This window comes from Cibotium barometz, chromosome 3 (genome assembly GCF_041138505.1).
Source record: "Cibotium barometz isolate CiBa-2024 chromosome 3, ASM4113850v1, whole genome shotgun sequence".
NCBI lineage: Eukaryota > Viridiplantae > Streptophyta > Polypodiopsida > Cyatheales > Cibotiaceae > Cibotium > Cibotium barometz.
Window position 1 is genome coordinate 51,747,148 of NC_141048.1, and position 72,089 is coordinate 51,819,236.

Genomic DNA, 72,089 nt, shown 5'->3' on the forward strand with positions numbered 1-72,089 from the left:
ACACACTCTCCCCTATTAGCCTAAGCTTATGTCACCATGCAATACACTAATATTCCCAATAAATTACCTCCTGAGGGAAATCTTGAAGAATGCCTCTCTGTCTGCTATAAAACAAGGTATCAGGAATGGTAACTTGATGGAATCAAGTTCCTCCAAAAGGAGATAGTCTCAGGTGGGGGGGATGCAATCCCCAGCACACCTAATGAGAAAACTCCTTAGTCGAGTGGGAAGCCACCCTCAAAAACCCCTAGAACCTAATGTTAGACAACTTTATAGCACTTTCCTTTAATATAAAAGGTTTAACTAATGATCTAAGACCTTAGATTATTAAAGATTGGATGTGCCAAGTAGCTCTCAAACCCTCATTTATTTGCCTCCAAGAAATCAAAGTGACTGGTGAAGCTTCGCAAAGTAATCTTCGCATAGTATCAAAGAACCATAAATGGTTTGTCACTAACCATCCTCAGGGTAGTGGGGGAACTGCCCTGAGAATTGATGTAAGCTTGGCTCCTTGCACAAAACTAGTACAAATTGATCCTCTCCATCGATGGATTGTAGTGCATGTGGACACAAGTGAGGATGCATTCACATTGGTGTCTCTATATGCTTCGGGTCCTGCAAGATATAGGCCTTGTTTATGGTCTTAATTTATGAGCATTGACTCCCAAGTCATTATTCTATGGTGGAGTCTCATCTCGACAGATACAGGGCAGTTGGGACAGACAATTAGAGGGCAGGAAAAAAATGGTGGGAAGAATGTAAGATCTTTTATGCTTTACAAGATGTAGCCACTCCCACAATGAATCTACATGGAGCAATGGGAGGTCTGACATGTTGGCTAGGAAGGCTAGGCTGGATAGATGCTACATTTCAGATGTTATTAGCCAAAAAAATTTGAACTCTATTGTGAAAGTCGTGAAGACCATTGCTCTTTTAGATCATTATCCAATCCTCCTTACCCTCAAAGCCTCCTGTCTGAAAATTAAGTCAGGATGGATGCACACTGACCCCAAATTTTTCAAGATGCCAGTAGTCCAGGAAGGGATAACCAAAATTTGGGAGGACTCCTTCTCTTCCTTTCGAGCTCCTGCCCAAGAGAGCTTGGACTAGAGTAGTAAGAGATACCCAAAATTTCTTAGTGTCAAAAAGAAGTTACTAAGGTTCGAGCTCAGAGAAGGATTAGGAAATACAATAGACTTAAAAGACCTAGAAAGTAGCTCGTCCTCCTCACCCTCCTCACCAGATGATTTGAGCCAAGAAATCAACAGTCTCAAATCTAAGCTCAAAAGGGAGGAGGAAATTCAGTTTCAACACCTCAAACTCTTTATCAAAGATTGGTGGGCAGGCAAGGTTGACAGGCCATCAAAAGAGATGTTCACAATCCTAAAAAAGAAAGCTAATAGGGATTTTATTACCTTTTTCAAGAACCTTCAAGGCATACCTGTAGTCTCTATATAGGAGAACATGAACATTACCAAAGAGCACTTCTCGAATATTTTCAATACCACTATAGATATGAATGAGGAGAAGGAGAGAGCATGTAAGATCATTCCATCATGTAGGCAGAAAACAGTTCCCAAATCCTTGACTCTTGAAGTTGATGTAACAGAGGGTGAAATATCAGATGCCATTGATTGCTTGCACAATGGGAAAAGACCCGGGATAGACGGTTTAGCAGAATTCTTTAAGCAGTTTAAAGAACTGATGATCACTACTCTCCTAAAAGTTTGGAAAAAAAGCCTAGACGACGGCTCACTACCTATATCTGTGAATGAAGGAATAATCAAGTTGATACACAAAAGGGGGCCCAAAGATGTTGTCTCTAACTGGAGACCTATCTCAATGCTGCCTACAACCTATAAAATTTTTGCAAAGATGCTAGCAACGACACTAAATGACAATCTCAAACAGTGGATAATGGAAGAACAAAAAGGTTTCATTGAGGGTAGATTCATCCTTGATGCAATCATTGCCTTGTGGGAAGGAGTGGAACATGCTAAAGAAACCAACTAGGATTTTGTCTTCTTCAAGATTGATTTTAACAAAGCATATGATAGGTTAGAATGGGAGTCATTCTCCAATCTCTCAAGGATATGAGGTTAGGACCTTTATTCATCAGAAAAGTAGCAACACTATCTGGACATCCCACGGCCACTTAGAACATTTCGAGCTTAAGAGGTCTATTAGACACGGATGCCCACTTGCTCCTTATTATTTGCCATCGCCTGCACTTGGATGGCTAGTACAAGATGCTATACAGAAAGGAGATTTGACAGGCATTGACCTACCAAATGATAAAGGTCAAATGTGTTTGTAGCTCTTTGTAGATGACACTTATGGCATGATCCACAATGATGAACATTCTATCAGAACATTTTGGAAATGCCTCCAGATCTTTTGTACTGCTTCAGGCTCCCAAATTAACCATCAAAAAATTCATATCAAAATGCTTGTTAAAGATCCTCCAAAGTGGCTAATTGAGCAGGGGGTGTCGAGTCATCAAAGAGGGTCAAGTTTTTAGATTTTTGGGTATTCCTATGGGTTTTGGGGTGACCATGAAATACAGATGGTAGTGGGTTATGGAGAAAGTAAAGGAGAAGTTTGACAGATGGAAAGGGTTCCAATAAAATCTAGCGGGCAAGTGCATTGTTCTCAAACACCTTCTCATTCCTACAACAATCTATTTCTTCTTGTGCTAGAAACCATCTTAGAGTAACATCAAAGGTCTTTAGATTTTATGCAAAAATTTCCTGTGTGGTCGGGAGATGCTAACAATTACAAAATTTCAAAAGTGGCTTGGATAAACCGTACTCTGCCCAAAAATAATAGGGGACTGTATCTTGAATGTGGAGGATCTAGCTAATAGAATGGTAGCGAAATGGATTATAAGAAGTTTGATTTAGCCTGATACGGACTGGGCAATTCTTATGCATAGAAAACTATGTGGTCATAAATTGCCCCTAATACCTCAATGGAATAACATTCCGGCCCTCCCACTGTTCTTCAACCTTATCCAAATCAAACCCATAGGTTTTGAACTTGTCAAAAGCATTTGGTATGCATGGAACAGAGTTGAGGGTTGATATGCCTGTCCAAGGTTGAAAGGAAATCAGCAGGTCTTTTTCACATGAACTCCATCTCGTTCTCACTTTGTCTGGGTGATTGTGTGGATGAACACAATTTGAAAAGAGCTCACAAATTGTTAAAGAAAGGAATTCAATGCTGGGGAGATGTATGGGATTTCTCTACTCAGAAGTGGATTAACCCTAGCCGGTTAATATAGATCTTTAAACTCAATAGGGAAGAATAACCAAGTGGGACCCTGACAAATCTTCACTCATACAATGCATGAGTGTAATTAATATGGATGCCTTTCATTGGTCCCATTGCAGTACTCTTCCGCCTATTCCCCCCTTGCCGTTCAAAGGAATGCCGATGCATGTCAAGCTGAATGCTAAACGAAACTTGTTATGGGATAGGAAACAATGGGAATTAAGATTCTCCAAAATCTGGTCATCTATAATTCCCCTTAAAAAGTTAATCTTGCTGGGTTAATCATGCACAAAGGGCTTTGAACGAATGCTAAGCTAAAAAAATTGGATTTGGAGATGGGCTATGTCCCAAATGGCGACAAGAAGAGGAAACGATTCCCCACCTCTTCTTCTCCTGCAATTTAATAAAAAGCCTCTTGAGCTAGTGCAACAATGTCTCTCCCCTATTAAGAAATCACAGTTTACGTGGAAGCAAATCTTGTCGGGGGACTATACTGGATGCTCGTCTAAGCTCTGGAATACAATCCAGGTAGAATATATTTGGTGTATTTAGATAATGTGAAATCACTTGTTGTTTCATAATGCAGATCTACACAAATGCGCGAGCCTGAGTTATGCTCTATGTGTGCAGATGAGGATGATCGTCAAAGCGGATAACATTGTATGCCAGGCTCAACAATCCATGATCGATGCCGAGGAATCGTTGGCAATTAGTGAAGCTCGTGAAGAATGTGAGGAAAAGATCCGGATCATTAGAGCAGATCGGGAAAGACAAGAACAAGAATGGTCTGAAGTTGCTAGTAAGCTTGAAGAAGAAGATGCTGAAGTGGCTCGTTTTATTGTAAAAAACTCGTAAAAAACTCCATAGAAAATTGACTCTGAGTAAAGCTTCTCTTACAAAGCTTTGATGTAATGGAGTTCCTTTTTTTGTGAATAACACCAATCATGTCGTTCCGATTTAAAAAAAATATTCCCAAGAAATTAATAAATAAAAACTATGTTGGGTGCCTATTTTTGACATGCTAGGAGTCTAACAAGGCGTTCAAGTTCATACTCTGAAATCAAAAGACACAGAGTGTCTCCCGAACACCTGCATCTTGATCTCCATATAATTCATCTCCTTCCAGGGCATTGATCGCATGCATGGCATTCTCACTGTAGAAAACCTTTACAATATGAAAAAACTCAAGGGAGGAGGCCATCTTTATTGCCATTCAATGCACTGAACATTCTGTGAAGAAGCTCAACTGCATCCAACTGAGGCCCCTTAATCTCACATGCAGTATGGCTTTCCTGCGATTCTTCTTCATTAATGCAGTTGCGATTCAAGGCAGAGCTGGATGATGGAGCAGCTGTTAGGCCTGCACAGCAAAGCCATAGCCAAGCAAGCTTGAAGAGAAAAAACGAGGCTAGTACAATAAATGAATGTGCGTCAACTAATACATCTTGGGTGCCTATAGTTTGGTGGGACGTGGAAAACCGATTAAATTTTATATTGCCGTCAAATTATATATCGTGGAAAAAATCAAGCATAAATTGGGATGATCTTGACATCGATGCTCCCACGCCAAGATCGTGAGACATTGGCGACAGGTTCTTCCGAAGCTCATACTAACTAAGCTGTTGATTGAACACTGAGAGCTTCAAACTCTTATCAGAAAAGTGAAGTGTTATTTGCATTTCAGCTATCTGCTAAATGTTGCTTGTAGGTTGGAGGGCGTAGAATCTTGCACAAGACTGCCAAGAACAGACATGGGAGGCATAACAGAAGCGATGTTAAAACGGCGCGCAGAACATAACGATGGAATTTTGTACAATTTGGAGGTGAGAAAGAGAGAGAGAGAGAGAGAGAGAGAGAGAGAGATGAATGTAATCTATCACCATCTTCAAAAAATCCCTATGGGTCTTTGAGACAAAAAGCAGTAGAAAAGTTCCATGTGGATACTCAAGAAACTGAAAAAACTCATCCAAAAGTAGCTGATGCCTATCCTAGCATCATCGTCCTCATCGATATCATCTACATCCCGATGAGACAATATTACTGAGCATGTGTACATGTGGGAGTGAGAGAAGATATAATCAGTACAAATGCAAATACAAATATACTAAGGGGCTCTATTTTTTTTTTTTTTTTCCAGAAGCCCCTTTCGGGGGATGCAATCCAAGCATTGCACCACTCACACACACCACAGATGTCAGGGTTTGAACCCGTGTCCATTCGTTTAGGTAGGGTAGAATGGTCCGGGCTAGACCACTCGGGCTGGAGCATGCTGACCTAAGGGGCTCATCTAGGTGTGATGTCCTCCTCATCCATCTACGATATCTAGCATAGCGGAATTTATAACTATCGAGGGTCTTGCCAGGCCTGGGAAAGCCCAAGAACAGATTGTAGAACAAATTCAGTTCATTGTTGCCCAAGGTAAGGCTTTGAGCTGGCCTAGAAATATCCTTTGTGCATGTGACATACCTATGTATGTGGGCATGCATATAAAGCTATTCCCTGACACTGTCGAATTTTGATCTCGGCATAAGCTCACCGTGGATGGGAGTGTGGTTGCTTGGGTTGAGGTCCTATGAATATAGAGTTAGTTGCCAAAGGATATCTCTGCTCCCTCTTTTTTGATATTGCCTTGTCAAAGTGTCCCTACCTTTTCTCCTATGTACTTGAAAGGTGAAGAGACCCTTTCTGTTTCTCAAGGCTTGTGATTTGGGACTAGTTATTGTGTTCTTTGTTTTGCCCAAAAAACTCCTTGAGTAAGATTTTTCGTAGTTTTCTGTATCATTTGGGTCTCTAAGTCCTGTATTCCATAAAATACCATTAATTTATTTACACTTTTTTGTTTGAGCAGGAGCTTGTGTTGCAGGAGGAAGGGCTGGACAAAATTGACAAAGTACTTGGTACCTTGTGTCCCCACTTGAAGTTCTTGTATATGCCTAACAACCTCATACCTCGGATCGGTACAGTGCTGAACTTAGAAAGCTTCCATGTAATGAGCTTTATTTGCATGATACCATGAATTTTTTTTGGGGCTCATTTTCCAGCCTGCCCTTATTGTTTTTAACTGCATTGCTGGCCCCATACAGTACCTTCTCCTTCTTTGTTTTCCATATGTCAAAGTGGTGTATTGTAAGGACTACAGAGCAAGTTTTAGAGTTATCCAGTCCTCATTGGACCGTCATTGTCTTGAGTCGTGAGAGTGCATTGTTGGGTTGTGAAGTGTGCATTGCTGCCATACAATCGGGAGGCATTTATTTTCCAGAAACTGTACTGATATTCGGCACATCAGCATGACTAGAATCCTTTCCAGAGTTGCTGATGTGTAAGTTGCAGAAACCCTGGCCCATCACCTCAGCTGCAGAAACTTTACCCCTGCTGAGTTGTCAGAAGGACATGCACCTCACTGTCATTTTCAGCTCCTCATTGTCATTTTCTGAGGGGAAAAGGTTTCCCCACAACCTTTCCCTACTCCATCCAGTCTAGATCACACATGCTTTTCTAGAGATTTAAATATAATAGAGATGCCTTCTTGGCTTTATGATGATCTTTATTCCCCTCATTTGGAAAGGTGGAAGCAGAACCTTAGTCACCTAAGGAAGATAAATGAATTTGCTTGATACTCCCTACGAAGTCCAAGGCAGTCACCGTCCCCTTTGCTCAATTTGGTACATGATGACACTCCGATTGTTTTCATGGAAAGTGTCCTGCATAATGCTGGCCTTCTCATTCTGGGAGACAGTAGAATGGATCATGGAGAGCAATGAGTCCCTATTCTTGACTTTAGAAAGCACTGTGGTAGTTTTAGAGTTGATTGTTTGCGTCTCAGCCCACAGCTGGGTGCTGTGTACAAGGTGCTCAAAGAGAGAGCTTTCAAATGTTCAGTATGACAGGGCTGTCCTCTTGCTCCTTCCTCTACTTATTTGTTGTTGAAGCCTCGAGCTACTTCTTGAGAGGAGTGGCAGATGTCCACATTAATGGTCTGAACCTTCCTTTAAGGGAGAGAGGGTTTATCACGTCTTGTTGGGTTCTTCATAGGGGATGCATTGGCTAGTTATGCCGCCTCATTTGGAATTTTCTTTGGTCAGGATTAGTACACACGAGGGCTAGAGTTGCTTGGGAAACCATTATCGTACCCAAGCAAGAGGGAGGATTGAACATCGTAGACCCAGAGGTGCAGTGTAAGGCGTTGTTTCTTTGTAAGATGATTGTCATAGGATTGCCATGCAGCAGGTTACGAGATGTATTCCGCTTAGTGGAGGTGACTGGATATACATCTCACCTTTTTCTTCTCAGAGGCAAAGCATCAGCTCCCATCCTCCCATTTGGATGGTTAGATCCCTTCTTCAGGCTTGGGGTTCCATGAGGAGGTTCTTGGTTCACATACCTCCGCGGTCAATTGAGGAGGCTAATAGATAGCCCATTATATGGAATGACTTGATCTTGGATGAGTATGGTAGACCTCTTGGGGTGGCTACACATATTCAGTGGGCTGCCCGGGAGACACGCTTCCCCACAGTGCTGGATTGGAAGAGGCTTAAAAGACTCACGGAGGATCATAGAGAGGTGCTTACGCAGCATCTGAGGGGCACTAGTCAGAGGATTATGCTGATTGATGTTGCCATACCCAAACACTGGATCACAAGGACCTTCTTGGAAGGGCTTCATCACTAATTGTTTGGAGTTTTCTCAGGGACAGGTGTACCTCTATAGCTTATGGGCCTCCCCATACCCGGGGAGGATGATGCACTAGTTTTTTTCTCTGCACAGGATGGATGGTATTTGGAGAGATGTGACGTGCAGGATATCACCGAGGGCTTGATGGTGTGCTCTTTGAGAGTTGTTGGCAGAGCAAGGAAGCACTTTTATATTGATCCCGCCTCAGGGATGATCATAGATACTTGGAGCCTTTGGTTGTATGGCGAATTCCCTACCCGGTATTTGCATTTGGACCCCAGTGCGTGGGTGTGGCGGGATGCTACCAACCCTATGAAAAGCATGCCTTTCTTTAGTTATACTGTGCAGAATGCCAGGTGTAAGCCCAGCAGGGCGTGCTGAGAGATTCCACCACGTATCCGAGAGAGAGAGAGAGAGAGAGAGAGAGAGAGAGAGAGAGAGAGAAATGAAATGATATATTAACGTCTCTAAGAGGCCATAATGGCCTATGAGACCAAAACTGAGAGTACATCTGAAGTTGGTGTCTCATCAAAGAGAACAACTAAATGAGACTAAAAAGTACAATAAACTGATTGTCCTACAGTTATAAGAACAAAACTGTAAGACTCCGAGATGATACTGAGTAGAAAATACTGGAAAGTACTGAAAAATGTATATCAGGTAGATCCATGTATGCTGATCAGTTGAAGTGTTGCCCTCTCCTTAGATCAAGTATCTCCGCCATGGGGCTGTCTAGAATGGAGAGGTCATAGAAGCGAGGTAGGCGCCTCCGATGCCGAGAAATAATGGCTCTGGTCTGGCAATGGTGAGGAAGCTGTGGTCGGGATCCTGGTGGGCGTGGCTGACGAGCACGACATAAGATAACTGCTCTATCAGTGGTGACTCCCTGGGAGTGTGGTCGGTGCCTTGATGGCCCAATGGAGGAGGTATCAGGAGGTGTGTGGGTTGGGTTGCTGGTGCTGGTGCCGAAGAAATCTATCAAGGTCCTCTGTCTAGGTACATCATGGCTCGGCCTCCTATCTGCCAAGAGGGTCTCTCTGTGTCTCCTGAGCTCAAGTAGAAACAATCCCAGGCATCTCTAATCCTCAAACTCCATGACCCTGCGTAACGGCCCAAAACCCTCTTGGAAGAGGGAGTGATATCTCCGTCGGATCTCATAATAGACTGTACATCGGCAAATGTAGTGTAGAGAGAGAGAGAGAGAGAGAGAGAGAAAGAGAGAAAGAGAGAGAGAACTCTGCACAAGACACACACACTGCGCGGGGAACAGGCCCCGCCCCCTTTTAGGAATTTATTTAGGAACAATCCACGGGCTCGCAAGCCAGGGTCAATACATCAATGAATACAAAAGCAAACAAATATGCTGGTGTAGAAACCCAAGTCGAAGTTGGTGTAGATGTTGAGGCATGAAATCTTGATGCCGAGCACACCACGGGGATGACCCACAAGAATCTCTCACCGGGCTGGTACCAAATCCAACGTACCCCAAACTCGTACACGTGGTACACATACGATACAAGTAGATGATGTAGTATAGGATGTTCAGCTGAAGATTTATCACCCAAAATCGGAGAAGAAACAGTCCACAAAGCTGTACAACAGATGTATGGACCAGAAATGGTACACGTGGCAGTATGGCAGTCAAGGAGCAGCAGAGCAGTCGTATAGCAGTGGCAGGTGGCAGTGCTTGAAGATCAGTCGGCGGCAGCTAGATGCAAGCAGTGGTTCCGTACGACACAGGTAGCAGCATAGGACAAGCGTAGGTGGCATTGTCAGGCGGCGGTGGCAGCGAGGCGCTGGTAGCGGTGGATGTAGTCGTACAGCAGGAGTACAGCCATACGGCCAGCAGCCGGCAATGAAAAACTCAAGTTGGTTGATGTTGATGAAGAGAGGTTCACGCTTTCCTTGATGATGATCATGATGAAGAGGTTCATGCTAGTTTTATACCTAAGGGGAGTCATGTTTTTTGCCAGAAAGCTATCCAAGCTTTTGCTTTTCTTTTTCACTTTGCTTTTCTCTTTTAACTTTTTCACTTTGCTTTTCTCTTTTAACTTTTTATAATAAATTATTACTCAAATAAGGCTAGCTTTCCAAAGTTCTTTGTGCTTTGCTTTTCCGGCTTTAGGGCCTTGCTTTTTGGCCCTAGAGCTACTTTTTGATTTTCTGTCTTGCTCAATCCCCTCTTGCCAGTGATGCTCATGGCTCGCAGTCAACTTAGTTTGACTTTTTGCTTTTCTCTGCTTTTTGACCAAAACTAGCTCTTTTCCATGTGTAAACCTTATGGTCCCTGTCTCCATGCCTTCTTCCACCTAGTACAGAGTCTAGGCAAGGATTCCATCATGTGAACAGTGCTTGGAAGGCCAAATAGTTACACTAGGGATCTTTGTTGGAACTTGGTGAGAGTGAGCAAGGAGCATAACTGATGGAGAGAGAGAGGGAGCGATGTTGACCAGCAAGATAATCGGCACATTAGCATAGGATTAAGAAGGGGATTAAGGGAATCACACGAGTCGTGGAAAATCATATTTGCATTATGATAATTGGTCCTTTTTATAGGAGAGGCCCCCTTTACAAGGTGCGTGCATATGTTGCCACCACACATGCCACATGGCAAAGCATGATGCCGAGTGTCCCTAAGAGGTGTCACCTTTACACATCAGTGCTTACATAAGATCCTTCTAAGAGGTTGTTCAGGTTGTTCCTACACACAAAGGAACTTACACATTAGTAGCCGTTCACACATACTAAAACCGCATTATTTAAACCTAAGCTAACACACACTAGGGTGCTAGTTTACAAAACTACCTAGCACTGGTTTATTCCCACATTAATCACTATAAATATTTAACATTCTCTCCCATAGTGAAAATGTAGCTAGAAAGCCCAGTCATCATTGACTAGGTTTGCTTTTTCTTTTGGCTGTTGCTTTTTGTCGTTGGAGGTAGAAGTGGTAGAGTCTTCATTAGCTTCCTGCTTTGTAAGTCTCTTCCGACACACTTCATTGTAGTGCCCTGGCTTGTGGCAGTAATGACTCTTGGTGTCACCTTGTGATGAGTCCACTTTGCTTGTGTTCCTAGAGAAGAAGGCTTGGTCTCTTTTGCTTGCATCACCCCTGGATCTGTTCTTCCTTGTCCGCTCCTTATGGAGAAGTTATCCAACTAGCTCCTCAAAGGATATAGGATTGCATCCTCCTCTCATAGAGAGATTCAGAGAAGTATGAAAACTTTGATGGGACCCAGATAAGGAATTAAGGATGGTGGCGACCAATTTCTTGTTATCTACTCATCTATATTTCGTAGCTGTTCTTTTAGGTTTGCTACCTTTGTAAGGTGATCTGTGATGGAATCACCCTCACAAGTTGTTGAGCTCTTGCATCAGGTACATGACTTGTGCTTCATTACAGGACTGGAACATGGTCTTGACGACCACACAAGAAGCTCTAGTAGAATTGCAAGATTGAATGTGAGGTATGATGGACCGCTTGACTGAGAGAGCGATCATGGACATCGCCTGCCTAGGCATCATGAGAATCCCACCTAAGTTGTTCTTCAATAGGAGGAGGAGGACCTTCTAGAATTCCACCTGAGCAACTGTTCTGGTCCCATGTGCTGTGGATACTACTGCCGAGGAAGGACGGGGTTCATCCCCAACGACAATCTCCCATAACTCCTTGGCTATCAATAAGCTTTTCAGCATAAAGCTCCACAGTGAATAATTAGAGCCATTAAGTAAATCCTTAGTGGCCATATACCCAAAAATATCAGATCCTCTCTTCACCGTGTCTTCTCACAATGCTGGATTTCTCAAAGAAAACAATCGTGCCCTCAAAACAAGAAACCCCCCCTTGGAAGAGAACCCTTGATGGTGATTTGTGATGGAATCACCCTCGCAAGTTGCTGAGCTCTTGCATCGGGTACATGACTTGTGCTTCATTACAAGATTGGAACATGGTCTTGAGGACCACCCAAGCAGCTCTAGTAGAATTACAAGACTGAATCTGAGGTATGATGGACCGCTTGACTGAGAGAGTGATCATGGACATCACCTGGGCATCATGAGAATCCCACCTACGTTGTTCTTCAATAGGAGGAGGAGGAACCTCTAGAATTCCACCTGAGCAACTGTTATGGCCCCATGTGCTATGGATACTGTTGCCGTGGAAGGATGGGGTTCATCCCCAATGACAATCTCCCATAACTCCTTGGCTATCAATAACAGATTCTCTCTCTCTCGTGTCTTCTCACAATGCTGGATTTCTCAATGCAAACAATGTGCCCTCAAAACAAGAAACCCCCCCTTGGAAGAGAACCCTTGATGCACCCTATATGCTTGTAAGAAAATACTGAATGGTGACTAGAATGTGTGACACTGGGATTTGTCAAAATTTAGGATGTGATCGCCGAAGCATACCAGGAACAGGATGTATACTTGAGTGAGTAGAAAGAAAAGGCTCCGAGATATGTGCACAAGAATGGGAGTGCCTAGATTTTGCACAGGTACAAGAGTGTCTCTATCCATTCAACACGACTTCTATCTCGACCTAGGTGCGGACACACTTTCCTTTACAAAGATGTGAGTGTCTTGTTCCACAAGGTCTTCAGGTCCTCAAGTTCTTGTTTTGTTTCGGGACAAAAACCTACCTTCATTCCACTACACAAGATAGTATTTTCTAAAGTCCTCAAATTGTACCTTGCAAGGAATGGCAGTTCTTGGTCTATAGCCTCTCCAATATCCTGATGTTGAAATGGAATGTCCTTAGCGCAATCTTATCCACAAGTCTCCTAATTGAATTGCAAGATGACTCTAATGCACACCTCAGAAGGCACCATCCCTGACTTTGGTGCAGGTTTCTTCAGTTTAGCAAAGGAGTTAACGACATCCATGACCGAGTACATGTAGAGGCAACATGAGCGGGTCACGGCTTCTCAGTCGGCCATGCTCCTGACCTGCAGGTTGCTTTGAACGCCAACGACAAGCTGCAGGCCTTACTTCCAGATCGAGAGACCAGCCTAGCAGAAGCCCTAAACGCCGTTGATCACCTGCAAGCCCAATTACGCAAAGTTGAGGAAGAGTGCAGGTCAGCTAGGGCCAAATGCTTCCTAGCTCGGAGGGAAGCCAACAAGATGCAGTGCATTGCTCAGGTCGCCCAAGAAAGCCAAGAAAGCCTCTGCGCCACGTTCCAGACCTACAAGCAAGTTACAAAAGTCACGCTGGCGTGGAAGGAAGAGCAGTTGCGGGCCGTTGAAGGGAGAGCCAGTCAAGAGCAGCCAACCGCTTCGGGGCAGGCATCCATCATCACATAACGAAAAGTAGATATTTTGATGGATGCTGCCACCGAGCTTCTTGCCCTCTCCTACCCACCCCAGAACCCTGCAGGCTGCCACAATCCTTAAACTCCATTACCGTGCCCTCCAACTCAACCTCCAGCATAACATCTTTTTAGAGGAGCCAATCACTACCTCTTCCCTCTCCTACATTATCACCAGAATCCCTCCGCACTCCATCAATCTACTTGTCATCCTCTTCTTCCAAAACCAAATATCTTTCGACACCCCCACTACCCTCTTCACCCTCCCGATCCATTCTCTCATTGCCAACCTCCTCAATCGGGCCCACCTCTTGGAACATGGATAAGCCACCGAATCCGATGCCACGGTTGAGCTAAAGGTGGCCCATCACCTCTGTCCTTTTCCTTATGCTTCCTCAAAGTCTCTTGCTACCGTCGCTTGGATGGAAGGGGAGGGATGGCAGGAACTCTACATGGCCTACAAGGCACTCCATTGTTAGGCACCCGAGCCATACTCCCCTCCAAGGCCTCTTGGTTTTGTAATGCCTTGTCTACCACTAGCTGGAGATCCTTGCCACCACTGCCATCATACAGATCGACGAATCCCACGTGGTCTTTTCCTAGGACTTCATTGCAGAATAGGCCCACCAAGCCAAAACTTTTTTCTTTTCCAAAAAACCCGCCACTGTCACAGACGGCGAGGATGATGACGATGATGCAGATGATGATTTTGATAAAGATCCCTCCCTAAGTGGCGACACCGAACCCTAGGGACCTGGCCCCTGAAACCCTCCTCAAGCTCCCCACTCGCATGACCACGGAGGCTCCACCACACCACCACCACCAAACCCACCCCAATCTGGTACATTGAGGAAATCATGATCGTTCGGACGACCGTCTTCAATGCCAAATACGAGCAGGTGCTTGATTCGGCCATCATGGCCACCATCTGTCTCTTTAACCTCATCATCAACCTATTGGCCGAGTTTCCAACTTGGCATTACTATGATGAAGGCGACCAAGGCCTCGCATTCGACATCAACAAGGGCCCCACCCTCAAGCAACTCTTCGGGTATTATGAGCGCATTCAGTGGATGTCAATGTGGCGACTCCAAACCTTCGAAGACATGATGGAGACAGTGTTCTGGACAAACTACAAAGCTTTCCAATGCTTCCCCGAATACCCCAAATTGCGGTACGATTTCATCCCCACCTACTTCCTCTACTATCGCAACTAAGCTTCATCGCCGGTTCCAAGGACGTACCCGAATTAGGGAGGGGGGTATGTTAACCACAATGGTTAACATTACTCCTAGTTTTTGATCAAAAGTGCGGTTGCACTTCATATAACACGTTTTTATGTAAAACCATGCTAAGCGCTTCATGTAAAAGATATGGGATGACGGAAGAGATATATGCCCAATTGATCATCAGGTTTGGTGACTTGGAGAAGAAGAAGGCCTTCCTCTCCAAAAGGATGGCCCTTAAGGGGAAATAGCTTTATTTGGATGAGGACCTTACACCGGCACAGATAGCACACAGGAAGGAACACATGCTGCGTGTGCTTGAGACAAGGAAAGAGGGGAAATGGGCGGTATACAGAGATGGCCGAGTCATCATTACGGATAGGAGGCTTGCCTGACAGTGCGCAGCCTATGAGACCTTGCGATTCACGGTGTGGAATTGCAATGGAGCCGTTAGAACAGATGCAGGATACTTTGAGGACACTTTCAGACACAGAGATATTGCTATGTATATGGAGACCCATTAGTGCACAAACAAGAGGCTTCCTGACGGGCAGGGTTATAGATGGGAATTAGTGTTCCACCCTCAGCCACGCACAGTGGGAGGTACCAGAGGATCTGGAGGAGTGGCAATACTTTTCAGGGAGGAGCTTCGTGACAAAATACATGTGGTACATAGAGATGCAGATGCGAGGTACATGTGGGTCCGAGTATGCAGAGGGGGGCTCCGCGAGCTATATGTGGCGGTATGCTACTTTCCCCCAGCCAACTCTAGGTTTGCACCATCAGGAGAGTCGCCCTATACACCACTATATGATGATATCATGAGGTTTGCTAGCATGGGAGACATATTACTACTGGGAGACTTTAATGCACATACAGGCACAGAGCAGATAGAGTTGTATGATACTCATGAGGCTATGTATCGGGAGATCACGGCAGAGGATGTAGGGTTGCAGAGATCAGCACAGGATGATGGGGAGATTACAGATTATGGCAGGCATTTTCTCACACTTGGGAGTGCACATGGGTTGGAAATATACAATGGCCTATCGAGATGGCAGGGATCAGATGCTCTCACATGCTGGAACTCTAAAGGGGGAGCGAACATAGTGGACTACTTGATGGGATCTCCTTCATTGATACCTGATGTGCAGGATTTCACGATTTCTAGTCGGCCCATTGGCATAGTAGCTGATCATGCATACCTGAGTTTCACACTAGTAGGTAGATCCCCGAGAGATGGGGCAACCACTCATCTACCTAGGTACCCGAGATATCAGTTTACACATGAGATAGCTGGGGTTTACCGAGATGCAATATCTGATGGCATGTTTGCTTTAGACCCGCATAGCCCTCTGAACGAGATTAAGAGAGGATTGGCAGGTGTACTACATGCATCCGCCTCATATGTGTTTCGATCCCTCCCCCCCGGCACTGCCCCACAAAATAGTTGGTATGATGATGAGTGTCGTGAGACACGGGCACAACTACAGCGTGAGATTGCCATTGGGACTCACACATAGACAGGCCAGGAGGATCTTTCGGCGCCTTGTGCGGAGGAAGAAACGAGCCTACCTGGCTAAGTTAGAGGAGGAGATCCACCAACTCTTCCTGGGGAAGGACAGCAAGAGGGCATGGAAGATGTCTCAGGAGAAACAGCCCGGTACTCTGATTATTGCACCTGAGGCATGGCATGCTTATGCTAGAGAGCTGTACGATGCACCAGGACAGCCCCCCACCCCCTCTCCACTGGGAGTTAGACTTGCTAGTAGCACCTTTTTTACTATGCGGATGGTGCTTGATGCGATAGACAAATTACAAAATGGAAAGCCACAGGATCATGATGGGCTAGTTGGAGAGCACTTCTCATATGCGCGTGACACTTTGGCTCCGCTGATTGTACATGTGTTTAATCATGCCATTTGTGAGGGTTTCCCGGCAAGCTGGACAGAACATACCATTGTACCACTCTTTAAGAGTGGGGACCCCATGGTACCAGTCAACTACAGGACGATCATGACTGGTCATTACTTGGCCAAACTATATGGCTCTATATTGGAGTCGGAGCTGAGCCGCTGGGCAAAGAGACACGGTCATGGAGCACAAGGACAGGCCGGCTTCAGGTGAGGATTTACTACCTTGGTCACATACTTACACTTCGGGCACTTATTGTAGAGGGCAGGGCACAGAAGAGAAGGATATACTGCTGCTTTGTGGACTTATGCAAAGCCTTCGATACTGTACCATGTGCCATGCTTATGAATAGACTGTAAGACATTGAGGTACCTGAGGATATGCAGTGGGGGATATATGCTTTGTATGAGTCTGTGAGATAGGCAGAGTCTGAGCTCCAGGCGGACTATCCGATTTGGTGACCAGCACGATAGGGGTGAAGTAGGGATGCCCGCTATCACCCACCCTCTTTGGACTGTACATGGATGTGGTCTCCGATTATGTAGACAGATTGGGAGGGCGAGGGGCATGCCTGGCAGGGATGTTGATACCCATCTTGTTATATGCTGATGATATTGTTCTAATCTTAGTCTCTTCGGAGGGATTACAGAGACATTTGGATATGCATTATCGGCATTTTGTGCAGATAGAGATATGACAGTGAACCTTGGGAAAACCAAGGTTATGGTGTTTAACACCACATAGGCATGGGTTACGAAGAGTATTAGTTCACTTTCCAAGGGGAGCCGGTTGAGTACGTCAGGTCATATGTCTATTTGGGAGTTACTTTCATAGGACCGCGTTTCTCCCTGAAGGAGGCAGCAGCAGCTACATTAGGTCGAGGGCATGCAACCTTGGGGGTACTTGAGAGGCAGTGTGCACACATACAGTTTCAGGAGCCGCGCACCAAATTGTGGCTATTTGATACACTTGTCACACTGACCCTCGTGTATGGAGCTCCAATTTGGGGGCCCAACATACATCATAGATCTCAGAGAGGGACGGATGAGAGATGGAGGCATATGGAGAGACCATTGATTATGATGATTGCCCGCATGATTCGGAGCAAATCATCGGTACCACATGAGATTGTTCGGGCTGAGTTGGGTGCCACACTAGTAGTGACCGAGGCCTTATTCCAGGCAGTTACCATTTTAGAGCGGCTATGGGATCTCCCTCAGTAGAGGTACTCCCGATTGGCATTGACCTCATCCATACAGTTGGCAGAGGATGGAGATGATCATTGCTGGTATGCTCAGATGAGATCATGGTTTGACCTACATGGTTTGCGGATAGAGACACTCCCACCTTTTCAGTACAGCTTGGATTGTCCATTTTTGGATCTCACCCACTTAGATCAAAACCGTGTGTTTAGGATGGATATCGTCAGAGTGGACATAGAGAGGACATGGACTAGTCCCCTTGAGCCCTTAGGCATGAAAATGGCTCATTACAAGAGCCATTTTCTGCAGCTCTCACCAGAAGGTTTTATCACCCGCCCGGCGTACATGGATGTACACCTATCACATGGGATACGTTGTGCCATTAGACAGATCCCGACCTCATCACACCAGCTGCGGATTGAGACAGGGCGATATATGCATTAGATCTCGGATGACTGCATTTGTTAGCTATGGTACCAGGAGGCAAAGACAGAGGAGCACTACATTTGCCGATGTACAGTCTATTATGAGACCCGAGGGAGATATCACTGCCTCTTCCGAGAGGGTTTTGGGCCGTTATGCGGGATCATGGAATTTGAGGAACAGAGATGCCTAGGATTGTTCCTGCTTGAGCTTTGGAGAGACAGAGAGACCCTCTTGGCAAACAGGAGACGGAGCCATGATGTACCTAGACAGAGGATCTTGAAAGATTTCATTAGCACCAGCACCAGCAGCCCAGCCCACACACCTCTTGATACCTCCTCTATTGGGCCATTAGGACACTAGTCATGCTCCTAGGGAGTCACCATTGATAGAGCAGTCCTCTTATGTCGTGCTCATCAGCCACGCCTACCAGGATCCCAACCACGGCATCCTCACTATCGCTAGATCAGAGCCATTATTGCTCGACATCACAGGCGCCTACCTCGTTTCTACGACCTCTCCATTCTAGATAGCCCCATGGTGGAGATATTTGATTTGAGGAGAGAGCAGCACTTCAACTGATCAACATACATAGATCTACTTGATATACATTTTCCAGTATTTTCTACTCAATATCATCTAGGAGTCTTACTTACAGTTCTTATAACTGTAAGATAGTTAGTTTATTGTACTTTTCAGTTTCATTTGGTTGTTCTCTTTGATGAGACACCAACATCAGATGTACTCTCAGTTTTGGTCTCATAGGCCATCATGGCCTCTTAGAGACGTTAATATATCATTTCATTTCATTTTGATTTTTCTCTCGTTCTCTTTGTCTCTCTATTACAACGACAAGGGTGAATAATGATGCATATGCTATCCATGTCGAGAAAGCCGAAGGAAAGCCCAAGCCATATAGGTGGACTCGTAAGTATTGTGGCAAACAATGCACAAGCGGCGTTACTAGGCTTCTCCAACATCTCGGAAAGGTGGGGGGGCAAGTTGCGCCATGCAAGGAAGCTCCCCTAGCTATATCCGATGAGATCTTCAACAATATTAGGGGTGGATTGGGTGTTCACCGTGATAGTGGTAGAAGCTCAAGGGAGAATAATGAGGTCATCTCCCCGCCTTGTGATATATCCTCCCTCACCACCTCCGTAGCCTCGTCAAAGAGGCAAAGGTTTGATCCACGATACTTCTAGTCACTCCTTAGATGTAAGATTCCTCCCCAGCCTCTCAGGATGTCCAGTATCTTTCCCTGTAGTCAAATCCCTCTTCAGAAATATAAAAGATCTTGTTTCTACCAGTTTTGGCCTAGAGAGAAAACCTTCTAGAGAGTGGTAATTTAGTTTTTAAATATTTTTGGATGGAAAAATATCTCTTCTTATTAAAATAAGTTCTCCCGAAACAGAAGTTCAAAAAGATTTTCAGAAGGTGCATTAGAAATCAAGTATAATTTGTTCAAGAGGCCTTATCCTGAGGGTCAAGATTTTTTCGAAATTTTAAATTAAGGTTCCTATGGGCCAATAAGATTCATCCAAATGTGTGGAGGAGAAAAATGGAAGAAATAAAGAAAATCTCTCCAAAAATGAGTAAATGCTCACATAAGATGAAGAGTTGACTATGTACAAGGTTTATTAGTAAAAAACTACGAGTATTACTAAGAAAATGAGATATTTTGGGTATAATGATTCCATTTTGACACATGTGTAAGGAAGGGGAGTTCTTTCAAGGAGGCGCCTACTTCACATGCTTGAATGGGTTTTAAACTAAAAAATAATGTGATATTTTTATCTCTCCTCTCTCTTGGATCAAACCGAATCAAAAAGAAACCAAACCAAATAAAAAAGGAACCAAAGTAGGTCCAAATCTGGTCCAAATTTAATCAAACTGATCTGGAAAATTCTAGAAATCAGTTGGTCTTGGTTAGAGCCTCCCTCTCCTATAAATAGAACTTGAGCTCTTTGTAAAAAAAATAGGAGAATTATACTATGCCAGAATCATGCTGAAATAATGATAATTTTCACTATTCTCTAAAATTCTCTCCAAATTGAAGAAATTGGAGCTTCCCTCCTTCTTCAATCTCCATTGGTGGCTCCATCAGCATACCAAACCAATTGATTGGTTGGGGTCTCTACCGTGATCAAAGAATCAAGCAATTTGTAAGGTAAAGTGTGAATTTTGATCTTTTTTCATAATTTCTCAATGTTTCTCTCTTCTCAAGCTTGAGAAGCTTAATTGGAATGGCTTTTTAATGCTATTGAAGTTAATTGATGAATGGAAGTAAGGAAATACATAAATTTCCATGTATACTTAATTTTTATGTTTTTTGTCTTCTCTAAATTGAATATGATGTTATGCCTCATTGAAAAAAGACATTCTGCTCTCTTCTTTAGTAAATCCAACCATTCTTTATCCTAGATGAATGATTAATGAATAAAATCAAGTTTTTCATAATGTTTGGCTTTGATAAGTAGAAAATGTTTACATTAGAATAATTTAAATACTCTTGGTGAACTTTCAATTAATTTTAGAGAATTAAAAATTAAAAAATGGTCAGCCATACAAAGGAGGTTATGGCGAAATTTTTTAAAATTGTGAAAAATAAGTTTTACTTTTTTTTATTCAAAAAGAGTAATTCCCATCGTATATGTATTCTTAAAATGTTATTTTTCATCCTAGGTATAGAAAAATGCATACTAAAAATATTTTAATAAAAAAAGTGTTACTTTCTTTAGAATTAAATTCTCTGCATAGAAGGAAGCATATTGAAATTGTTAATTTGATTATAAAAGTGTTATTTTCATCATAAATGATTTTATGCATAAATAGATGCATAAAAGAAATTCTTTTATATTAAAAGAGTGATTTTCATCATAAATGATTTGTATGCATAAAAGATATTTTTTTTATATTAAAAGTGTGATTTTCATCATAAATTTATGCATAAATTAGATGCATAAGAGAAATTCTTTTATTCTAAAAGTGTAATTCCTACTAAATTAGATTTATGCATGGAAAAATGCATAAAGAATTTTATTTTTAATTCAAAAGAGTTATTCTCATCAATTTTAATTTTATGCATAAATAGATGCATAAAGAATTTTATTCCAAAAGAGTTATTCTTATCAATTTTGATTTTATGCATAAATAGATGCATAAAGAATTTTAATTTTATTCCAAAAGAGTTATTCTTATCAATTTTGATTTTATGCATAAAGAATTTTATTTTTAATTTAAAAGAGTTATTTTCATTTTGATTTTATGCATAGAAAGATGCATAAAGAATTTTATTTTTAATTCAAAAGAGTTATTCTTATCAATATTGATTTTATGCATAGAAAGATGCATAATGGTAGACCACACCCGCATGATCATACAACCATGGGTGGCCTGGAATAATATCCACTTGATTCAAAGATGCCACCTTGAACGTGTGGCGACGTTCAAAAAACTCCCCCAAAGCCAACGAGGTAACCTCCAAAGTCTCCGCAACCCGGAACTGGTTCAATTTCTTCTGCTTGCCTCTTAAGCAGAGTCTAGGACTACGGCATTGGTGTCCACCGTCGTAGGCAACTTCAACCGCTCAACCATGTAGTCTCTAATGATGTCCTCCGAGGCTCCTCCATCAAAGAGTATGACATCGGATGTCCATGAAGCATCCCTCAACACATTACTGTATCATGCCGGATGAGGATCAGTGAGATACTCCCAGACCGGATTAAGTGAAGAGCAACTGTGGTACTGGTAGGAGGACGATGGAGAGTAGATGGTGCTGGTGTTGTAGATACTGGTGCATTGCCCTTGCCTTGCCTTGGACTAGCTACATTTGTCTTTGCCTTTCTGCTGCCCCTATTGTTGAGTCCCAAACTTGGAACTCTCCCATGTCTTGAGGGTTATAGCAAGACAAACCACATCTGAAAGATCACGGGGCTGATGTGCATGAACGTATGTGTGCAATGATGGTTTCAAACCATCCACAAGTCGCTTAACCTACTCCGACTGTCGGACTTCCAGAAATGAGCGACATAGTCGGTTATCGTTCGCCATGTTTCTGTAAAACACTCCCATTGTTTCTTTAATTCATGCTGGTAATCTAAGAGAATAAACTGCTTCAAGACCGCCTTGCGGCAATCATCCCAACAAGTCACGGAGTGGTGCCTAAGGTTGCCAACGTGGCAGCCATCTCACGGGTAGATTTAGCCTCCATTTTAGCCGCATGCGTGCTCATGGATGCCTTCATACTGAGAAGAAAATCAGTGAGTTGTGAATCGATGACAAATATCAAGTGATCAAGGAAGGACCAGATGAGGGATTTCAGCCTTGCACGATGAGGTAAGGGTTTGGGCACGGAAGCACAATATATCCCAATTAATCTAGCTGAGGTAAGGGTGGGAAGCACAATATATCTCAATGAATCCAGCTGAGGTAATGAAGGGAAGCACAATTTGCCCCAATTAACCCTAGTGAGGTAAGGGTTTGGTGGGGTAGGGAATATCTGTGATTGTATCTATGCCCTTATTTTTGGGATGACTTTTGTTTTGTTTTACTTAAAAAAAATTTGTTTTTGTTATTTAAAAGCCAAGTACCTAACATCAATGTTCTTAGGTGTTGGGATGGTGACATGGGCAGGCTATCTCAAGTTGGGCTTGTTTTTGAGTTTTTAAGTTCTTGTTGCTAGCTCAGTTTGGCATCAGACTGCTAAGTGCTTCTGAGTTAAAAAAGTTCTTGTTCTTTTTCTCACACAAAAAAGCTAACTAAATTGTAGGTTTGATTTTTTTTCTGAGTGTGATAAAATTTCTTATCTTGGATGTGTCTCTAATGTTTATTAGAAAATCTACATCGACTGAAAGAGCTGAAGTATCTAAACTTGGCACTCAACAACATCACAAGGGTAATACACTGGGCTAAGGGCATGAAGTCTAGTATGATGCAAACCTTTGACAGTTGCTTAAACTTAAAGGAAACTTATGTGATGAATGCAAGCATGTGATTTGACATTGTTTGCCAAAGGTTTTCAGATAGAGGGATTAGAGCAGTGCGAATCACTTGAAAAGTTGGATCTGACCCTGAACTTTGTGGATCAAAACGAACTTTGTTCGATCTCTAAACTTTCTTGCAACATCCGTTTGCGAGAATTGTAAGTTTGCACAATACTCCATGCTGTGTAATGTCCTTTTGGAACTCTGATATAATGTGTTATTTGTTTGCTTTATGGCTTTGAAGTTTGGCCAACCCATGGGGGTCTTCCCCCTGCCCGCCTCTTCTTCCTTCCTGTTGCCCTACCTTGGCCTGCGCATTCTCTCTTTCCCGTTTAGCCTCAGCATTGGAAAGCTTTTCCTAGAGTTCAATTCAGTCTTTTTCCGCTCAGATTAGAATCATGTCTAATCATTCCCCATCATTGATTTTTCAGAAGCCGAGCTGGTGACCCTCTTTGCCGAGATTGAAAAAGACGCCAAAACGATAAAATTTTCGGGTCATCCATCCTGTCTCCAGGCCCGTGATTGGGCACTTTTTTCAGCATTGCCCTCCGACTTCGCACTCCACCTCAAAGATGTGAGGTTTCTTGGGAGAGGTTTCTTCTTCCAAGTGGACTTCAATGCTGACCAGGAAGCAGCCTCAGAGGGGCACGTTTGCGCCGTCTCCTACAACCCCTAGCCCTAGGGCAATTCCTAGCAAAGTGCCCCTACTCGTGAGAGGCCCAGCATTGGTCACGCCAACAAGCAATCTCCGTATGTTGTTTCAACAGACCGTTAGGTCCTAGAAGCAACACGAAGTCCACAATAAGCTCACTGTCACGAGCAAGCACCATAACCCTGGGAACAACATCCACCGAGGTAGTGACCTCCTCGGCGATAGAGGTCGACAAGGCAGGGATGGTGGGTACCCGTAGGACCGGCCCAAAAGCTGAACCAATGGCCTCTAGCAATGGCCAATAGGTGCGTGGAAGACCTGACAATCTGAGTGTAATAGGGAAGTGGTTCCGGTCTTCTTCAACAAGGTCGAAATAGCTGGTGTATGGCAGGAAAAACATCTTTCTCGGGCCCAATGGGAATGGGCTGCTCTTCAGCATCTCGGCCAGTTTCGCTAGGAGTGGCGACCCGTCTCTCATCACCACCCTCGTGGTGAGAATGTTGGGACACATGCTTATGCATCACCCACTTAGAATGTATTGGAGAATGGTATCGTAGAATGACGATGTATTGGGTCAGAGTGATGAGTCATCTTTGCTGAAGGATGATGCATCAGGCCATAATGACTTTGTTGATTGGTGTTGGACAGTACATAGGATGTACCTGGCATAAGGGATCATGAAGATGCATGCCAAGACATGTCGCCCTCTCATGAGGCTTTGCAGGATGTACAGCATAATGTATCTGAGCACGATGCCTTGCAAGACGCTCATTTATTGGGAAGTCACGTTTTAAACCATAAGGATTGTTTCATGAAATGTGCAGAGGGCTTCCCACTTGCAATAGGAAGCGCCTTGTGAAGGACCAGTTGCATCCTGCTCTTATAGGTGGAACTATGAATGTGCTCTTGTTGCAGGAGCACACATTGGATAGGCACCAATGGTAAGATCCTTTTTGGGTACAGTTATTGGTCCTGGGCAGATGGGATCAAAGGGGGTGTTTGCATTTATGTTGCAGCGTCACTTATGCCTCATGTTATTGGATATGGTGTTATCATACCTGTTAGGGCACACTGGATTATGGTCATGCATGATGGGTAGAAATTAGGCAACAACTTGAATATTTATGCACCTCATGTGAGAGTCCTCCCCTAGAGAGATCATTGGATAGTTGGAGGGGATTTCAACATGGTAGAGAAACCCTTCGACAAAAAGTGTGGCCGTGAGGGTAGAACATGCCCCTCAGAGAGAGCTGCATGGGAAAGATTTCACGCTCTCCTTCTATGGCACGGACTATTGGACAGAGGATGACTTCTAGAGGAGGCCTAACTCTTTATTTTACTCTTGGTATAACCGCAGAAGTGGGGATCTATGTGTCTTGGCACGATTGGATAGGTTTTATGTGGATGATTGGGGCTTGGATAGGGGAGGCACCATTGCTTTCAATCCTGGCACCACCAAGTCAGATCATTGCCTCAAGGAGCTGGGGACTCAGATGGCATCCCTTTGTGTCCGTGTCCCTAATTCTTTCTATTTGGATACAGAGATTTCACATGAGATCAGAGAGATTTGGAGGTCATGTGATGATCCTGACCCTCGACAGAGAGTTTCTTTGGCCATGGAGAGGACCAGCCAATATTATCATAATGTTGCTTTGGCCATGAAGAGGACCACCCAGTATTATCATAGTGTTTCTTTGGCCAAGATACATGAAAAGCCCTGGACAAGGAGAGAGCCATCATGCGCAAGATTTCTGCGCTTCAGGGGGAACACGAGAAGCATCCACAGTCTTCTTGGATCCCAGACCTATTGTCTACAGTCAGGGTAGAGCTACAGATGGGCATGGATAGGCAGGCTGAATTTTCATTTCATGCTTAACGAGACCTTTTGGGAATAGGTAGGTGGCATATGCAACAAACACTTCTTCCTCAGCACATGAGTCTACCCATAGTAGGGAATGTGTGAGATATCTGCAGGACTCATAGGGAGAGATCTAGACTGCTGAGCCAGTTAAGGTGAGGAGTATTGTAGAGGTCCCCTCTACACAGAGAGATGTTGCAGAAAGTTTGGGAGTGCATGCCCAGACTTATCACACAGATGATATGTGTTTCTCATTGGATGCCCCTTTCTCAAAAGATAAGCTAAGACATGCATTGTAGGCTCTTTCAAAAGGAAAATGCCCAGGGGATGATGGTCTCTCCCCATCCTTTTTTATACAATTTTGGGACCATATTGGGGATGAGATCACTGATGCTTTAGTTGTGATATGGCATGCCCCCCTTTCTCACAGATGGTCTTACCCACCTTTATCCCAAAAGGTGGAGATAAAACCAACATCAAGAAGTGGAGGCCCATCACTTTACTTGGATCTGCATATAAAATCTTAGCTAAGGCATTGAGTACGAGTTAGCAGCTTGTTCTTCAAAGGGTTATTCATGACACACAAAATGGGTTTCTCCAAGGAAGCAGTATATTTGATAACATCTTCGAATTTTGGGAAGCTGTAGAGTGGGCTAAATCTAGCAACCCCTTGCTATCCTCTTGATGGACTTTCAAAAAGCATATGACAGAGTGGATTGGGACTTCTTGCGCACGATGGCATGTATGGGGTTTCCCAGGAGGGGTCTCATGGCTGTATAGGGAGGCCTGTACCACAATTTTGGCATGTGGGATACTTGGTGAGCGTTTTCAGATTTCCTGCTCGCTGCCGCAGGGATGCCCCTAGCTCCCTTACTATACCTCATGGTAGCGGAGCCTATGAGCAGGTTCACTCGGGCTACCCCAGGGGTCTCGGGCCTTAGTTTGCCTCTATGTATAGAGGAAGAGTTACTGGACTCGGAGCTAGCAGATGATTCTGTGATGCTTTTGGGGCAGTCCCCAATCCGCGTGCCACAAGGAAAATGCAGTACTTTGCTTGAACATTCCTGCTGCCATCTTGATGTGACCATAAGAGGTTGCAAACATCGTTCACAACATTAAGAGAAGCACCTTGATGAATTAATTTGTCAAGGGTACATGCTTTCCTACCACAAATCTTTTGGCAAAGAAAGTGTGCAGAGATGAGGTGCATTGTGTTTGTGTAGAGAACCTTCTTTCATTTAGTTTTATAATCTTGCCTTCTAACCTCAGTAGTGGGCCTCTCAAGGTCTGAATAGAGGGGAAATGAGAAGAGTGTGGGGAAAATAAGTTAAACAATAGCTTCAACCGTGTAGGGAGCTGGAATATGCTCGTAGCAAAAATAAAGTCTCAGGATGGGCAGTAAGAAGGAGGTTTAGAATCAGATAGGGGATTATGAAGCAGAGCAAGAAAGGAGGCTGTGAGGAGAAGATGGAAGGAGACAGCATGATGTGCCAGGCAAGCAGTAACTTCATTTTCATAAAAGTGACATTTTATTTGTTGAAAGAGGAGACATTAGAAAAATTAAATTTGTTTTTGAGGTGCTTGATTGTAAAGTATAATCAATCAAATTCTTTTTCTTGCAGAACACTCACCTTTGTGTCACATTTTTGGCAGGTTTCTAACAGGAAACCCATGCCAAGATCTACTTGAGTACCGTCATTTTGTTATTGCCGCACTTCCTTTTTTGAAGGTGATTCTTTAGAAAACTTTTATGTTGGATAATGCCTTGGATAATTTTGAATGTAGTGTATGCACACATCCATATGCATTAGTATGCCTATGCAATGTATGAAGGTTAATGTTCACTTATTTAGTACCTAGGATACTCTCTATTTGTTTAGATAATTAGAACAGTGTATGGTTGTGACTATGGTTCATGTATGGGTTTATTAGATGAGATAAGGGATATGAAGAGCTGTGGAAGGGCTATGAAGAGGTATGAAAGGGATACGAAGAGATGTGTGGATATCCCAAGGGTCAAGACCCTTCACATTCCTTTTGAGGGCTTTTTAAGAAATCCCAAGCCCTAGCTATTTTAGTTCACGATTGTAACTTATCACTGAATGCAAGTTCTTCTCTAGTTATGATGTGATCTTTTTTTTCTTTTTCTTTTTTTGGGAAAAAAATCCTTCTATTAGTTAATGAAAAAACGGCCACAAAGGGCTAGATACAACCACAAAGGGCTAAATACAAACTCGCCTCATTTAAGGGCGGGAATCAAATGATCACAATGGGACGATACACTTCTTCTCCGGCTGGCCGCTCTGTGAGGAGAAGACTATCTCATACAGGAGGAGGGGGGTTGAACAACCACATAGGTGGTCTATAATGCCAAGTGGGGTCACCACCTCTATCTGTGAGAAATGTGCCAGGCCTCCAAAACCTCAAGAAAGCTTCCCGCCGCTTCCGCATGTGGTCAGAACCTCCCTGTAACTTCCCCCACTGACCGCCGAGGGTGTGAATGATATCAAGCCATATGCTCTTGATGGTCTCAGCCGGTGGAGTGTGGGTATCCTCAATGGCCTCGCTGCATCTAGCATGCCAAATATGCCAGGCTGCTATGCTACTGCAAATCTCCCAACTCTGGCATGAGCTTGGCCGCCAGTTGCCTGTAGGAGGGGCTGTGTAGTTATGATGCGATCTTGTGATCATAATGTTATGTTAATTGTTCAATCAATCACTTAATCACTGGATCCATTCCATCAAATTGGTATCGGAGCATGACATTCATTCTCATTGTAATCTTGGTTCTCTTTTGAATGTTCATCTTCCATTCAAGGTTTTCACTGTAGCTCTCTCGCCTTTTCTCTCTTTCTAATCTTAGGTAAACTCTCTTTTGAATGTCCATCTTTCATGTGAATTTTTCACTCTAGCTTCCTTTCGTCTACTTCCAATCAAAAGGGGTTTTCTCACAAGCTTTCCTCTTAAGCTCCCTAGTGTAGGCTGCCAACATAGTTGGGGTAACGAAAAGAGTCCTCTCTCCCAATCATAAGCTCGTCGAGCACAATGCGGGAGCTCAAAGATGCAAAACAAAGAAAAGTGCACCCTGCAAGAACAAGTCCAAATTAACAAACGGGTGGATTGTTATGTATTTCGCCAGTATTGGTATCAGGTTTGGCAAAAAACTGTGGACATTCTCAAACTGATTGGTGGTAGGATCCTTTGCTTTACACCTTTGCTCTAGTGAGAAGAGTCATAAAGATAAAGGTTGGATGCTTCATTGTTGCGTGAAAATAGTAAGTTGGGATGGTAAAAATTATCAAATATGGAAACTCAAAATAAAATTTTGATGGGTTTAAGGTATCTATAGACGATCACCACAGGTTTCGTGGAAAGGTCAATGATGCCCATACGGAAGAACACTCAGGAAGAAAATAATTAAAATCAAGGAAGGGACATCAGTTGATGATGAGAAGCCAACACTAGAAGAGCAAGCAAAGTTTGAGGCCAAGCTTCAACAGTCCTCGATAGCAACGAATTCAACTCGGTTCCTTTTCTTGAAGCAAAAGCTTCATAATGTGAAGATGGAGCACAAGGTGGTGATTTCTTTGGTCACAAACATTAAAGAGGTATGTAATGAATTGTGTGGAATTGGAGATCAAGTTTGTGATGTGGGTATGCAAAGCATTGCACTTAAGGCCCTACCTCCAAGTTATAAATCCTAGTTCTAAAAGTATGCACAGAGCTTTAATGGTTGATGAAAACACTCCCTCCTTTGATAAATTTCAGGAAATTCACTTCAAGAAGAGTTGAGCTCTATGGAGATGAACTCAAAGGGTTCAAGGGAAGTGAAGAAGCATATGATATGGGGATAAACTTCCAAAGAGAAAGAGGAGGTTGAGGCTGTAGAAGATATAATTTCAGAAATCCTTCCAGTTTATTAATGCAAAGCCAAGGTGAGAACTCTTCATTTGGTTATCAAGGACAACAATAACAGCAAAGGTATAATCAATCTTACAATTCTAGATGATGAGAAAATTTTAGACTATCCAATGACAATGCATTCAAAGCAAAGGTCATTATTGTGGAAAGAAGGGCATGTTGAAAGCGATTGTCGCATCATGCAACAAACACAACATGTGAATGGAGGTAGGTAAAGAGGAAGGAACTTTCCTAACCAAGGAAGACAATTGTCAAATTTTTTTGATCAAAGAGAGGACAAAGACGAATTCTTACTCATGGTAACAGAGAATTCAACTCAAGATTGTGAGTGGTTTCTTGAATTTAGTGCATGTTCTCACAAGATTTTCCATAAGGATTGGTTTTCAAGTTTGTGGAAGAGGATTATAAGAACATTGTTATTCTTGGAGATAGTAGTGCTCAAGGCATTAGGAGGTATGGTGATATCCTAATTCAACTTTCTTACGGGGCGAGAGAACCTGTCAAAGATGCTTTGCTAATGTCAGAATTAGCAAGAAACTTGCTTTCTGTGTTGTATTACAGATCTAAGATGTGGAAGTGGAATTTTACAAAGACAGGTGCCTCATCACGTACATGAAGAATAATTTCAAGATTATTGCTCGTGGAGTGAGAAATGATGAATAACTTAACAAGTTTGACACTATTGTGGACCAACATGACTTGGTAGCTTCAAGGGATGACAAAAGTCAATTTGGGCAGAGAGGTTTGGACACTTGTGTTTGTGAGCCATGCATGAAGTGGAAGTAATCAAGAGCACCACTTCCAAAGCATGAAGCATATAGAGCAAGAGGTTTGCTTGACATAATTCATAGTGATATTTGGGAACTGTCTCCAACACAATCTTATGAAGTTTCATCATTTTATGTTACATTTATTGAAGATTACTGACGATAGTGTTGGCTATATTTGTTGAAGTATAAGTCAAAAGCTTTTGAGTGCTTTTAAGAGATCAAAGCAAAGTTGGAAAAACAGGTTGAAAAGTGGATTAAGACTTTAAATTGATAGAGGAGGTGAGTATAACTCAAGAGTCTTCGATGATTTTTGTAAAGAGCATAGACTTTACTATCAGGTTACAACAACATACACTCCCTAAAAAAATGGTGTAGTGGAGCGAAAGAATTGTGAATGAGCAAGAAGCATGTTAAAAGCAAGTAAGCTTAAAGATGGTTATTGGGCCGTAGCAATTCAAACAACAGTATGGTTGCGAAAGAAATAGGTCTCCAACAAAAGCATTGGAAGCTATAACTCCGCTCGAAGCTTTCTCAGGCTTCAAATCTCGTGTTCACATTTGAGAATCTTTAGATATGATGCATGTGTATAGACCAGATGAAAGAAGGAGAAAGATTGATGCAAAGTCCAAGAAGTGCATATTCATTGGTTATACATAAAATGAAATAGCATACCGGTTCTTTGGTTCTCATGAGAGGAAGGTTGTCATCAACCATGATGTCATTCTTAATAAGCAAAAGAGGACTGAATTTTCACATCAAGCAACCAATGAGTTATGTGGTAAAAGGAAAGGAACATCTTTGAATATCTCTAGAATGGGTGCATAGGTGTGATCCAAATCTTTATATTTCGCACAAAGATGGTCACATTGTGTTACTTCTTGTATGTGTGATGATCTAATTATCATTGGTAAGTGCAATGTCCCCATTGGAAAAGTAAAGCAAAGTATTTTAAAGGAGATAGATATGAAAGACGTAGGTGTACTTCATTATTGTCTTCGAATTAAGTCTGGATTAAGCATGTTTTTCACTCAGTCGCAGTATATGAAGGAGCTGATGGAAAGATTCAACATGATGGATAATAAGCCAGTTTTAACTCTGATGGAATCAAACCTAAAGCTTTTGGCTTTTGCACATTAATCAAGTGTTTCTTTTGTTGGAAGTCTAATATATGTGACGATTACTGTTGCTGACATAGCTTATGTTGAGAGGACTTTAAGTCAACATGTGGCCGATCCAAAAGAATCACATTGGAGAGTAGTAAAGCATGTACTCAAGTATCTTAAAGGAACAATTTTGGTATTGAGTACATCTCATCTTGTGATTTGATACTCTTAAGGATTATGTGATGCAGATTGGGCAATCAATATTGAGGATTGAAGATCAATATCCGAATGTGTATTTTTTCTTGGCTCTGGAACTATTTTATGGAAAAGTAAAATGAAAGAAACTATGGCTTTATCTTCTATTGAAACGGCACATAATTCAGCCAAGAATGCTGCGTGTGAATATGCTCGGTTGAGGAGATTACTTGGTGAGATCATGGAAGATCAAGAAGATCCATAGCTGTCACGGTACAAAAATACGATACCGTACGGGAATTTTTGGTACAGTATGAAATTTTCCGATACCGTACGATAAAATACGGTTTTTTTTTTTTACACTTACAAACTATGGAGCTTCAAGCTTGAATGTGACGGAAGGTTGGAGGGGGAGGAGTCTACAGTGCTTGAGGAGCCAGAACATGGAGATGTGTCTCTCCAAGTTGGATCTCCCAATTGTCTCCAAAAAAGAACCTACACCACTGTAGCGTTTATGACTAAGGGATGGTCCTTGCACAAATACAGGCAATGCATCTAGGGTGATAGGTTTAGGGACTCCTCTCTAAATCAAAATGGCCATGTCCAAATCTTCTCTCTCGTACATAACTTGAGGATCTGACTGTCTAGCCTACCTATACCAGGGATCTCCAAGTGATGTAGCAAGATTCTCTCATCCTACCAATCAAGTGTACACTACCAGTCTAGCTTGCCAGATTTTTTAGGTCTCTCAGCAACTCCATATGGAATACTGAGTGGACATGAAAGTTGCGAAGTATTGCGGGCATTTGGGATCTTTGTTAAGTAGGATTTCTATATATTTTTTTAGCATTTGGAAATTTTTTCTCAAGGTGGGGGGGAGGGGGGGAGGGGAGAAGAGTATTGTATGAAACCGTATGATATCGTATGGTACCGTACCATATGAAGTGTATGGTATGAATGGGTTCGTACCGGTATGAGAAACAACTATGAGAAGATCCAACTCCGATATTTTGTGACAACCAAAGTTGTATTCAAGTCGGAAAGAAATGTGAAGATAAAAACACATTGAAGTCCATTATCATTTGTCCGTGAAAAGGTTCGAGTGAAAAATGTGGAACTTGTCTATTGCTCCATAGAAGAACAAGCAGAGACATTGTCACGATTGTGACGTATGTATGTATCAGATTCTCTCTTCATTGTTGATTCCTGTTGTAGATGCAAAGAGTAACCAGCCAAGGGAACCCCTGCCCTCGACTAGTTGCGACTCTTCTCCAAAGGATGTACCTCTTCATCGAATAGCCACACCCCTTCGACGAATGGTTGTATCCCTTGATGGATGGTTGTGTCTCTACATCGAATAGATACATCCCTTAGTCTAAAGTTGTATCCTTTCATCTATGGTCATGTCCTTTCGTTAAAGGACATGCCTCTTCAAATGTGTCTCTTCATCTCCTATATAAGAGACCTATTGTACTCAGTTTAATCAATTCAATTCAATTCAATTCAATTCAATCTTCTCTCAAGTGTTCTCCTGAAGTCTCTTGTTAAGTACTTAAGTAGTAATTAATACACAATATGAGAGATTAACAATATAATCCTCACAGTGGTATCAGAGCAAAAACTTTTCCTACCCGTGGGTTGTGAAGCCCTTACTCTCTCCGCGGCACTCCCCCTTCCACCTCTCTTCTCGGTGTTGTATGGAAGCAGCCGAGCGATGGTGGACCTGGCGTAAAGCTTTGCCCATGGTGATGTAAAATATTTTTTTTCCACACCCACACACACGCATCCTTCCGTGTCACAAAGAGTGGAGCCCTTTCTGCATACTTGGATGACCCCCGCCGGTGGTGGTATCCGTTAGCTGCAGGTCATGAGCCCCCCTTCTTTGCTGAGTATCGACGAGTACCCCCCTCCTCGCTTCGTGCAGCTGCAGGCTAAGAGCCCCCTCCTCGCTTCGTGCAGCTGACGGCCATGAGCCCCCCTCTCTGCTGAGTATTGACTGCCCCCTCCTCGCTTCGTGCAGATGCAGATTGCGGTGCCTTTTCGAAGAGGCACACCCCCTCTTCCGGCCGTGTACGTGACGCTTCTAGGCAGCTGTCACCCATAAACCACAAACAAAAAAAAAAAAAAAAAGGCAAGCTATGTGGCATTTGGGCCCCTCGTCAAAAAAAAAAAAACAGCGTGCTCTTACGTGCGCGAGTGTGAAGCGGCCCCCCCTTCTATTGGTGATTCGACGCTTAACCTCCCGGCTGTCAGGATGCCGCCGACTGCAGGTTCGCTGTCATCCTCTCTCCCGGCTCTGCCCACGTCACGTTGTGTGTGCGCTCTTGCCATTGATGTGCATGCTTGATGGACAATTTTCCGGAGGAGCCCTACATGCACATCCCCTACCTGAGTTACATCGACGAGATCCCCGAGGCTCTCCTTCCCGAACACAGCCCTCTACGTGCCCCCACTCTGGAACCGGTGCCACTTTCCGCCGATGCTGGGTGGATTCCAAGTCTCCCGGACTCTCCTATCCCAGTAGCCTCGGCCTCACAGGTGTCCCGCATACATGTCAGCAGGCCGCATGTAACTGAACCCCACACTTGGGTGATCTAGACTATTTTCCTCACCTGCGAGCCACTGCACCTTGTTCATTTCGAGTACTTCCTGTCACGGTACCCTCAATTGGCACACTTTCTTCCAGAGTGCAGTGTGGATGGCCTCCGCAATATCCTCTCCACGTGCCCTCCTGTGACATTCTACTGCGATATCTTCGTCCCCGATTATACTCCATTATCTCCGGTGCCCAGCCCTTTGGCGGAACCAAACGAGGAAGTGGAAGCAGACGAAGTAGCCGCCGAGGACGATCCCGAGGAAGTGGAGGATCCCGTTATTGCCTCTCCAGCAGCTGTTCCTCCCATCCTACATCCCGGGACCTTTCCTGCTTCACCTCAGTACTCTCTTTGAGTTCTCCAAATGTTGACTTCGCACGACAACGCGTCACCTACCGATCTGGATCCTCAGATGGAGGCCTTGCAGATGACCACTCTTCAACAACAGATGGAGGACTTGCAAAGGGCCCTTTCGAAGGTATGGCATCAATGCGATCACAAATGGAAGACATGCAACAACGGAACCAACACCAGCGCGAGGGATCCAAGAAGTCAGCGCGAGCCCGTCGATCGTGTTCACCAACATCGTCGTCATTCTCGGTGGGCCAGCAGGACGATCCCTCAACTCCTCCCGATCCGACCGCCGAGGTAGACAATGTTGAACTCAAACTTTTGTATAAATTAATGACCACAGCACAGACAAGAAAGATGGATATCAAGTTGCCTGAGCCCTACAATGGCCGCTGCGATAAGCGGTTAATCGATCACTGGCTCTACAAGATGGAGGTTTATTTCTCAGATACTGAGTTGCCCGAGAATAAAAAGGTGGCATTGGCCAGCACCCTCTTGAAAGATACCGCCTTCCTTTGGTGGCGACGCAGGATTTCAGATGGCAAGTCTACTCCGACGTGGGATAAATTCCGGCGTGCTCTTCGCAAGGCTTTTGAGCCTGCAAATGCGAACTTTCATGCCAGGTCTTCTCTCCGCCGCCTGAGTCAAACTGGCTCCGTGGCCGCGTACATCTCAGAGTTTCAAAAACTTGCTCTCGAGATAGAGACACTCAGCCCCTCTGACCAGCTTCACAGCTTCATTGACGGGCTTGAACCCATGATCCAAGACGAAGTCCATAAGTACAATCCTGCCACCCTGGATGAAGCAATCTCGTATGTCGAGCGCATTGGTGATTACAAGCGTCCTCCTAGGAACTTTTCCTCCGGCGTCCGTTCATACCAGCGGAATCGACCCAATGGGACTAGCCAACCCCAGCGTCCCAATGCTGGACAACCAAACTCTAGGCGACCATATTCTGGACAACAGTCCTTTCGGTCGCGCTTCTCCGGGCAAGCTCCCGCGTCAAACGTAGGATCCTCTCAAGCCAAATCCTCTGGCAGCAGAAACCGAGATCGGTCCCGACAGGACCGTCGCAGCAATGATGGGCGCAACTTCAAGCGAGAAACCTCTTCATCGACTGCCACGTCATCCCAACCTAGTTGTCCAGGCCTCTGTACAATTTGTTCTGGCGATCACCGGTGGTATGAATGTCCTTAGCGCCCTAAACCCTCCAACACTCAGCGCAATTCTCAGGTGGACAGTTGCCACCATGCTGATCATGACCCGCCTCCTGTGAAAGACAAAGACAAACAAACAGCTTGCTCTATTCGAGTTTCTGAAGTTGTCAGTACCTTGATGCTTAATGGCCAAAGTACCAACCCTGTTTCGGTGAATCTTTCCAAGTAGGTCCTTAGTCTTTTGGGTTTCATTGGCGACCATCCCATCAATGTGCTGGTGGATAGTGGCTGTTCCACTAATTTTGTGGGCACTTCTTTGGTTCGCAAGCTTCACATGCAGACCCGACATTTTGTGGATGCTTTTCAAGTAGAGCTTGCTGATGGTTCCTTCCTTAATTGTAACAAAAAGGTGCAAAAGTTTCAGTTCCAGATTCAAGATTACCAAGATCACCTTAATTTTTCAGTGATGCCGTCGTCACATTATGACATGATATTGGGACAATCTTGGTTGTATTGATATGATCCAGTGATCAGCTTTCGTTCTCATTCGATCCAGTTATACCATGATGGTCGAGAGCTGGAACTTCGTGGCCTTTTCAGTGCCAAACCCATCACTGTTGTTTCTACTCTGCAAGTCAAGCGGCTCGTCTGCAACGTGACTATACAACAACCTTGGTCATGCTACGGGAGATTGAAGCAGAAACTAGTGAGCAATCTCAAGCCTCGTCATCAACAACTGCTTACTTGGAGCAACCCTTCTTAAGGCCTTTTCAGGATCTGTTTCCGAATGATCTTCCGACGACATTGCCTCCTTGTCGCCCTATGGATCACCCGATTGATCTTGTCCCAGGTTAACCTCCTCCAACCCGAGCTCCATACCGTGTTTCTTACTCTGAATCTCAGGAGATACAAAGGCAATTACAGGAGTTGCTGGACAAAGGTCACATCCGTCCTAGCAAAAGTCCCTTTGGAGCCCCGGTTTTGCTTGTCAAAAAGAAGGATAGATCAATGTGGCTTTGCATTGATTACCGTGCTCTCAACAGGCTGACAATCAAGAACAAATTTCCTTTGCCTCGCATCGATGAGTTGTTCGACTAGCTGCTTGGTGCAAAGGTGTTTTCCAAGATTGATTTGAAGTCCGGCTATCATCAAATTCGTATCCATAATGGTGATGAATACAAGACAACCTTTCGGACAAAATATGGCCATTATGAATTCTTGGTCATACCTTTTGGGTTAACCAATGCCCTGGCCACTTTCATGACCCTGATGAATGAAATTTTTGGGTGTACCTGGACAAGTTTGTGATCGTTTATTTCGATGATATTCTGGTTTTTGGCCGATCTTTGGTCGATCACAAAGAGCATTTACAGATTGTCTTTGGAGTACTACGCACCAATGTGCTGTACATCAACAAGAAGAAGAGCGAAATTTTCAAGAACCATGTGGAATATCTTGGTTACATCGTTTCTGCTAATGGGATTGCAGTAGATCCTAAGAAGATTCAAGCGATTGTGGATTGGCCTTTGCCTCTCACCATTTCAGATGTTCGATCTTTCTTGGGACTTGCTAACTTTTATCACAACAAGGTGCATAGGTTTTCAGAGATTGCTGCCCCTTTGACAGAATTGACGAAGCTGGACAAACTTAAGTGGTCTTCTGAAGCTGAGCAATCCTTCAATGATCTCAAGCATGCCTTGACGACAATCCCGGTCTTGGCCATTGCAGATCCCACCTAGCCCTTTGATGTAATGACAGATGCCTCAGATCGTGCTTCTGGTGGAGTTTTGATGCAGAATGATCGTGTCATTGCTTTTGACAGTAGGAAGTTTTTAGCCATTTTTCAAAGCAGGTATCCTGTGTATGATAAGGAGTTTTTGGCAGTCGTGCATGCTTATCGGACTTGGAGACATTATCTTCTTGGAGCAGGTTCAGTTGTACGTACAGATCATCAATCTCTGACGTACATTTTCACTCAGCCTGTAATGAACTCTCGACAAGGCCGATGGGTTGAATTCTTGGCTAATTTCCACATGACTATCCAGTATGTTCCTGGTCTTCAGAATATGGTTGCAGATGCTTTGAGCGGCATGCCTCGAGCCACTAATTTTGCCATCACAGATGTGCAAATAGAAATCCCTGCTTGTTTCAAGAATGAGTATTTGACTGATAGAGATTTTGGAGATGCGTTCCGTGCTCTCAAATTTTCTAATCCCAGTCCTGCAGAAATGAACATGTTTGCAGCCTACACCATCGTAGATGAATTGCTGTTCTTTTCTGATCGCATTTGTGTGCCTCACAATACTTCATTGCGGAAGATTCTCATTCAAGAGCATCATGAAGTTCCTTATGCTGCTCATCCGGGTATCAACAAGACATATCGGCTTTTGTCTGTTACATACTTCTGGCCTCAGATGCAGCAAGATGTTATCAAATTTGTCAAAGCTTGTCATTCGTGTCAGATAATAAAAGCCTCTCGACAACTTCCTCAAGGTTTACTCTTCAACCTTTGCCAGTTCCCAATGAGAGATGGGAAAGTATCAGTATGGATTTTATCACCACTTTGCCTCGTTCATCCAAAGGCAATGCTCAGATTCTTGTAGTGGTTGATCGATTTTCCAAAATGGCGCATTTCATTCCTTGCAAGAAAGCCGCTTCAGCCCCAGATGTGGCGTCATTGTTCGTGCAACATGTCTTCAAATTGCATGGCTTGCCGAAGACCATCATCTCTGACAGGGATCCCAAGTTCACTGGACATTTTTGGACGTCTTTGTTCAAACCTCTTGGCACGAATTTGTTGTTCAGTTCAAGCTATCATCCTCAAACAGATGGACAGACTGAAAGAGTCAATCAGATTTTGGAAGAGCCCGTTTGGCATCGTGGGAAGATTATTTGCCACTCGTGGAATTTGCTTATAATAATTCCCATCATTCAGCAATTGGATTGACTCCATTTCAAGCAGCATATGGGCATACTTCTCTTGTGCCTACAAACTTTGTTTTACAACACAAAGTGACGTTGGCAGATGAGTTGGTTCAGGAGATGCAAGATGTGCTTGTGCAAGTTCGAGATAAATTGGTCCATGTGCAACAAAAATATCAAAAACAGGCCAACAAGCATCGTCGACATGCAGATTTTCAAGAAGGAGATTTGGTCTTGTTGTATGTGGCACCTCACCGCTACAAAACAGTGAAGTCAGTTTTTCCAAAGTTGCGACCTCGCTTCTATGGGCCTTTCAAGATTCTTCAGAAAAATTCAGTTGTTGTTAGTTACAAGTTGGAACTTCCACCTTCATGGGGGAAGGTTCATCCAACTTTTCACATTTCTTGGCTCAAACAGTATGTTCAAGGAGATTCGCCTGTGCCAGACTTCTCTTCATATGTACCAAAAATTGAAGATGACCATATTGTCCTTGTTCCAGAAGTAATTCTTGACGTACGACAGAAGGAAACAAGAAGAAAGTTGATTACAGAATTTCTTGTGAAGTGGATGGATTTGGATGAGTCTGATTTCACTTGGCAAACAGATGAAGACATGCAGCAGTACCCTAATCTTCTTCAGGAGGTCTTTGACAAACGGATGTCTATCATTTGACACATGGGTTTTATTTTAAATGGGAGGGAATGTCACGATTGTGACGTATGTATGTATCAGATTCTCTCTTCATTGCTGATTCCTGTTTGCAGATGCAAAGAGTAACCAGCCAAGGGAACCCCTGCCCTCGACTGGTTGCGACTCTTCGCCAAAGGATGTACCTCTTCATCGAATAGCCACATTCCTTCGACGAATGGTTGTATCCCTTGATGAATGGTTGTGTCTCTACATCGAATAGACACATCTCTTAGTCTAAAGTTGTATCCTTTCGTCTATGGTCATGTCCTTCCGTTAAAGGACATGCCTCTTCAAATGTGTCTCTTCATCTCCTATATAAGAGACCTATTGTACTCAGTTTAATCAATTCAATTCAATCTTCTCTCAAGTGTTCTCCTGAAGTCTCTTGTTAAGTACTTAAGTAGTAATTAGTACACAATATGAGGGATTAACAATATAATCCTCAGAGACATGATGAGTGTAAAGGAAAATAATGTTTCTATTGCTCCATAGAAGAACAAGTAGAGACATGATGCTCTCACAGATGGTAAGCCACCTTTGTGGAAATTCCAGGCTGATGATGTTGGTGCTACTGAAACTGGTTTTGCCTTAGTGAAGATATCAGAACAGTTGTACCCATTGGGTGCTATACCAACTCGACATCCTGGAACTTTGTGACCTCACACAGAAAGCAATAATGAAGTAATGGTCATGGTGTTGTAACTTGTAAGTGCAATTACGTTGTCTGCTTGTGTACTCATCCCATCCTCAACCGTAGTGCTGTATTCAGCCAAATTTTCAGCAATACGCAATCAATGGCCCAGTCTGAGGGGCAGGTGAGATCTCCCTTTTTCCGGACGGGCATCATGTCTTTGAAGCCCCCAAGCTTCTCTTGGTGATCACATGTTATAATGCGATTATTCCAATAGAAAGACAGTTCAAAGGGACTGAGAGAGTCCATTACTGATAAAATTATTGTGCACTTGCTTGTAGAATGATCGTAGAACCTGTTTCTGCCCAAAGAGCACACCTCTTCAAGGTGCATACCTGCAACATATACCTCCTTTTGAAGGCTTAGATCAGGTGCCAATCATAGGACCAGAAAAATCATTTGTGAATGTCTTTGAAAATCAAAACCAACACCCCCCCCACCTCCTCTCTCACATAACTTCATCTCCACATGAGTGAAGCTCATGGCCACCCACTGTGCCTTGTACTTCTCAAAGTGTGACATATGCTTGATAAATAGGAAGAGTTTGAAAACCCCACCCTAGAGACCTTGCGAACCCTCGTCAGTACCATCTATGGCTTCATTCCTTTTTAATATAACTCCATAAAGCAAGCAGGTAGTTATAGTTATAGTGTTAAATTAATACACTGTTGTTGCTCTAAAATTACTAACACAATTACTGTGATTTGTGATTGATGGCATGCTTTAGCGACTTGATGGACTTGAAGTCAAGCCTTCTGAAAGGATACGAGCAAAACAAGTACTGTACATTTATTCAACTCTTTCACACAAAAGCGACCACTTTAAAAACCATACAAGCCAGTGTTCTCTTTAGTAATCAACTTACTTAAGAATCATGAAGGAAGGTAGGGATTTGATTGTGCTGATGGCGTTTCTATTTTCTCTTTGGCATCTTCTGTTTTTAAGTTCATTAATGGTTGTATGAAGGTTCTTTTAAAAGCAAGGGATCCATCATTCTATTATTGATACATGGGTAATTTCACAAAGAGGTGAGAAAAGTGACTGCAATTCTCCCGATTTGTGAAATTTTCTCGTGTTGCTGGCAGCCACACGTTTGAGATCATGTGATAGCTTGAGAGAGACCTGATCATAGTTGTCAAAACATCTCATATGGAAACCTCCAAGATATTTTGAAAATGGCAAGAAATAAATGAAAACAGATCTCAACACCATGTCATCATGGCACCTAATAGTGCTAGCTGCTGAGCACAAAAGTTTGAGCAAGAAATCCCCCCCCCCCCTCCCCGCACCTGTCCCTGCAAGAAAAAAAGATTTCTATTAAGTAATATAAAATCATACAAAGCGAGATCTCAAACCAAAAGGCAAGGAGATCTCAACCAATCGAGGGCACTATGCTGCCATAAAAGCCCTGTAGGAGTGGATGAGAAGAAAATACCATGGTGCCACTCTCTCATAAATCTGAGAAAGATTAAGTTGATGAATGCACAAGGTCGTAGTAGCAAAAATGCCAAGCAACAATGCCAATAGCACAGCTATGCTTCTGTGATGCGGCTCATGATCTCTTCATTGACATCTTCCTAAGGCGAAGTTTAATGTGACATGTCTTCCAATGTGGCCTTTGCCAACTCGTCAACCAGTGCTTTCCAGCGTTGTTGTTGAAAAGGGATGGCTGGCAAGTTGAGATGCTAACACCTCAACAGAGTTGGCAATGGCCCTTCTTAGGCAAAATGTTATAATAGTTGCCTTTGCATCTCAATAGGGTTGTTCTTGGGTAAAATGTTAGAATAGTTGAATCCTTTACAACTATGCATCAGATCGTCACTTAACTTTCAACTCAAAGAAGAGGTGTCGCCTTGTGTATGTATCATATACCTAGATGAATCCAGGAACATGCCCAAATTCACCTTTTAGGAACGTGCATGTTATAAACTCATGGTAGTCAACCCACGAGACTATATAACTATCAACTCCATTATGCATAGTATGGACTAGATACTACAACATCCCCACTAACGTCATCAGTGCCCGATAGTGGATGTAGAACTCTGTATCAAGATATGCTCTCACACACGCACTCCACACACACACACACACACACACACACACACACAAGAGCATATATTCACACAACGGTCTTCATACTGAGTTTCTGTCAAACCTCTAGAGATGCAGGGCAGACTCAGTCATAATGAAGCCTAGCACTAAGGGAAGTAGCAAATAGAAAGAATTAGTATAGCAAATAAGTAGTTGATAGGGAAAATGCACCACTAAAGATAGAAAGAATAACTAAATGTTTTTCCACTAATGAGCAAGCTTAGATGCTACATACAGTCCAAAATCTTCAGCCTTAAAAAATGCAAAAATTCTCATTTTTTTGGCAGCATGTCTCTCTACACATGCTTCACCAATTCCTGCATGTTATAGCTCAAAAGAGAGTTTTTATGTTGTATCGATCTTTAAAAAAAGAAAAAAAGAAAAAAGAAAGAGACTTCTATTAAGCATGAAAAAGACATACAACAATCACAGCTATAAGCCGGAAAAGAATAGAATCACCCCAATATGTAAGGTGATTTCAACCACTGAGGAGCATCATGATGCCATGAAAGACCTGTGGGACTAGAGGAAAAGAAGATACCATGGTCCCACTCCCGCATAAATATCATGCGCTTTGCCTGCGCAGAACGAGAGGACCCCTGAATACGAGCCCAAGTAGCCATAAGAGTATGGATGATATCACCCCATATAGTACTAATGCACTGAGACCCAAAAATCTGGACACCCTCAATAGCCTCTGTGCATCTAGCTCTCCAGATTTGCCATGCTGTAATACTGGCAACAATCTCCCAACTAGTGTCAATCCTCTGTCTGGGGGGTGTATAATCAGAGTGAGGGACATCATGCAATAAACCAAGCTGGGCAATACCTCTACGAATGAAAATAGTAGAATCTGTACCACTGCCCTCATAAAAGAGCTGCGGACTGGACTGGGAGAGCCAAGCAACTGCCCCCCAAGTCATATGCATGGCTCGGCCACTCAATTTGCCCATAAGTTGGGCTACAGAATCCCAAATCTGTTGTGGAGTGCTGCATCCCCATAAACAATGTTTTACAGTCTCAGAATCTGCCGCACACCTAGGGCAGGAAGGTGCTACACCGAAAACTGATCTCCCACTGATTGGTGGGGAGATCACCATGTAAGAATAACCAAAAGAAATGAGAGATCTGGCTCCTTCTGTATGAGTGCCAAAGTCTATGCCAATATCTGTGCTCAATCACTGGAGAAATATCATAGCTCTCCCAATGAGGCCTGAGAGAGTAGGGATCCTATGCATCTGTCGAGTGAGGAGAAGCCTGGCATTTCGGACAGTGAAACTAAAAAAAAGGAAGGCTTTTCAAAGGATTGGAGGCATCAATCCACTCCTACTCTCCTGGATCCCACTGAAGATATTTGATAGGACTGCCACCATATAACCACAAACACCAAGAGCCATGAGTCACTATCTGAGGAGAAGGATCAATGAACCAATGCTTCCATGAACGACCAACAATCCTCACTGGACTAAGCCTAGTATCTGGGATGATCTCCTCCACACTACATCTCCTCAATCTTCCCCTAGGCATGATAGAGTAAATGATGCAATCTGTAGCCTCCTAGCCCGGGAGAGCAATGACCTGCAAAGATATGCCTATCCTTGAAAAAACTCCCAGCCAACTTGGATGTTAGTCTCCATGAAAGGTCCCAGAGAGCCACTCATGCGGAATAGCTGCATTAATTTGATCAATACGAACGTGAGAGCCCCTAAGATGCTGAATGGATGCAGCTCTCCGATCCTCCGGAAGACTCTTAAAGGTCATCCAAGCAAGAACTGTGTATGCACATCTCTCCCATCCTGACCACTGCATATAACGAGATGCACCAAGTGGCCGACCGGCCTCATTCTTGATGAGCTCGTTCCACATAATAGGTTGTCGGTCAGCCTCATCCAAAGATCTGGGAAGCCTTTGTCGCAAAAAAGATCTCATGCTTCTCCATGCTCTGACAATGGCTGCAATAAGAGGGGAAGATGGTGCCTTGATATCAGCCTTTGTGAACAAAAATCGTGTGTTGGGCATCCAGACTCTCCCAACCCAGGGTGTATATCCGGAAATCTGAGACAAGAAAAAATCCTTCCAAGGCTCAGTGCATGGTAGGAAACCTCTGACCACAAGTTTGCAGAGCAACGCCCTGCACTGAACATCCGGATCGATAATATTCAAGTCCCCCTCTCGTTTGGGCTGAATAACTCTGAGCCAAGCTACCCTAGCACAAGTGTCTGAGGCATGGTTGTCACGGTACGAAAATACGATACGATACCGTATGGGAATTTTTGGTACGATATGAAATTTTCGGATACCGTACGATAAAATACGGTTTTTATTTTTTACACTTACAAGCTATGGAGCTTCAAGCTTGAATGTGAGGGAAGGTTGGGAGGGGAGGAGTCTACAGTGCTTGAGAAACCAGTACATGGATATGTGTCTCTCCCGGTTGGATCTCCCGATTGTCTCCAAAAAAGAACCTAGATGGGTAATGCAATACCAAAGGTCTCCCAGTGTAGCGTTTATGACTAAGGGACCGTCCTTGCACAAATACGAGGAGTGCATCTAGGGTGATAAGTTTAGGGACTCCTCTCTAGATCAAAATGGCCATGTCCAAATGTTCTCCCTCGTGCATAACTTGAGAATCTAATTGTCTAGCCTACCTATACCAGGGATCCCCAAGTGATGTAGCAAGATTCTCTCATCCTACCAATCAAGTGTACACTACCAGTCTACCTCGCCAGATTTTTTAGGTCTCTCCACAACCCCATATGGAATACTGAGTGGACACGAAAGTTGCGAAGTATTGCGAGCATTTGGGATCTTCGTAAAGGGTTTCTATTTTTTTTTAGCATTTGGATTTTTTTTTTCAAGGAAAAAAATTTTGGGGAAAAAAAAAAAACTAACTCGTACCGTACGATATCGTACGAATTCATACGGTATCGTACCGTACGACTCGTACGTACGAACATGTTCGTACGCGTACGAGAAACAATTATGGTCTGAGGTGCCATCCAAACCCGACCAGAGAAAATTGCGGATCAATCTCCGCAATTGACCAATGCACGCTTGAGAGAAGCACCAACAGGAGGCAATAAACCAAGCTGAGGCAAGCAATGCCTAATTAGCCACCAAAGCTCTGGAAGCTAAATCTAATCTCCTGGAGCTCCAATGAAGGAGCTTCTTCTGGATACTCATAAGTACCAGAGCAAACTGCTATGCAGGAGAAATATCAATCCCAACCTGGCATCCCAAATATCTACCTCTACTGATCCAAGTAAAACCAAGCTTTGCACTCCAAGCAACTCTCAGTGAATCACTAACCCAAAAATCAATAGATTTGTGCCAATTAGTGAGTGCCCCTCTAGTGCTACCCGGAAGGAACATAAGCATATATGCGAAGCCTCCAAGAACATGGCTGTGTCATCAGCTAACTCAGAGTCAACCAATTCCTCTTGACTACGAAGAGGCAACCTCAATCCAGAAATACCAACAGTGGAGCGGAGAAAGATGCTCATGGCCTCTGCAACTATGATATATAATAATGGGGCTAAAGGGCAACCTTGCCGTGCTAAGCGAGAAATCTAAAACCGCTCTCCTCTATCACCACAAGTGAGCACTCTACTGTGGGCATCACAATACATGCATGAAACTCCCTTGATCCATCTCTGAGAGAAGCCAAGCCCATATGGCTAAGAGTACCCTCAAGGAAGTCCCAATCCACTCTATCATAGGCCTTCTCAAAATCCAAGAGCAGAATGGCTAAGGGCTGATTGCTCGCTTTAGCCCATTCAACGGCCTCCCAAGAAGCATCCCAAGTTCTCAGCTTGGTTTGAATTTCATCACCATTAGTTGCCTTTTGGCGTTAGCTTTGTCTTGTTCACAATAAGATTTTCTTGTAGTCCAAAGAGAATTCCCTTTATAGATCCCTTGGAGAGGGTTCATCCAAAGTCTGAGTCCTTACATACTGACGAAGAAACACAAGAAGTCTGACTTCAATAAAAAATTTATTCTTTTAGTAGGAGGCCACCTAAATTGGGGAAGCTGCTGTGCAAGCAGCTATAAGCAAAGGACACCTGAGTCTATACAAACTGTTGAAAAAAGGTTGGATTGGCTCATTGCTTCATCTCCATCAGCTTGTTTGTTCATAAGAAGAGTGCAAGTAGATGCAATAATAGGTCACAGCTATTTCTTTAATTGACATGATTTTCTGCTCCTCTAGTCGTTGCAACAAAGTCAGTGTTTGGTTTCAATACAAAATAACCCAATGGCTTGAATCAATCATGAAATCAAATTGATGATCATTCAAACACAAGGAGAGAACAAGCATTTCTTATAGCTGGAGACAATGCTTGTGACATGGTATATATAGGAAGTATCCCTTATTTATGCACACTTTAGTGGTGCTATCTTTCTCTTTCTACTTTTAATATGTAGATGCCACTCTTCTTTTCTAGCTCTTTTTGGGTTTTTTTTCTGCCGCCATTATGCATATTGGATGTATTTTAGAGGACTGTTGTCTTATAGACTTTTCTGACTTTTCTTGGGCCTCTTTTTTATAGATATGATAAAGGATAGGGCCAGGGAAGCCTTTAGCCTTGAAAGGCAGACTAGCCCTAAGACGTCTCATGAGACGATTTGCACCCCTTGGAAACAATCCTTGCAAACAGACGACCTGGAACAAACAACATGTGCTATCGCAGCCAAATCCTCTGTGCTTCCCTGCATTCCCATAAGCAATGTTAAGAGTGTCTGTGAAGCTCCTGCACATCTCGGGCATGCTGGGCTGACACCAATGACCAATCTGTGGCATGTGATATGTAAAGCTATTGTTTTCAATTGGCCATGCATGGTGTTTCTTCAAGGCAATTATAAAAGAGGGAGTTTTGTAAGCCTTTACCTTTTTTTCTTGTCTTTTACACGACAGGTTCTCAACTCAGCAGTGAAGGAATTGAAAAGTGAGAACGATAGTAGAGATAATGACACAGCATTCAGGGTGGAGAGCGTATCAACAATGTTGGTTGTATCCTGTTTATTAATTTGTTCATATGCTCACTGTGCAAAAGTCATTTCAGTAGGATGAACTTGATATCAGGTGCCATAAATAAAGGTATATGATCTAAAGCATGGAAAACTTTGATTGCTTGGATATAGAAACGAGAAAGGCCAGGTTGTTAGAGAGTACACACCAGAAACAAGGCTGGCTGAGCATGCTGAACTGGAGGAGATGCGAGGACAAAATAGGCCAGAGAAGGTAGTGCAATTTTCTATCAGAAACCAACTGTTTTTCTCTATCACACAGGGTTGTCACATGAACAGCATTGTCCAAGCATTATTATCACTGAGAGAGTGCCTTTTTATGATCAGTGGATATAAAGGGAAATTTGAAAGCATTGAACATAATTCTATGGCACAAATTTCTGCTCACCTTTAAGCTCTACTCGAGCATAGGGAGTGATTTGCAGCCAGGCATGCAATGGCTTTTTAGAGAGGAAATCTGCACCAGTCCTTGCTCTCAGTTTACCACAAGCATGGCAGCAATCCCTGCCATGCACATTCTGAGGACTAATGTCGAGTTGTTGAGAGTTATACTTCTTTGGAATGCACAGGTCAGCACACGGGAAGGTCATAAGCTTAATTTCAATGCTTCCATTATCTTTAATGAGAATTTGCCTTTTCTCCAGAAGCAGGTGGTATTAATTAAGGATGCATAGGCCATAGATGACCTTGGACACATGTCTATGCCCTCCTTTGCTTACACTGCCTACTGGGATGGCAGATTTCAGCTCTGATACAAACTCGCCTATTGCGTTCTGGGTCTGTGAGAGCAAAAACGTAGGTTGCTGTTGGGAGAGCCACAAGTTATTGAAGGTAACCTTTCAAAGAAGAAAGGGTCAGCAGTTGTGAGAGAACAACCAACGGGTACACTACCAAGCATAGAGGAGTACCAGTCTCAAGATAGGAAAAAGAGTTAATATCAGCAGCTGTCTTGTTTACTCAGTGTGATAGAGCATGAATCCCATTGATTGAGGAGGTGATTTCACAGCAATGAAGCGAACCTATGGAGAAGCAAGAGATGTATCCTCTTCATTGAAATGTGATAGGACCAATGGGAGAAAGGAGCAAAAAGGATCACTCCAATGTAGCACTTGAGTGTGTTACGGGCCCTTCACCTACACCATTGCAGCTAGCATGCTCTAAATTCTACTTGAAATTGGTTTTTTGAAAAAGTGTATGCTTGTGATTGGCTTTTTGTTTCTCCTTAAAATGGGAGAAGCACTATTGATGTGGTAGAGTGTAGCCTCATTTCCTTCTTACAAGTTACAGGAAAGTTTAGAAAAGGATTCCAGGAAAACACAACGGCGTCAAGGATTTGATCCTCTACCAACTGAAGGAAGAATCTACCAAAAAAATGAAGGGGGGTCTGTTATTTGACCTTGCTTCTTTCATTAATAAGAGACTTAATGGGGTTTTGAAGAATGAATGAAGTCAAACTATAGCCCATAGTTTAAAATGGTCTACATCAAAGTAAAGGAAGGGTCATCACAAAAGGAACCATAGTATGATTTAGTTACGCATGGTTAATGATGTGTCCTCACCTGTAATTTTTGTAGCTTTTTGCTAAAGGCATACGAAGCTCTGATAATTTGATGTGTGCTTTAAGGTGGAGTTTCCGACTTATGGAAAGTGAATGCAAGTCGAAAGTATTGCTTGATGTTCCCGTGGGACGCTACATGGATATCTCATTGATTGACATAGATATACAACCCATATGGGTGAGAGTTATGGTGAAAGGAAAGCTTTTGCAGCTCTTGCTTCCTGAAGAAGTAAGTCACATCATAGATTTATGGGTTTGAACAATTCTATGAAAGAAATATGTTTGCCAGCCCATTTCATTCTTCACAGCATGGGTTTTTTTTGGCCCCTTTTTCTTTGTAGTGCATACATGTATCCGTGGAAATGATTAGCAAAAAAAAAATGATCAAAATAACTATTTTTTTGTGAAGAAATTTGGCTGATCCCTGCATTTAATGGGTTTTGCAACACCCTGTTGTGTTTTATACTTGAGAAAAACAAGCCATTTTCCTAAAAGCAGGTGAATCCAGATGCAAGCATTGCACAGCGGTCTTCTACAACTGGCAACTTACTAATCTCCATGCCTAAGGCGAGTTCGAATGCCCGAGTCAATGTTCAAAAGTCTGATACAAGTCCCCTTTTCTACACGCAGCAGCCAAAGGGACAAGTTAAAGAGAAGATTCAAGCTTGCAACGAGCATGATGATGTTAAGAAGCAAAAAGAGGGCATCACCTCCAATGGGTCGAATCTAAAGGTGTCCTAGATTTCTTTTCTTATATACGCTGCCTAAGAGAGGGCGTGAGTTAGAATCCCCACACCTAGAATATAATATTAACTCATTAAAAAAACACAAAAGAATCCGAATTCTTAGTAAGAGAAGACAGATCAATTTGTATGATAGAAGCTTCAAAAGATTTCCATAAATACTGAACATGGTGGGATCATGCAGGAACTGCTGAATGCACCAAAGATGTCTACAAAGGAACCTGAACAAAAAGAACTCCAATACACTCAGTTGCTGGAGGGAACATACTTTGATGACTTGCCAGCATTAGAGTAATGTAGAGTAATCTAGACTAATTATATGATTTCTGTAGGCTTGAGGAAGGGCCATCTGCTGTAGGGAGTCATGCTATTAGAAGACTTAGGAGCTTCTCAATGCCAAGTAGTGTTTCATTGTGCAACATGCCATGAATGCTTTACTAATCTTTCTTTGCTTTTGATGTGGGGTTTGTTTCCTCAATAAAGCTTTTAGTTGTTATATTGCATGGAGTTCTCATAGTAAATGGTTTGTGTTGCAAGTCTTGTGTGCCTTGCTTCAATTTGATATGGCAATGGGGCTGTGATTGTTGTCCCAACAATGGCTAAGTGATTTCTCATGTAATAGCCAAGGGTAATGGTATATACTTATCACACCCAGAGAGTTGCCTACTTATCTCTACAGTGTTTGGTGGACTGCACTAGCATGGGCCTGTCATTCTAGCCAGGTCATGGCTACATGGTGGGCTCTAGAGTATGAACTCGTGATGTAGTCCACCCAAAGTACTCATGACAACCGTGTGTAGCACCACGGTTTGAAAGGAAATTGTAACTTTGAACAAGCATTTTCTTCATAATAATTAAATCTTGAAATTTTTGAGGAGGTAATTTTCCTTCTCCCAACAATTTGAGGACGTTTTTCAATGGAATGAGATTTAGGCTATAAGATGAACCTATCTTTTCCCTAACGTTGCAAACAACATCTTCAGTTAGTTTGCATGGACTCAAATGTTGTGTCCTACCAAGTGTTACAACCCCACAGATCCATTAAACACAAACACATGTGATTAGCGCAAACCCCATAAGAGGGTTGCAGGCTAGCTCACCTCCCAGAATTGATTCTATCTTTGGCAGGTGCCTACTTAGACCTTTGGAATGTGTGTAGCTTTCTGACTCACCTAAAACCAATGAGGTGTTGGTTTGGTCTTTACAACCTAAGAACAAGGTGTCTCAAGAACAACTCCTACCAAATGCACAACTCAATATAGGAGTTTTGATCCACATAAGTTTGTTGCATGTTGACACTTAGCCAATCTTGGGTGAAGGTGCACCAGGCATTGATTGGTGGCCATCAAGGCTCTCTCTATGGAGGGTGTTGCATAACCATGACCAATTAGATGTGATGTAAGCCTAACTAGGAGTGAAATGAGCTTGGTCTAAGACTTGACGTCAGCATAGTTGTAGTTGTATCTAATACTGTACTGGTAGTATAAAACACCTTAAAAGACTTGTAAGGTCTCACACCTATCTATGTCTTGTAAAGATTTTTCCATCATAAAATCTATACTAGTCGATTTCCAATGAAAATTCTAGGGTAATATTATGGACCAATTATTGCTCAATAGTTGCTCACCTGCCTTATCATAGGCTCATGGTTTCACTTATTACCACCTAGCTCACTAAACCTATTTCATCCAAAATTGCATGAGCTTATTTCATACAAATCCACGTGGGCCCACCTAGACGTGACTTGAGTCCATCTAGACGTGATCTAAACCTAATTAGACATGCCATGAGTCTACCAAACGTGATGTAAGCCTAGCTCAATAGATCCGTGTGATCCTAGCAAGTCATAACTTGCTCTGCCGTGAGCTCACCAGAACCGCATGAGCCAAGTTTTTTCAAACTCACGTGAGCCCAAAAAAGGTTTATATATGTATATATCAACTTGTGCAATAATGTACACGTACACATACACATACGTACACACACACACATATACACACATGTATATATATATATGTGTGTATGTACGTATGTGTGTGTTTATATACCTACATACATGTACGCACATATACGTACATGTGTGTTTATATACCTACCTACATACGTGCGCACACACAGACACACATGTACATAGTATGTATGTGTGCGCGCGTGTAGGTACGTGTATATTATTGCACAAGTTGTAATATATATATAGAGAGAGATTTTGTGTAATAATGTATCATTTACCTGATTTCGTTCAAACGTGCTTGAGTTGCCCAATTTGAAAATGACAACATTCCTTAACACCATTGTTCTCACAAGGCCTTTCCCTTGTTGCTCTTCCCCAACTAGTCGATCATCTTCTTCTTGTGTCCATAATCTTGGCATATCGGAATCAGACGTACTGAGAAATTCAGTTATATATATAAGTGATTCTTGAACAAGCCATCCCGCTGCCATACTACCTGACAAGCTCTTTGACGAACAAATCCTTTAAGTGTCTTCATAAATCTCTACAAGAAAAACATCCATCGGCTATGGACAACCCCAGCCACAGCAACCTCATCAACCACATGAACTAGCAAGTGCAATTGAATGGTTAAAATACTTGTTGGAAAGTATTTCTCAGCCATTGTAACAGCCTCGATGGAGTTTAATCGTGCTGCTTCCAATGTGTCTCTACTAATCTCTTTCCTTGATATCCAATGTATCACTGCACCAATTTTATAAATTGTTGCTCTAATGTCATCTTGAAGCAATCCTTGATGGCTATAGGAAGCATGAATTACAAGAATTTGTGCCAATCATGACTCTTCAAGCCACTAAGCTCATCGTCCTTTTTTATAAATGCTCCCTTCAAGCAATGCATGCATCCTGTAGGGGTATGAAACTCACTAATGCACTTCTTTACACGTCGTTGCTCATCCTTTGTGACCCAAGGTGCTTTTGGTAGCTTCACCTTTCCATCTGCTCTATTTTGCGCCCATAAGTGGTGCATGCATTGAACCTCTTATAAATCATCTCGTTGTGCCTTGCTCTCCTTTGCTCCTATGATGGTTTTCCAAAGCACCTCGGCTATATTCTTGAAAATGTGCATTGGGTCAAGAAGATGGTTCACTAGGTCGTCATTCCAGTATGGAAGTTGATGGAAAATGGATAGACGCTTCATTCCTGGCGGTGTACAGGTTGGATCCAGCTCCCATAAGGTCCTCCAATCACTGCTCTTCCATATGCGAGGAGACCTCCCTAGAAATCCCTCACGCAAAGGATGGTCCACTGGGAGATACTTCTTGTGGCCCTCGTATACTATCTTCTTCATAGACTTTGAGTATCGAGCCTCAAGTTGCGGCCCACATAATGGACATCCACTATACCCTGACACTAAAAGCCCTATAGAACATCAAAAAAGATTGTAGCAGGTAAGTTTGGATGACAATCATGACTTAACATAATATGTTAACAAGCTACAGTATTACCTGAGCACTCTCCATAGCCAGGCAATTATGCATAATCCACATAAGTATTCCTCTCAATGTTAGCGCACGTTGTCCAAACCTCTTGGAAATATCATGAACTTCAATGCCCTCCCATAGAACACGAAGCTCCTCAACTAAAGGGGCTAAATACACATCCATATTCTTCACCTTGTACTTTCCAGGAACTATCAAAGACAATAAAAGATGTCCTTTTTTTATCGCTAGCCATGGTGGAAGATTATAGTTAACTAGACAAACAGGCCATGTACTCCATGATGAACTTCGTAGACCAAATGGATTCACTCCATCCATCGCTAGTCTGAGGAGGCGAATATGGCAAGCCTCCTCCTGAAAGGCTATCCACTTCTCTTCAATGTGCTTCCATGCAGGGGAATCTGCGGCGGGCACACGCATAACACCATCCGTGGACCTAGTGTTACGGTGCCAAGTCATCAATCCTGCAAACATGGATTTGCACTTAAACATTGTTTTAATCCGAGGGATGATGGGAAAGTGTCATAAAACTTTTGCTGGTACTCTTTCTCCTTGCACATCTTGTCTATATCTCGATGTACCACAATGCGGACATTGTACTGCATTGTTATATTCTTGTCGATAAAGAATACAATCATTTAGACAAGCATGATGTGTGTTGTAGCGCGCATTGCCACTAATTAGATGTTCCAATTGCTCCACCGATTTTTTTTTCACTTTTTTGTATTATCATTGCAAATTCGTCAACGTCGAGCCACTTGGTATTTGCAATGAGTACATGGGTAAAGTGTCTTCTCCTCTAAATCAACAAAATTTGAGGGTGTGGTGTCGTCTCCATGGTTTCCATATTGATTTGCAAAATGGGAACGAATGCTTATTTTTGGAGGGGAATCCTCCCTTAAGCATTTGTGGAGGGTGGTAGTCGGTGTAGGTAATTTGAAATGTCGGGGGCGCGCAAGATCTGGAAAGATTTTGAATTTGAATGAAAAGTAGCTAGCGTCGAAAAGAGCATGGGAATTTTATTTTTTCGACTCTTATTTTCACGCTATTTTTCACGTATTTTCGACGCTTTTTTCCACTCTGATTTCGACGCTTTTTTTCATGCTTATTTCGACGCATATATCGACGGCGCAGGTTTTTACAGTAAAACAGAACCTCTCTTTTTTTTACGTTTTTTTTTCGTGCGCGTGTGTTTTGCTTCCGCACCAAGTATGCCTCCTTTTCCCTCACTCCCATCTCCTCTTGGTTACATGTACATGTGATGTAAAATGTCTGTGTGTGTAATTATGAGTAATTTTCTTGTTTTTTTGCTTTCTCATTTGTTTTGCAGGTTCTTTCTCTCTTCCAAGCTCTTCTCCACCTCCTTCTTTATCCTCCCTCCCCTCCCCTCCCCTCCCCTCTTCTCTCCTCTCCTCTTGGTTGTTAAATTAGTATGTGTGTGTTGAAGGATAAACCTCCTTGTGTATCCATGCTATTCACACTTTTAGGGTTTTGTATTACTAATTCATTTCTCAACTTTTTGTTTGGTTTTGTAGGTCTTCTAATTCTCTCTTTCAACTTCACCAAAAAGAGGTAAATTCTTTTCTCTCTTTCCTCTCTTTTCGATTTTGTATGTATGCATTAGGTTCTTAGGGCTTTTGTATGTATGCATTACTAATCCTTTCCTCACCCTTTCATAGGTCTTCTAATCTTTTCTCTCAACATCACTAAAAAGAGGTAAATGCTTTCCTCTCTTTCCTATCTTTTTATCATCTCTTTCCTCTTTTTTTATCTACCAAAAAGAGGGGTTTTGTTTTGTAGTATTTATATAGCTTAATGCATAGATTAAGCTCTATGCATGCATTCATAATGCATAGAGATATATGCATAGATTAAGCTCTATGCATAGAGCTTAATGCATGCATAGAGCTCTATTCATGCATTAAGCTCTATGCATGCATGCTTAATGCATAGTGCCGGGATATGGTTTAGTTTAGGATAGCGTGACTTACATCATAGTGCTTTATGCAAAAGCCTCATGCATAATGCTTTATGCATAAGCTTTATGTATAAGGCCTCATGCATAGCTTTATGCATAAGGCCTTATGCATGCTTTATGCATAAGCTTTAGCATAGCTTGCATAAGCTTTTGTATGTATGCATAAGCTTTTGTATGTATGCATTACTAATCCTTTTCTCACCTTTTTGTTGGTTTTGTATGTTACCATATTATAGTAGTGATGTGTGTGAACACACTTAGGACCGCCGGGGCACTTTTTCCCTCACTAGGAGGTTTTTTCCCCCGTGCATTGTATATACGCCCATTATCTTCTAGGACTTGTTATCTTTCATTTTTGGCACTCATAATACACTACTGTGTTGTGCTCAAGCTTCCTCATCTTCTTGAAGTTGTGTGTGCATTCCTGCAACCCTAATTCCAACAATTGGTATCAGAGCAGGCTTCCTCCTCCCGGGCAGCATCACCGGCACCTGCCGCTTCATCTCCTCCGATTGCGACGAGGTTTCACGAGCGTCTGCAGGTTAGTATATGCCGTGGGTGAGCCCGTAGGGCTCGTTCGTTTCAGAATTTTGATCTGAAGTCATTTCGCCCTCCGTTTTTGCATTCCAAGTACTGCGCAGGCAAAATCGTCCTACTGTGCAGATTTTCTGTCAAGATTAAAATCTGCAGGACAGGTGCCCATTCGTCTGTTTTGGGCTGTGCTACATAGCACAGGTCGATTTTATACAGGTTTACCTCTTACAGACAGCATTTACATCTAGTAGTACAGTCATTGGCCATGGCTGACAACAATGATGTATTCCGCATGTTGGCTGCTGAGGATAAGTTGGATGGCACCAACTATCCATTGTGGGCATATATGATGCGACATGTATTGGTAGCAAAGGGGTTATGGAACATTGTGCAGGGTATTGATGCACGTCCTATTGTGGCTGGGAATGCTGCAAATACATCAGAAACAGGTACTGTTGATGATGGTGCAGGCACAAGTGCTGTAGCAACTGTTCGAGAACCACCACTTTCAGCAGAGCAGATTCGTTGGGATGGTAGAGATGCGCAGGCTCATGCCTTGATTGCGCTGTCTGTCAAACGTACCATTATCCCACATATTCGCTCCTGCAGGACTTCTAAGGATGCTTGGGATGTACTTGCCACATTGTATCAGGCAAGAAATGAGGCTCGTGTTGCTTACCTCCGAAAACAGTTGGAGAGTGAGCATATGAACGAAGGTGATTCTATGGATAGCTTTTTGACAAAGATCAAGGATTTCAAAGAGCAGCTCATTTCTGCAGATGAAATCCTGTCAGACAGTTCACTTGTGCAGACTGTTTTGAATGGTCTACCAGATTCTTATCAGGGTTTTGCTTCCACTCTTCGCTTGATGATGAAAGGCAATCCCAATGCCTTATCATTTGAGGAGTTAGTTTCTGTTTTGCTGCAAGAAGACCAGTCAAGGCAAAACAGGAATATTATGCGTGTCGCAGATCAAGCTTTCGTTGCTAGTCAGAGAAGCGGGAAAGGTAAAGCTGGCTTTTCTTCTAGTAAGCAGAAATCTGCAAATGCTGCGCAACCAAAGAAGGAAGACAAAGATGAGAAGAAGGGTGACAAACAGAAGACATTTTGCAAGTACTGTAAGGGAAATGATCATGTCATCAAAGCGTGTCCTAAGCTGGCTGCGAAAGAGGCTAAGAAGAAAGAGGCTGGTATGGCTGTTGCAGATGCCTCTCCTTCTAACAATGAATCTGCTAATGTTGTGCTAGATACAGAATGGGCATTCAATGCGCAGTGCAGTTATGACCCATCTTTGCATGACACATGTATGTCTGCAGTAGATTCAGATGTATGGTACTTTGACAGTGGTGCCACTAAGCATATCACCTCGCAGCGCAGTTTATTCACTTTCCTTGAGTCTGCTCCCACAGGGAATACTGTCACTTGTGCCAATAACTCCTCTTATCCCGTTGAAGGAGTTGGACAGATTGTGCTGAATGTTGCAAATGGCAACACCTTTACACTTTTTGATGCATTGTATGTGCCAGGGATCAAAAAGAATCTGCTGTCAGTCTCCGCATTTGCCAAAACAGGTTTGGTTGTAAAATTTGTGGATGACAGATGTACTGTTCATGATCTCTCTTGTGGTGACATCATTGTAGCATCTGGTTCACTATGTCGAGGGCTGTATAAGCTCAATATGGATGGCAAATGTGTAGAGGATTCAGCATGTGCTATTATGGATACGCAGGCTATTTCAAATGCAAAACTGTGGCATGCACGTTTTGGTCATCTGAATTTTGCAAGTTTGCTGCGCCTGCAGAAATCTGAAATGGTGTCTTCTTTGCCTAAGCTTGAGGCACCTGTCAAGCATGTTTGTGAGGGCTGCATATTGGGTAAAATGCAGCGTGCTTCCTTTCCCAAAGATGGATCAGTGAGAGCTGAACGCAGATTGCAGCTTGTTCACAGTGATGTTTGTGGTCCCATGCAAACTCCATCATTTGGAAACTACCTTTACTTCGTGACTTTCATTGATGATTTTACCAGGCATGCATGGGTATATCCTTTGAAGGCAAAGTCCGAAGTGTTTTTGTGCTTCAAACAGTTTTTGGTTATGGCTGAAAATGTGTCAGAAAGTAAGATGAGCACCCTCCGTTCAGATCGAGGGGGGGAGTATATGTCTTCAGAATTTAATGCATTTCTGGCTGAGCGTGGGATAAAACACCAATGTACAGTGCCGTATACACCACAGCAAAATGGTGTGGCTGAGAGAAAAAACAGGTCTCTCATGGAAATGGCAAGATGTATGGTTAAGAGTCAAAGTCTACCACATGGTTTTTGGCTTGAGGCTGTCATGTGTGCCACTTATGTACTAAACAGGTGTCCCACCAAAGCATTACAGGTTGTCACTCCATATGAGGCTTGGCATAGCCGCAAGCCATCTGTTGGCCATTTACGTGTTTTTGGTTGCCTGGCATATGCATTAGTGCCTGTGCAACATCGCAGAAAATTGGATGACAAAGCTGTCAAATGTATTTTTGTTGGATATAGTGCTGAGAGCAAAGGCTATCGTTTGTATCATCCACAGACAAAGCGCATTTTGGTTAGCCGTGATGTTGTATTTGTGGAAGATGCAGTTCAGCCCTTGGTTTCATGTACTAAGGAGACAGATATCAGCTCACGTGATGTCTATGATACATTGTTGCCTCTTTTCAGTGGTGCACAGTCAAGTGCAATACCTCATGAGGCAGTTTTTCAGCCTATGCAGGTTTTAAATGATGGCACAGATCAGCCTATATCTGATGCAGATGTGCATGATGCACTTGAGGATGAGAGACAAGAGATTGAGGGCTCTAGAAACATGCCTAGATGGCTGGTGCAGACTTTGCGTGACAGCAAGTTGGATGCCCCTTTGTCTAGTCGCACTCGTTCTGGCTCTCATGGTGCCTCTTATGCGTCAGATTGTTATGCATTGGCTGTTTCTAGTATGTGCGATGAAAGTGAGCCTGTTTCATTTGATGAGGCACAAAGTTCAGAAAATTGGATGGCTGCTATGCAAGCAGAATACGATGCTATTATGAAGAATGGTACATGGTCTTTATGTGACTTGCCCCCTGGCAAGAAGGCCATTGGCACTAAGTGGGTTTACAAATTGAAGCGTAAGCCTGATGGCACAGTGGATCGCCATAAGGCTAGGCTTGTTGCAAAAGGTTATGCTCAAGAGAAGGGCATTGATTTTGATGAGACTTTTGCTCCCACATGTCGTATGACCACTGTTCGTAGCATCTGTGCATTAGCAGCTCATAATGGTTGGAATGTACATCAGCTGGACATAAAGACTGCGTTCTTAAATGGAGATTTGCATGAGGAGGTGTATGTATCGCAGCCTCGTGGTTTTGTTCAAAGAGGGCAGGAAAACAAAGTGTGCAGGTTAAAAAAGGCTTTATATGGTTTAAAGCAAGCTCCACGAGCTTGGTATGAAAAAATACATGCATATTTGACTGCACATGGGTTTCAGAATAGTCCAACAGAAAGCACTTTGTATGTTAAACGTGTGGATGGTGTACATCTAATCATTGCTCTCTATGTCGATGACATGCTGCTCACAGGACCAAATGAGAGTCATATTGCTGATTTTAAGGCTGATTTGAATGCCTCTTTTGAGATGTCAGATTTGGGGCATTTGCATCATTATTTGGGGATACAATTTAAGCAGTGTGATGGAGGTATTGCTTTGTGTCAGACAAAGTATATTGAAACATTGTTGCGGAGATTTGGCCTTGAAGACTGCAAGCCTATTGCTACTCCAATGGAGACAGGTTTGAAGTTGAGTCTTCATGATGCTGGGGATCACTTTGATGTCACACTCTATCAGACAGCTGTTGGTTGCCTCATTTATGTATGCATTACGAGGCCAGACATTCAGTTTGCAGTCTCACAGGTGAGCAGATTTATGCATAGCCCAGGCATTAAGCATTGGCAGGCAGTGAAGCGTATCTTTCGCTATTTGAGTGGTACTCGGCATCTTGGGTTGTTTTATCCCAAGGGGGGATCATTGCCGCCAGATTTACATGTTTTTTCAGATTCTGACTGGGCTGGTTGTTATGACACACGCGTGTCCACGAGTGGTTTTTGCTTCATGCTTGGAAGCTCATGCATATCATGGTTGAGCAAGAAGCAGCCTACTGTGGCCACTTCTAGTTGTGAAGCTGAGTACAGGTCAGCTTTCACAGCTACGGTTGAGTGTGTGTGGCTCAGACGCCTTATGGCTGATTTGGGTGTTGGGCAGCCATCTGCCACCACCATCTTCACTGACAGTCAGAGCGCATTGGCAGTTGCGCGGAACCCAGTGTTCCATGCTCGTACGAAGCACATTGAGGTGCACTACCATTATGTCAGGGAGAGACTCTCTGCAGGAGAGATCAGTTTGGCTTATGTGCCAACACAGGATAACCTTGCAGACCTTTTCACAAAGGCTCTGCCTCGTGAGAAGTTCGAAGCTTTTCGCAAAGCTTTGGGCTTACTCCCTTTTGTGGATTCGTCCACATAGCTAGACACTTCCCTATACATGAGTGCTAGCTCTTGTTCACCGCATCACTCCAGGGGGGATTTGTTACCATATTATAGTAGTGATGTGTGTGAACACACTTAGGACCGCCGGGGCACTTTTTCCCTCACTAGGAGGTTTTTTCCCCCGTGCATTGTATATACGCCCATTATCTTCTAGGGCTTGTTATCTTTCATTTTTGGCACTCATAATACACTACTGTGTTGTGCTCAAGCTTCCTCATCTTCTTGAAGTTGTGTGTGCATTCCTGCAACCCTAATTCCAACATTGTAGATCCTCTAATCCTCTCTTTCAACATCATGAAAAAGAGGTAAGTGCTTTTCTATCTTTTCTCTATTATTATTGCACCCTTGGTGGGTGCTGGGGATTTGTTTTATAGATTTGCGCATAAGCATTATGCATAATGCTTTATGCATAATGCTCATTCATGCTTTATGCATAAGCCTCACGTATAGCTTTATGCATAAGGCCTCATGCATAGTTCTATGCATAAGGCCTCATGCTTAAGGCCTCATGCATGCTTTATGCATAAGGCCTCATGCATAGTGCTTTAAGCATAAGCTTTATGCATAATGCTTTATGCATAAGCCTTATGCATAGCTTTATGTATAAGGTCTCATGTATAAGGCCTCATGCATAGCTTTATGCATAGGCTTTATGCATAAGGCCTCATGTATAGTTTTAACTTTTTCAACAAATTTATTTCATTCTTCACATCCGAGTACAGTTGCCTTTGGTACTCTATAAATTTGGCACAATGGTGCACCCAGCTACTACAAGACTGCAGCTGGATGCACCATTCTGTCAAAAATAATTTAATACTTGCATGCGTCGAAATAAGCATCGAAATAAGTATCGAAATAAGCATCGAAATAAGTGTCAAAAGTTTCTTACATCCGCGAAAATAGCATCTAAATGATAGTCGAAATAAGTGTCAAAATGCCAGTCGAAATAACCGTCGAAATAGTAGTCAAAATGTCAGTCGAAATAATCGTAGAAAAGAGCGTCAAAAAATACGTGGTAAAATTACTTTTTTCAACTCTTGTTTCGACGCTTATTTCGGTGTCTATTTCGACGTTTCTATTTCGACGCTTTTTTCGACAGGTATTTTGACATTTAGGGGATTTTAAGCTTAGTTCTAAAGCGTCAAAAAAAGTGTGGATAATGGCCCCACCTCTTGTAGTGGGGGGCAGTGGTTGAGAGAGACCGAGAGAGCGTGAGTGAGATACTGAGAGATTGGGAGAGCTGGAGAGGGAGAGGGAGCGCATGAGGGGTTGGTGAAAGGGTCCTGAGAGGGATTTGAATAGGGGAGAAGGGGGAGGTGCTGGTATGTGTGTGTGTGTGTGTGTGTGAGAGAGAGAGAGAGATAGAGAGAGAGAGAGAGAGAGAGAGAGAGAGAGAGAGAAGATGTCAGGGGGAAAATAGTGTGGGATGTTTGGTGGGAGAAGAAGACAAGAGGTTTGTGCACACATAGCTAGTGTCAAGAGAACAATAAAGAAAATGGTTTCACAAGCATGGTCGGTGGGAAAAGAAGATCAGAGAGAGGGAGAGGGTTATGAAAGAATCATTGGTGGTGGAGAGAGAGACGCCACTATGATAATACAGAGACATTACGTGGGAGGTGGTCGACGGTTTGTTGACCACCTATTGATAAAAAAAATAGTTTTTCTTAAAGGTAGGGGGAGTTTCCATACGGAGAGAGAGAGAAAAAGAATTTTACATCCTTTCCCTTAAAGAAATCAAGATGTCTTCATCTCAAAAATAGGTAGGGAAAATCTTTATTCAACTTACACTCATCTTCCCACGTAGCATCTTCTATTAGGAAGTCTTTCCACTGAACTAGATGTTCCCTAATTACTTTATTTTTGAGAGTCCTTTCTCTAGAACTAAGGATTCCATCTGGTTGAATCTCCAAAGTGCTTTGGGATGGCATAACAATTTGTTCATTGTCTAGGATATGGTCAGGACTAGATACATAGGCTTTCAAAAGGCTTACATGGAATACATCATAGATTTTTAGATGGGGAGTAGCAATAACTCATAGGCTTGGTCATTGATTCTTTTGATAATGAAATTTAGATGTACACTTAGAAATACCATATCTCCTTTTTTGAATAATCACTCAATTCTTCTCGCATATGTGTAGTACTTTTGTCTATCCTAGGCAGCTTTGATCTCCTTCTAAACAACTTTCATTTATTAATCCATTTTATCTAGCATTTATTTAGCGGCTTTTACTCTATTCATTAGATCAAACCAATTTAATGGTGCTATACAATCTTGACCATATAAGGCTTGAAAGGGGACCTCATGTGATAGGTTGAGTTATAGGCAAATTCTACCAATGGTAGGTAATGAAGAAGCCATAGCTTTGGCTCACAATTGCAATAAGCCCTGAGTATGTATTTAATGACTTGATTTACGCTTTCTGTCTAACCATTTGTTTTCAGATGATAGGCTATGGTAAAGGTTAACTGAGTTTCAATCGTCTCAAAAGAGCGGTCCAAAATCAAGAACTAAACTTTGTGGCAGTCCTTTTAGATAAACCATGCAATTTGAATATCTCTTTGATGAATATTCTTGCAATGTCCATTGACAGGGATTAAATGGGCTACTTTCCTCAACCTGTCTACCACCACCACCTGTCTACTTTCCTCAACCTGTCTACCACCACCATGATAGAGTCATATCCCCCTTATACAAAAGGAAGACTTGTGTGACAAAATCCATGCTAATACATTCCCACTTCATTTGAGAAATGTCTAGAGGGTGCAACTTGCTTGGCATCTTTACCCTTTCAACCTTGTTCCATTGACAAGCTAAACATAGCGTGACATACTTGAGTACATCCTTCTTTAGTCTTGGCTAAAATAAATTCCTTTGTAGAACATTCAGCATCTTCACGTATCCTAGATGTCCGACTGATGATTCATCATGAGCTCATGTAGAATTTGATCTTTTAACTCTTTAATGTTTGGTATACACATCCTTAGTTCATAGAATAAGAATCCATCACTAAGATTATAATCTTTGATTATCCGTCTCTCTTTCTCAAAGAGAGTTGTTTGGGCCTTAAGTTGTAAAATATGCCCAAAGTACTTATATGAGGCTATTTTGTCCTTCACTTCCATAAGTAACGGATTACATGGTATAGAGATTGTAGCCACAAAGGACTTCTTACTCAATGCATCTATAACCACATTATTCTTGCCTTATCTATATTTGGTTTTAAGATCAAATTCTGATAAGACCTGCATCCAACGCCTTTGCCTCATGTTGAGATCTAGCTGGGTAAAAATCCACTTCAAGCTCTTTTGGTTTGTGTGGTAAGCATGAACTTTCTACCTAGTAGGTACTATTGCCCCATAGCTTAAGGGCATGAATTACAACTAAAAGTTCTAGATCATGAGTATCATAGTTTCTCTAAAAATCCACTTCAAGCTCTTTTGGTTTGTGTAGTAAGCATAAACTTTCTACCTACTAGTAGGTACTATTGCCCCATAGCTTAAGGGCATGAATTACAACTAAAAGTTCTAGATCATGAGTATCATAGTTTCTCTCATAATCCTTGTTTTTCCTTGAAGTTTAAGTTATTGGTTTCCCTTCTTGTGAGAGTACTCTGTCTCAATAGGCCAATCCACTAGCATCAATGACTACTTCAAAATCTGCATCAAAGTTTTGGTAGTTGAAAGATGGGTGGAGTTGTGAGAGCTACCTTGAGTTTATTGATGCTCCTTAGTCCAAACTACTTTTGCATTCTTTTTAAGTAGCTTGGTTAAAGCTGTAGCTATATTTGCATAATCATGAATAAAGATACGATACCACACTATGATACCGAGAAACCCTCAGATTTCCTTGACGTTGGATGGTTGGCCATTCCACTATATCTTGTACTTGTTGGGTCTACTGAAATTCCATCTTTACAGACAATGAATCCTAGATATTCAATTTTGTTTACAAAAAAGGTACACTTACTCTTTTTAGCAAAGAGTTGGTGCTCCCTTAAGATTTCAAGAACTTCTCTAACTTGGTCTTCGTGCTCTTGATCATCCCCTTAGAGTAGATTATAATATCATCAAAGAACACCAAGACATGATTGTCTAGCTACTTCTGGAATATATCTTGCATGAGCCTGTTGAAAGTTGTTTAGGCATTATTCAGCCCAAATGGCATCACGGGGTATTCATAATGCCCGTATCTAGAGTTGAATGTTATCTTTGGTATCTCTTCCTCCTTCTCTAATCTGATAGTAACCAGACTTCAAATCTATCTTTGTAAAGACTTTGGTCCATGAAGTTGATCTAGAAGTTTCTCAATCCTAGAGATTGGATACTTATTTTTCACGAGTGACTTAATTCTAGAGACTCCTATAGTTAATGCATAACTGTAAGATTCCATCCTTCTTCTTTTGAAATAGGTCTAGAGCTCCCCAATATGATACCCTTGGCCTGATGAACCCTTGCTCTAGCATTGATTCGGAGTTGTTTCTTGAGCTCGATCAACTCTAGAATCGATATTTTATATGCCATTTTTGCTACAAGTTGTGCTCTATAAATAAGCTCAAATCTCGTGGTCAATTTTCCTATGTGGATGCATATGGGTAAGCTCCTATGGAAAGAGATCTTTGTCAAATAAATGAATACTTCTAGAATCAATCAGCAATTTAAAATGTTTACCATGATGAGATGCTGGTGTCTAGATTGCTGAAAATTACTGATTTCCACCTTGGTGCTCTATGTAGCATGAATCTAGGCTCTATCCTCCTCTTCATCTTCAAGGGTTGCTTCTTCAGCTTGAATCATAACAACTCTTCCTTTGCTAGGACCTCTTCCATGATATCCACCTTTGGGGCCTTGAATTCTTTTTCTTACTTAATTGGGTTGTTGAATGGAAGAAGCTCTTCCCCTAGGATTAGTTTGTGCATTCCTATGAAAGATTGGAGGAGGTAATTTTGGAAGGTTAAGAGTCTTGGGTGGATGAGGGCACTCAACATGACGCGGTGACCTAGTTGGTGGCAGTTGTAGCACACTCCACTTTGTTGTGCTAGGTCATTCTGTAGGGTTTCCAAGCAAGGCAAGAGTGGTCATGAATTTTGACTGCTAATTGGCAGTTGATTGAAGGGTGATCCACAGAGAGTCATCCTGAAGTGGATGATTTCGGGTAAGTTCTCTTCCTGAAGTTGTTGCTATTTTTATCCTTTAGTTCTCCTTCTAAAGATTTAACTAAAAAATTGCATCTTGAAGGCTAGTTAGTTGCATGGATTCTAGCCAATGGTTGAGGGGAGGGTTTAAACCTTGCACAAATCGACTAATGGATTAAGCCAAGGTCATAGATGGAGCGTACTTCATGAGCTGAACAAACTAGGAGTAGTAAGAATCCACTGATGAGTCCTTTTGAGCCAGACTATAGAACTCATTCATCTTTAGGGTTTCAAAGTCTAGAGGTAAATACCTTTCCTTGATGGATCCCTTGATTTGTTACCACATGACGGTGCTTTCTTGGACATCCTTTTTCCCACACCACTCCTTCCACCATAGCTTAGCATCACCTGTTATTTAGAAACGGGCCAACATAAATTGGCTTCATTAATGCCAACAAGAGAAAAATAGTCGGTCATGACTCTATCCATGCCTCAACATCTTTAGCAATATCTTTTCCTTCTCTTGAGAAGGAAGAGGGTCACATCTGCTTAAGCAAGCGTTTCCTTTTAGCTTCGTCATCCTATTGGCATGAAAAAAGAGAGAATATGCTTTAACACCAAATTTGAGGAAAATAAAGAGGTGTAAAAGATAATATTCACTTTTTATTACATTTTGTGCACAAGGTTACATGTTGATTTACAATACTTTCTCGGAGATTGCTTATCCCTATAACAAACTTGGGAGGTTGTTTGGTAAGCTCCAAGGCATAGATTTTTGTAGAAATAGTGATCCCAAGTGAAGCCTATCACAACAATGAATGGGATAAATTGAGTAATTTGATCGTAGATGTGTTAGGATAAATTGAGTAATTTGATCGTAGATGTGTTAGGATAAATTGAGTAATTTGATCGTAGATGTGTTATGATGCATAATGAGTCCCTATTCATAACTACTGTTTGATTTGGGAAAAGAGTCCCATATAATATGAAATATTTTAATACCCTAAGCTTCTCTAAAATTTGAAGGATGCATAGCTCGGGGTTTATGAGTTTGAATCTACTGTGGCGAATATACATTTGTGAGTAGAGGAAAATTGTAGAAACTTCATCCTCGATATTCTGGTAATCGATAGAAGTCTAAAACGTAGCTTTCCAAGGCTCTTCATTCCATCAATTGGTTTGACTCCGCTAAGTCGTCAAAGGTTAACTTGAGTGTTTTTAATGTTCGATCAATAGTCATACGGAATCCTACTTGTAATTTAATTGCCAAATTTAGACTTTCTCTGTGGCTATGATACCACTTGTAAGATACCTCCTATGCCCTTTCTTCCTTCAAGGTAGAGAGGGATATCAATGGTAAGTAACATTGAAAAATATTTGATTAATTGGGTCCACCCTATTGCTAACTTTCCAGATTTGGAATACGGTCATCTATGAGGTTTTTTAAATTACTAAGCATGATCTTAATACAAATGCATCACATAACAAGGTTTCTTAATTTAATTCCCTTCACTGGTTCCATTACCCCTTAATGACAATAAATCATTAAAAAATAATACATTTATAATGATGAACTTGAATTATAGCAATCTGGAAAACATCCCTCGGCACACCGAGTTACATACAATGTAGGCATTGTGAGGCTGTTGTCGTGGCAATTAATTATCACATATTAGTAAGATTAAATGTCCCCTCACTCACCTACACTAACATAAAACCTATCAATCTTGGGTTTGCAATCCGAGAAGGAACCCTCTCCCTACCCCATGGTGGATTAACCATCATAGGCAATTGCCCAACTCTACTCAAGTGTTGGTTGCCGTAGGTGGGGGAATATCCAGTTACCCCCATACCGATCACTTCAAAATGGTTATCCCCAAGAGAATACGTTCCTTGGTTTATTTTACAAAAAATTTAGAATATATTACCGATCTTGTCATCATCCTACATCCATATTTGACATAGCAAATCCATGTAATAAAATAAACATTCTCACATAATAAAAATAGCCTTTTCTTTCTTCTCTTTATTTAGTCAGAAATTCCCTAGCTAAATGCATCAAACAATCCTTTCTTAGTTAGAAACTTCTAAGGTTTCGTCCCACTTACACGATGAGGCAAAGGCCCAATAATTCCTGTTATGGGGAGGTGAGCCGGTCCTTTGCTTCCTTGAGAGTGATTTGTAACTCTACCATCACTTCAGGTTCTGTTGTCACCTCACCAATGGTCATATGTTCTTTGACTACCCCTCTCACTTCACTTTGCATGTCCCCACCATGAGCCATTCTCTAGGGACATAGGACGAACGCTGTCGTGACGTGGGCGGTGTCGTTGGGAAAGCGCGAGGCTTCTTGCTGTGAGAGTAAGCGGTTGAACTTCAAGGGGCATCACCAGCAGAAGATGGAACCATAATATTTACATACCAAATCTCAACAAAACATATGAGTTGTACCAAAAACCATCATAAGCATCATGGCTCAAACCAAAAACCAAGGTAGATAACATTATAACCCACTCTTTTGATCCACAATCCACAGAAAAGACAGCCTCAAACGGCTCACAAATCTCTCCTCGTTATCGTCAGCAGAATCACACTATAGAAATGCTCATCACCCCTTCTCTTCCACAGTACAGCCCAAAGCCCACTGATATGGTATGCAACAACAAGCACAAAGGATCCTAATATGCCAACTCTTAAAGTATAGGCCAAATGATCATGCCTCGTTTGAATCCCAAGAGCTGTGATGAGATGGCTGCCTTCTTCCATGCGACGCTCCAAATCATCGTGTAGAAGCATGATCCTGTGAATCCTTAGCATATTCAGGACACATGACAATAAGCATAGAGAACTTGCCTTATCTCAATCTACAAATTTTGCATAGCTTGTCTCCTGGAGTATAGAGAAACATATCTCCTCCTGTCTAGTTGCTATTTTCATAGATTCAGACAGTTTACGCTGTAAAGCCTGCAGTTTCCAAATAGACGATACACTAGAGGCCTTGAGCTGGACGCTCACCCTTAGCGCCTGCAGCCTCTCTGTTCAGCTGATCACTATTGACGCCAGCTCCCACACTTATCTTGCAGCTGTCAGCCAGACCAGTAGCCTTGTATCGCCAGCCTAACGGCTTCCACTAGCTAGAACCTGCAGCAGCAGCTGCGCTTCTGTGCGCCTTATGCCTAGCCCCAGCTCTCCCTTGTCCAGAGGCGACCTTTTTTTTTTTCTCCACCCCAGCTGTTTCACTCTACCCAGGCACACCCCTCTGTCAGCAGCTGCGCCAGAGCCTTCTCGCTTCTTTTCACACGTCTACCTGTGACGGCTCCCACACGTCAGCCACCCTTCTTTCCTGTGTTGCGCTTCCCCAGCTGTCTCTGCAACAGAGGCCGTGCGATCTTTTTCTTAGCCAGCCGTCTCCTCTTCTGCTCATTCCACACGCGGCCCTCCAGAGAGTTCCCCTGCGAAGTCCACGATCTCTTTATCTGCTCTGCAGCGCCTCTGCTAGGCGGCTCCTCTCTCTCTATCTGCTGCAGCGCCTCTGCTAGGCGGCTCTTCTCTCACGTCGACCCTCCAGCAGCACTGCCGACTCTCCCTTGGTTTTCTCTTCCAGCTGCGCCAAGAGCCCCCATGTTCAGCAACCCATCGCTGCTCTTCTCTGCAGCCCTCACACCAGAACACACGGGGCTCTCTTCCCGTCGGCTTCTCTTTCCGCTGCGCCAGCTCTCTAGTCGTTTTCTTCACGTGCTGGCGGCTGCGTTGGCCCCCTCACAAAGCTTCCATGTGGCCCTTTATATTATTGGCCACTTGTCTTATATATTTCATTTATTTTTCTCATGCCTCAATAATGGCCACTCACATCAATGCTCCTCACACATGGTAACCTAAAATCCCACTCTATCTCCGGGTACAAAAATGGTACCACAAAACCACCGCTGGCGCATCCACATGAATTAGAGTGTCCCATCTTTAAATGCCCTGTATATCCCAAAAGAAATCAACCATGCCAGTGTATCACTTTATACTTTGTCTTAGAACCACGTCCATAATTGAGCTCATATTCATAGGGAGTGCTCGGTCTTTTGCTAGTAGACCTCGGTGACTACACACATTAAGTGCTCCAACACATGCCACTGTATTTGAGTGGATACCTGAACATGCTTTCACTGCATAGACGTGCCACAGCACGACATCCACCCCCTCTAAACCTGCACATCCTCTGGTATGTGCCACACAGGTCCTGGAACTCACTGCCCAGGCATTATTTGCACACCAACATTGGTATATGTACAAGCCTCAGCAATCACATCTGAATGGTTCTGCTTTCCCTCCTGGATCAAATACCAACCGCTTTTGGCATATGTGCCATATCCTTTGCTCATATGAAGCCCTATCCTCATTTAGATTCCCTGCATATGCATGATTACCCTCATCATTCAAAGTGGGATGCTCTTCAAAATGATTTGCTTCAAAATTTTCCTCAGGCCATGTTTGAAGCCTTTGCACCACATATTGTATGGCCACACCAAGTAACAACTGCATTAACAGCATGGAACACACACTTGGTAACATCCCATCCAAATCTACCCTGCCCGGATCCAGCTCACCGACTGACAAACATTCATTCTTCTCATCCAAAGACGGAAAAGCATCAACACATACAAAGTCCAACAAGGCATCATCGAGAATAGCCTCCAGCTCTGAATCAATCTCATCACAATCATTTGGCTTACATAACACCTGCACATCCTCACTTGCAACCAACAGTTGACTAGCATCAAGCATAGAAGAGCCCAAAGCTGATGGGGATCTATTATATACCATGAAATCATCCAATGCATCATCTAAGATAGCATCCAATCCAGGATCAATCGCATTGAAGCCATTATCATCTTGCAATTCCACATGTTGATTATCATGAACATTCATACCCCCATAGCTATATCCATTTGGTTGCTCATATGCAGCCTCATGAGGCTCTCTGACCACACTTTGCATATCCTGCATGTTATCTCCCAGTATTTCTTGATACCTGTCTGCAGATGGGCTTAGATTTATGGGTCCCTCACCCGAGTACCCTTGAATCTGTATGTCATTGAACCCTGTATGATCCAAAAAGACAGATTCAATTTCCCTCTCCAAATCATCATCATAAACAGGCTTCCAAGCTCGAGATTGTTGCTCACAAATGTGGTTGCAAGGTAACCCTGACACTGATGACATAGCATCACCCTGTTTATTGTTGGAACACCCTGTTAGCATTCCAGAATAACCCAAATCCAAAGAACCTTGGCAACCAGCTTCAGAAGCAACATCACTGTTGGAATCACCCATATCACTCACCCCCTCTAAATCAATCACACATACTTGTGGCCCATCTTGTAATATTTTATTTTCCTCACATGCATATTCATGTATACCCTCTATTAAAACCTGCTCTTCAAGCTCTTTCATCTCTGCATATAAATGCTCCATTTTGCTAGCCATCTCTACGTACTCTCACCCCAGCGGTTTCACGTCGGGTTCACCAAAGCTGTCGTGACGTGGGCGGTGTCGTTGGGAAAGCGCGAGGCTTCTTGCTGTGAGAGTAAGCGGTTGAACTTCAAGGGGCATCACCAGCAGAAGATGGAACCATAATATTTACATACCAAATCTCAACAAAACATATGAGTTGTACCAAAAACCATCATAAGCATCATGGCTCAAACCAAAAACCAAGGTAGATAACATTATAACCCACTCTTTTGATCCACAATCCACAGAAAAGACAGCCTCAAACGGCTCACAAATCTCTCCTCGTTATCGTCAGCAGAATCACACTATAGAAATGCTCATCACCCCTTCTCTTCCACAGTACAGCCCAAAGCCCACTGATATGGTATGCAACAACAAGCACAAAGGATCCTAATATGCCAACTCTTAAAGTATAGGCCAAATGATCATGCCTCGTTTGAATCCCAAGAGCTGTGATGAGATGGTTGCCTTCTTCCATGCGACGCTCCAAATCATCGTGTAGAAGCATGATCCTGTGAATCCTTAGCATATTCAGGACACATGACAATAAGCATAGAGAACTTGCCTTATCTCAATCTACAAATTTTGCATAGCTTGTCTCCTGGAGTATAGAGAAACATATCTCCTCCTGTCTAGTTGCTATTTTCATAGATTCAGACAGTTTACGCTGTAAAGCCTGCAGTTTCCAAATAGACGATACACTAGAGGCCTTGAGCTGGACGCTCACCCTTAGCGCCTGCAGCCTCTCTGTTCAGCTGATCACTATTGACGCCAGCTCCCACACTTATCTTGCAGCTGTCAGCCAGACCAGTAGCCTTGTATCGCCAGCCTAACGGCTTCCACTAGCTAGAACCTGCAGCTGCGCTTCTGTGCGCCTTATGCCTAGCCCCAGCTCTCCCTTGTCCAGAGGCGACCTTTTTTTTTTTCTCCACCCCAGCTGTTTCACTCTACCCAGGCACACCCCTCTGTCAGCACAGCTGCGCCAGAGCCTTCTCGCTTCTTTTCACACGTCTACCTGTGACGGCTCCCACACGTCAGCCACCCTTCTTTCCTGTGTTGCGCTTCCCCAGCTGTCTCTGCAACAGAGGCCGTGCGATCTTTTTCTTAGCCAGCCGTCTCCTCTTCTGCTCATTCCACACGCAGCCCTCCAGAGAGTTCCCTTGCGAAGTCCACGATCTCTTTATCTGCTGCAGCGCCTCTGCTAGGCGGCTCCTCTCTCTCTATCTGCTGCAGCGCCTCTGCTAGGCGGCTCTTCTCTCACGTCGGCCCTCCAGCAGCACTGCCGACTCTCCCTTGGTTTTCTCTTCCAGCTGCGCCAAGAGCCCCCATGTTCAGCAACCCATCGCTGCTCTTCTCTGCAGCCCTCACACCAGAACACACGGGGCTCTCTTCCCGTCGGCTTCTCTTTCCGCTGCGCCAGCTCTCTAGTCGTTTTCTTCACGTGCTGGCGGCTGCGTTGGCCCCCTCACAAAGCTTCCATGTGGCCCTTTATATTATTGGCCACTTGTCTTATATATTTCATTTATTTTTCTCATGCCTCAATAATGGCCACTCACATCAATGCTCCTCACACATGGTAACCTAAAATCCCACTCTATCTCCGGGTACAAA

General features: G+C 42.9%; 1 protein-coding gene across 2 annotated transcripts; it reads left to right on the top strand.

Moving 5' to 3' along the window:
* The first annotated feature begins 4,351 nt into the window (after positions 1-4,351).
* LOC147640233 (uncharacterized) lies at positions 4,352-49,830 on the top strand. Of its 2 annotated transcripts, XM_086778315.1 has the most exons (13): positions 4,352-4,865; positions 4,982-5,096; positions 6,122-6,230; positions 22,850-22,911; positions 23,039-23,157; positions 27,163-27,238; positions 40,631-40,681; positions 46,910-46,998; positions 47,137-47,236; positions 48,310-48,404; positions 48,647-48,809; positions 49,079-49,312; positions 49,508-49,830. In XM_086778315.1, the coding sequence occupies exons 2-13, from the start codon at positions 5,025-5,027 to the stop codon at positions 49,616-49,618; spliced, it is 1,281 nt and encodes a 426-aa protein (XP_086634441.1). In that variant the 5' UTR covers positions 4,352-4,865; positions 4,982-5,024; the 3' UTR covers positions 49,619-49,830. The 2 variants fall into 2 exon arrangements, with proteins under 2 accessions (XP_086634441.1, XP_086634449.1); XM_086778323.1 differs by lacking the exon at positions 40,631-40,681 and having other exon boundaries at positions 4,354-4,865.
* Positions 49,831-72,089: the final 22,259 nt, after the last annotated feature.

What these genes read in the sequence shown, in the direction of transcription:
- LOC147640233 (XM_086778315.1), top strand. Translation starts at nt 5,025, where the DNA reads ATGGGAGGCATAACAGAAGCGATGTTAAAACGGCGCGCAGAACATAAC. An exon ending in GTGGAGAGCGTATCAACAAT is followed by an intron (nt 46,999 to 47,136) that starts GTTGGTTGTATC and finishes GCTTGGATATAG; the next exon opens with AAACGAGAAAGGCCAGGTTG. An exon ending in TACCAAAAAAATGAAGGGGG is followed by an intron (nt 48,405 to 48,646) that starts GTCTGTTATTTG and finishes GTGTGCTTTAAG; the next exon opens with GTGGAGTTTCCGACTTATGG.